The sequence below is a fragment of the Neomonachus schauinslandi genome, chromosome 11, assembly GCF_002201575.2.
Source record: "Neomonachus schauinslandi chromosome 11, ASM220157v2, whole genome shotgun sequence".
Taxonomy (NCBI): domain Eukaryota; kingdom Metazoa; phylum Chordata; class Mammalia; order Carnivora; family Phocidae; genus Neomonachus; species Neomonachus schauinslandi.
Window position 1 is genome coordinate 96,673,922 of NC_058413.1, and position 69,821 is coordinate 96,743,742.

General features: G+C 51.1%; 2 protein-coding genes across 7 annotated transcripts in view; one reads left to right on the forward strand and one right to left on the reverse strand.

The window, feature by feature from the left end:
• SCN4B (sodium voltage-gated channel beta subunit 4) overlaps nt 1–11,759 on the forward strand; it is a 20,244-nt gene extending 8,485 nt beyond the window's left edge. The window contains exons 3-5 of the mRNA XM_021696458.2: nt 734–962; nt 3,867–3,996; nt 7,983–11,759. Coding sequence (XP_021552133.1) covers nt 734–962; nt 3,867–3,996; nt 7,983–8,076 — 453 coding nt within the window. The 3' untranslated portion in view covers nt 8,077–11,759. The remainder of the gene's footprint in view (nt 1–733; nt 963–3,866; nt 3,997–7,982) is intronic.
• A 13,303-nt stretch (nt 11,760–25,062) lies between these two features.
• On the reverse strand, nt 25,063–59,292 carry TMPRSS4 (transmembrane serine protease 4). 6 transcript variants are annotated; one of them, XM_021696290.1, is made up of 13 exons: nt 59,056–59,292; nt 43,452–43,485; nt 39,922–40,035; nt 37,042–37,194; nt 35,851–35,980; nt 33,378–33,479; nt 32,381–32,421; nt 30,029–30,188; nt 28,752–28,918; nt 27,856–27,954; nt 27,526–27,668; nt 26,147–26,296; nt 25,063–25,739 (listed from the first exon to the last, which is right to left on the reverse strand). In XM_021696290.1, the coding sequence occupies exons 1-13, from the start codon at nt 59,056–59,058 to the stop codon at nt 25,728–25,730; spliced, it is 1,308 nt and encodes a 435-aa protein (XP_021551965.1). In that variant the 5' UTR covers nt 59,059–59,292; the 3' UTR covers nt 25,063–25,727. The 6 variants fall into 6 exon arrangements, with proteins under 6 accessions (XP_021551965.1, XP_021551963.1, XP_021551966.1 ...); XM_021696288.1 differs by having other exon boundaries at nt 28,719–28,918; XM_021696291.1 differs by lacking the exon at nt 26,147–26,296 and having other exon boundaries at nt 28,719–28,918.
• Nucleotides 59,293–69,821: the final 10,529 nt, after the last annotated feature.

Sequence of the window (69,821 nt, forward strand, 5' to 3'; positions counted from 1 at the left end):
AAAATAATTTAATTTAAAAAACGGGAGTGAAAGACCCTTGGAAGGCTTGGAGAAAAGAAATGAGAAGAGTTCAAATGGGAGAAGGGCTGGGGACCTGGCCCTAGAAAGAAAGGAGAGGAAGCTAGGGAAGAGAAAGCTCTTCTGCAGGAGCTTCGGCAGGGCTGTGGGCTGGAGGTGGGGATGGACAGGTCAACAGGTGTTTAGTGAGTACTCACTGTGCAGTCTCGTAGGGGACCCGAAGTGTACATAAGGAAGCCACAAGAGACCAACTCTGGATGTGATTAAACACTGGGCTCAGGGCCGTTGGTAGACAGTGCTGTAGGATTGATCCAGGTCTTGACGGAGGGCCAGAATTCAGATGGACAGGGGACAAGTTGTCAGCAAAGGCTGTGGGTGGTGGTGGTGGTGGTGACAGAGGGAAATGAGAGTGGTAATTGCTGGAGCCATGATGTAAAAGGCTTTTATGAAGAAAGAGATAAAAGCTGTGCTACGTTCCAGGGGGATCTTAATGATAGAAAATGGGTTTAGCTTGAAGCAAGCGAAATTCAGGTTAGACAGGCAGTCAGCGCTATCGGTACTGGAAGGAAACCAAGTGGGGGGAGCACGTCTGGCTGTAGGCTCTCTCTGGACCTGGACAGGGAGGCACCCAAGGACTGGGCTGGAGTGATGTTGTGACCCTTGAGGACCCTGATTCTTTCTTGGCCACCTCTTCCACACCCCCTTCCCCCCATAGCTCATAGACGGGACGGTGAAGAATGAAAAGTCTGACCCTAAGGTGAAGTTCAAAAATGACGATCGCATCACTCTGGAGGGCTCCACTAAGGAGAAGATGAACAACATTTCCATTCTACTGAGGAACCTGGAATTCAGCGACACAGGCAAATACACCTGTCATGTGCAGAACCCCAAGGAGAATAATTTTCAGCACCAGGCCACCATCTTCCTCCAAGTCGTTGATAAATGTAAGCAGTGGTGGCTGGGACGAGGGCAGTGGAGTGGGAAGCACGGCGGGGTACCCCACTCAGTGGGGTCAAATGACATTTCAGCCCAGCCGCATGGGTGTTTTCTTTTGCTTTATGCTTTCAAAAGTTACTGGAGTCACATTTGGAAGCTCAGATAACATAGCTCCAATACCTATTCTGCCACTGAATAGCTTATGATACACACTTAGCCCCTCTGAGCCTGGTTTTCCTCATCTGCAAAATCTGCATCATCCTAGGGTGCTCGCGAGAAGTAGGGACGGGACATAGGATGGTTCGTGGTGGGAAAGTTCTCTGTGTGTGCTGATGATTACTACTCTTGTGTATCCCCCTCACAACTGTTGATCGAATGCCTGGCATCACACCAAAAGTGACATGAATGATCCCCAGTGTTCTTCCTTGAGGAATTTACAGTCCAGGGTAGGACAGAAGACAGGTAAACAGAGGACTGACAGAGGGACAGAGCACGTAAAGCCACAGGCAACTGAGATTGGTAAGAGTGGCCACTCCCCTCTGGAGCTTAAACCCCCGCTGGGGATTGCCGTCGGCCACAGGTGGGACAGGGGGGCATGAAGAAGCCTGTGGGGAGCAGCCAGGTGGTCACATGACCCCCGACACTAGAGGTGGTTAGAGAAGAGGCTGGAGGTGTTATGCTGGGCTTCCTGGACGGGGAGCCTGGAAGGCTAAGGAAGCACAGAAGTAGAGAAAAAAGGAAGGACCTGCTCTAGGGTCCTGCTTGTGTGGCATTTCTTGCTTGCCTGGGGGCTCACTGCTCTCCTGGATGAAGTGGGGTCCTTGGAGAGAGAGATGCCCATGAGTTCACTGTTAGCTGTGCCGAGGGCGGAGCTGGAGGCCATCCAGGCAGCTCGCTCTGAGCCTGGAGCCATCTGAGTCTAGGCTGTGTATGGCGTCCCCTCTTCCTCTCTGTCTGGATGTCGTCTCACTTCATGCTCAGCCTTTGCAGGGGGGGAAGAGGAGGGCAAGAGAACCAACATTTATGGAGCATTTTGGGGTGCCAGGCACTGAGTTAGGCGCTGTACCTTACCTTCGCACCTTTGTCCCTCACACGTCCCTTTGAAGGGATCTTTTCTCCATTTTTATAGATTCCTTCATTCATCTAGCCAACAAATATTTGTTGAGCACCTACTTATGTGGCACCTACTAGGTCTATGAACAAGGTAGACAAATTCCTGCCCTTATGGAGATTTCCTTCTCATCAGGGGAGATATGCAGTAAAGAAAATAAAGAAGAAAATGATGTTGTATAAGAGAACATGGCTGGTGTTGTAGGGAAAAAACAAAATGGGGAGGGAGAAAGGGGTGCTAACAGTGTCATAGGAAGGCCTCAATGAAAAGGTGACCTAGAATAAGGACATTTGAGGGAGCAATGAAGATGTCTTTGGGTAGATAGTCCAGGCAGAGGGAATAGCAAGTGCAAAGGCCCTGAGGCAGATACTTGAACATCAGTGAGGCCAGTGTGGCTGGAGCAGAGCAAATAGCAAGAAATGAGTCAGGTTAAGCCATGTTGTGTGGGGCCTTGTTAGCCTAAGTAGATGGGAGCTACTGAAGAGCTCTGAGCAGAAGAGTTAACCCAGAACAGGCTCTCTGCGGGGCCAAGAATAGACGATGAAATGAGGAGTCCAGTTAGGAGGCTCCTACAAACATCCAGGCCAGGATGTCTTGAGCCAGTGTGGTACTGAGAGGTCAGATTCTGGAATTTTTAAGTTAGGGCCATTAGGATTCTCAGGTGGATTGAATGTGGTGTTTGGAGAAGGAAGGGGTCAAGGATGACTCTAAGGATTTTGGTCAGAACAGCTGGAAGGATGGAGTTTTCTCAACAGAGGTGGGGAGACGGTGAGTGGAGCAGGTTCTGGAAGTCAGCTCAGTTTTCTGATGAGGAAACTGAGGGAGAAGGTTTAAGTGGCCAGTTCAAGGTTACCAGCTCATTAGTGACTTCTGAGATCCTGTAGTTAAAATCCAGACGCCCTGACTCCAAAGTCTTCCTGCCACATAAAAGTTGTTATAGGGAGATTCTTGATTTTTCCTGCGTGGACAAAGGAGGCCCAGAAAGAGGCAATGACATTTTTTTAAAAAAACATTTTCCATCACTTTTAAGTTTGAAAGCTTTTTTTATTTTTTTTTTAGGATTTTATTCATTTATTTGACAGAGAGAGAGAGAGAGCGAGAGAGGGAACACAAGAAGGGGGAGTGGGAGAGGGAGAAGCAGGCTTCCCGCCGAGCAGGGAGCCCGATGCGGGGCTCGATCCCAGGACCCTGGGATCATGACCTGAGCGAAGGCAGACGCCCAATGACTGAACCACCCAGGCACCCCAAGAGGCAATGAAATTTTTTTTTTTTTTTAAAGATTTTATTTATTTATTTGAGAGAGAGAATGAGAGACAGCACAAGAGGGAAGAGGGTCAGAGGGAGAAGCAGACCCCCCGCCGAGCAGGGAGCCCGATGCGGGACTCGATCCCGGGACTCCAGGATCATGACCTGAGCCAAAGGCAGTCGCTTAACCAACTGAGCCACCCAGGCGCCCGAGGCAATGAAATTTTTAATGTGGCAGTTTGGGTGGCCAAGTCAAACTGTTAAGGGCCCTGAGTCTGAATTATTCCAGAACTGTGTGTGTGTCTGTGGGAGGGTATGTGTGTGGAGGGGGTGGGGGAAGGAACCTCTTTGTGTTGTGCCTTATCCTGGTAGATGCCATGTTCCAGCTTCTGCTTCCTGCTGCAAGGCCTGGGGAGGGCTGGGGGCTGGGTGGGAGTGGGCACATCCCAGATGCCAGGGTTGGAGGGCTGTAGCCATCGGGCTGCTGTCGTGCTAGGCTCCAGGCGTCTCCTGCTCCCCTCGCCCACCCCCTTCTCTCCCTGCTCTGGCCATACAGTGGAAGAAGTGGACAACACGGTGACCCTCATCATCCTGGGAGTCGTGGGTGGGGTCATTGGGCTCCTCATCCTCATCCTGCTGGTCAAGAAGTTCATTGCCTTCATCATCAAGAAGACTCAGGAGAAGAAGTGAGTTGACTCCATTGCACGCTCCTGTCCTCCCACCGGCCCACCACCCACTCCCATCTTGTGTTGTGGGTGCTCCCAACATCATCTTATTCCACCGTCATCTGCCCCCATCTGCCTTCATCCTTCCATTGTCCCCTCATCCCATCCTCTCTTCCCACTCCTACCACTCTTTCCTGTCTCCCAGCCCTTCTTCCTCTCCCTCCTAGTATGTATTTATTGAGCACACCAAGTTCCCTGAGTATATGAACTTGCTCTTCCTTATCCTGCTTCCTAATCCATCCCATTAGCTTCTCTCTTTCCATTTGTACCTCCCCAACCTAAGTCCTACCAAGGGATTTAGATGCCTTGTTTTTTTCATCATAGAAAAGACAAGATTCCATGTACAGAAACTCTAAAATGGGAAGACCCTTCTAGAGAGGTGGGAGTCTTACTGTGAGATTCTGGAAGTTCACCTGGGGGAGACTAAAAAAAACCTAAAAAGGCTGATAGGGGCTCCCCAGAAGCCCCAGGGACAGCTCAGGTTTGAGATAGACATCTCTAAGGGGAAGGGGAGGGAAGACGGGGAGGTAGAGAGAGTACTCGCTCCAGGCCCAGAATTGCCAGAACTGTGTCAGGCTCCAGAGAAGCAGGAGTGAATGTAAAAAGGTATTTGGACGTTGTATTTTTTTTTTAAAGATTTTATTTATTTATTTGAGAGAGAGAGAGAGAGAGAGAGAGAGAGAGAGCACGCATGAGTTGGGGGAAGGGCAGAGAGAGGGAGAAGCAGACTCCCTGCTGAGCAGGGAACCCAATTCGGGGCTTGATCCCAGGACCCCAGGTCAGTCTGCATTCCACCTGAGCCAAAGGCAGACGCTTAATGGACTGAGCCACCCAGGCGCCCCTGGAAGTTGTATTATCAGCAAGAAAGATGAAAGGAGGCATTGGAGCCAAGAGGGGGACAGCGGCAAGGAGATTCAAGGGGGAAGGGATGCTGCTCTGTTTCTGTTCCCATCATTCTGCTTTGTTGAGAAGAGGGAATTAGGCTGGAAAGGACAGAAATTGTGCTGGTAAGAGGGGAGGGAAGCTGAAAGCAGGGGGATATTAAGGGGACGGCACGGGGAGTCGAGAGTGGGAGGCATTGGCTGAGATGAAGAATTCTGGGATTGTCTCCCTGCATCGTGGCCAGGGTTTTGGATATTTTGAGAGGGGCCAGGGGCATGGAGTTAGACCAAATTCTCTTTTTAACAACCAGTTTTGCTATTGATGGTTAGCAAAATTGGAGAGCAGATTATTCAACCTGTGGTTTAAAAACACCTAGAAAAGAGGGCGCCTGGGTGGCTCAGTTGGTTAAGCGACTGCCTTCGGCTCAGGTCATGGTCCTGGAGTCCCTGGATCGAGTCCCGCATCGGGCTCCCTGATGGCGAGGAGCCTGCTTCTCCCTCTGACCCTCCCCCCTCTCATGTACTCTCTCTCATTCTCACTCTCTCAAATAAATAAATAAATCTTTAAAAAAAAAAAAATAAAAATAAAAAAAATAAAAACACCTAGAAAAGAAAACAGTGATCCTCGGGAGCCACCATGGGCTCATCAAGGACAAGGCAGACCAAACGTTTTCTTGCTAGGGCACTGGTGGATCAGGAGATGGCTACGGATGATAACACTTCTTGTCATTCATCGAATGCCTACCATGTGTTAGGTACTCTGCCAGGTATTTATATGATAGCCACAATTTTTATTTTACAGTTGAGCAAGGTGAGGCTCAGAGTGGTGACGTGGCTTGCCCAAGGCCACACAGCTAGAAAGTGATAGACCTGAGATTTGCATCCTGACTTGTTTGGCTTCAAAGCTTTAACCACTTTCACCATACCCTACTGATTCGGGGAGTATATCCAGAGTTCATTCATTCCTTCTTTCATTTGATGGCTTTTTTTGAGGTAGGTGTGCAAGGAACTGTACCAGGTGCTGTAGGAAATTCTGGAAGGAATGAGATTCTGCCCTTAAGTAAAGAAGACAGGGTGTGTATGCAAATAAATGTAAGACAAGGTAGAGAGGATGGGTGCCAGCAAAGAGGTGCAATAGAATGCTCCAGGGGTTCCAAAGAAGGTGGAACACTGGGGAAGGGTTTTTGGCCAAAGGACGTTTGTGGTAGGCCTTGCAAGATGGATCTAATGTAAGCCCTGGGGAGGGTGAGGAGAAGGGCACTGCAGAACTGTTGAGAACAGAGGCAGAGAGTCTAGGAAGAGACATGTGTCTGGAGAACAAGGTGTTTTGTTGGTCGCGAGAGTAGGGGGAGCGGTGGCGGGGAAGGAGAGAACAGGCCTGCAGAGGGCATTGGGGGGAGATCCCTGGGGAGCTGGGAGTCCAGGTTGAGATTGGCTTTCTTCCTGGGTGCAGTGGAGCTCTCGAGGGCTTTCAGGACCTGGCATGATCAGAGGGCTTTGGAAGAAAGAGTCTGGCCTTGGTGAGCACAGGGACTGGGTAGGGGGAGGCTGGAGGTGGGAGACAGACCACAGGGAAGCCTGAGAGGGGTCGTCTGAGCACGAGGAAAGCCCGCATGAACAGCAGAGATCGGGTGGCTTCCCGAAAAGAAGGGAGGTGTTGGACAGCATCTCAGGATCAGTTCTGGATTTCCACGCGTGGGGGCAGTTCCCTTTGTCTGAAATGTCTCCTCCCTCCTCTCCTGTTCATCTTTGTCGGTCTCAACTTCTGTGACATGTCCGAAGAACCCTCCCTGATCCCTAGAAGGCGGCTTCCTAGGTGGATCCCTCCTTGGTAAACCCTTCATCCTATCATTTATCACATTGTATTGTGGTTACTTATTTAATGTCACATTCTCTGGAAGACTGTAAATTTTCTGAGAGCAGGGAGTCTTCTAGTCTGACACAGTGCTTGGTACCCAGCAGATTCTCAGTAAAGAAATATGGAGTGCTTGGGAGCAGAATTAGGTGGATAGGAACTGTCTGGTTTGACTATACCTTAGGTATAGAGATCGATCGATCGATCGATCGATCGATAGATCCATCTGAATAGAGGTCTTTAGTGGTATGCCACAGGGCTCTGCTTATTCACTGTTACTAAGATTTGAATTACGCCAGGAATGATATCAGGTTTTCAGGAACCTAGTGACTATGTTGGAGAGCAAAACTGGGATCTAGGAGGAGCTCAAAGGCTGGAGCTATGGACTAAATTGTGCAAGACAAAATCGATGAGGACAAAATAGTAAGTCCTTCCTGAAGGCCTCAAAGTCGGCTACACAAGTCCAGGGTGAGGCTGAGATAGTTTAGCCACAGCGACCGTGAAACAGGCTCGGAAGTTTTCCTGAGCGGAAAGCTCGGAGTGATGTAGCCCCGGAGAGCCCTGCACAGCGTGGGCGCTGGCGGTGAGGTGGGCCATACTCACTCTGGAGCCAGGGTGGTGAACCTCCCCGGGGGGGTGTCTTCCCACGTAACCATCCCTCCTTCCTGCTGCTGTCTCCCCTGTCCCATCCCACCCTGCCCACACCTGCCTTCCTTGCTGCCAGATCCTCTGTCGGGAGCACTCTCCTCCCTCCTGTCACAGCCACCCCAGAGAGGAGGGGCCTGCCGGGGTCTGGGGGAGGAGCTCTTTGCCCTTGCGCGCACTGCGGCCCGCACCCTTCCCCCTGGGTTGGCATGGCCTGGGAATTAACCTGGTTTGGCTTCCCCTGAGCACTGATCCCTGCGACTAGCACCTGGTTGGTGCCCTTGCCTTCCACCACGCTGGGACGACTAGGTGATGATGGGTCTCACTGGGTCCTGTCTGCGTGCCAGGCACTGCTCTCAGTGCTCACTGATGCCTCACGGCACCCCCACGAAGAAGGTGTCATCGTCACATCCATTTTATAGATGAGGAAGCCGAGGCCCAGAGAGGTTGGGTGACTTGACCTCTTGCCACCTTTGGGAGAGGGCGCGGGGCTGGCCGCGGGGCCCAGGCTCCTGTCCACAGCCGACCCCTTACTCTGGCCCCTCTCCTCCTCTCTCCCTCTCCAGGAAGGAGTGCCTCGTGAGTTCCTCAGGGAATGATAACACAGAGAATGGATTGCCTGGCTCTAAGGCGGAAGAGAAACCACCAACCAAAGTGTGAGCCCCCGCTGGGGGCCAAGCAGCCGCCCGGGCCTCACTTGCTGATGATGAACTGATGCTTGAGCCACGTCCATGAACCCACGTGCCTGAGACACCTGCTGCTTGGCTCCAACTGTAGTCTTTCTGGGGAGAAACTGGGGTCCTGCCCAGCCTGCCCACCCCCTCCCAGCCAGGGCTCCCCAGGGATGAGGGCTGGCCAGGGGAGGGGGCCTGTGGAGAGTTCAGGAAAGGAAAGGAGGGCTGGGTGGTGTGGAGGGTGGGTCCCCTAATACATGGGGTACCTGGGGTCTTCTTTAGTCTCCTCACCCTGTATGAGCAATACCTTGGTTTTCCTCCAGATTTCTCTTTAAGAGAGGCTTGGGGGGATCAGCGAGGCCTGCCCTAATAGCTGGACCCCAGTGAATAATAGTGTGGAGATCTAACCCTTTTGGTGGTGGATGTGGCCTAGAGGACTCTGTACAGGATCCGGGGTGGGAGCCTGCTGGAGGGGGCCCTATAGTGAGAGGCTTTGATGGATACCTGATCCCCCAGGTCCTTCTAGTAAGGCGCTTCCCCCCCCCCCGCCACAAGGTGTCTGGCAGCTTCCACCCCCTCTCCACCCCCCAGACCCCCTGCCCCCCCACCCCCTGCTGCCTGGAGTCTGTGAACCCTCCCAACTAGGGCTGGCTACTTTGGTCTTGGGGTCTCGGCCCCCCTAGCCTGCTCCTCTGATCTCTGAGTTCCTGAGGGGCTCGTGAGGAGGACCCTCCAGCCTTCCTGGAGCACTGGGGCACTGCATATGCCTTTCCTAGCATTTCTCCTTGGGGAACCAGGACCGCAGAGGTGGGCGAGCCCATGACCAGGGTCTCTTGGCCCCTGGGATGCCCACCCCAGCCCCGCCAGCGCTGGCTGCCCCTTCTCCTCGGCATGGCCGGCCCATTGCCGCCCCTGGGAACTCCTGAGCTTGCCTCTTTCCCTGATGCAGCAGGGGGCGTCATCTTGCTTGAGGTGTTGTACCCTCAAACCCTCCCCTCCCTTGGGTTCATGCCTCCTGTACCCATGCTCTTCCATCATACCTTCTCCCCTGGCCCAGGGTTGTTCACCTCCAACCCGGGGTCAAGGGCTTGCTTTCACCTCAGGGATCCTCCTGCTTCAGAAGAGGGGGCCCTTGGGTTTTCTGGCTGCTTCCTGTTCATCTGTGTCACCCCCCCACCCCCGGGGTTGGGGAGGAGCAGGGAGAGGGTGCTCAGTCTTCCTTTGCTTTCCTGAGAACTGGTTTGCACACCCCTGTGTGGGGCTGGACTGTGCCTTAGCTCCTCGTGTCCTGGCTCATCCCCTCCGTCCCCTCTCCAGCTTGTGTATGACGGCCAACCCTGGTGTGCCACTCCGAGGGGTCCCCGACCTGCCTCCCCCCAAGGCCATGCTGGGGACCAGGGAGCTGGGGTGGTGCCGCCCATGGCCCCCTGGACAGTGATGGAATCTTGGAGCTGTTGGGCTCCCTGATAGGGAATGCGGTGGTGGTGTCCCCGGCGGGACGGGAGGGATGAAGTGAGCCGTGCAGTGATAACAGAGGCCTCCACCATCTGCTCCTGCTGGCTTTCTCTCTGACACTCTGTCCTCTGGGCCTGGGACGGATGGGAGGGCAGTAGCCCCCTTTCCCAGAGGTTATGGGGACTGCCTCAGGATTCTCCTTGTCAAAAAGTGGCTGCAGGCTTCCCGCAGGGGCAGTAGCTCCTGCAGGTGCCTGGCTGAGGCCCTCAACCCTCCTGATGGGTTCGCAGGGTCCCACCCTGATCTGCCTCCAGGGCTCCCATCCTTGTCCCCCCCCAGAACCTTAGGCTCAGGCGCAGATTTTCCCGGTTTGGGAGCAGACATACTGGAGCTACCAGCCATTTGAAAAACTTCTTGTGGCTACCTTCATGAAAACTGCTTTCTTCCCCCTTTCCCAGTGCTAACATTTGAACGAGCTGAATCGCCTGGACTCCTCTTACTCTCTTCAGAGGAGGCCAGGGCGTACAGAGCAGGGGGGCGGTGGGGGAAGAGCATCATCCTCTCCACTCCTGGGTCTACTGTGGACTGATAGGTGGGTCATGCATCTTCTCTGGGCTCAGCTTTTCCCATCTATAAAGTGGGTGTAATCATACGTACCTACTTCCCAGGATTGTTGTGGGGCTTGGCAAGTTTTTGTTTAAAAAAATCTTTTTGGCTCGGAAAGGGATCTAGGAGGCCAGGCATTATAATTGGAGGAATTGTTCCAAGTCTGTCCTGTCCTCACCTCTGTGTCCCATCCCTAGGAGACACACACACAACTCACACACATGCACACGCACGCATGCACTTTCTCTTTCTCACTCACTCTTGCTCTCTCTTTCTCTTCCCACTCCTCCCCCTTGGAATTATTTTAGTCTTTGTAATATTAGAAACCTTGGCTCTGATGCTTAAAGCTTCTTATCCATGGCTTTTGTTTGGGAGTTTTCAATAGAGGTGGCATAATAGGGACTGTAGGGGGACATTTTTGGTGGTCCCAATGCCTGGGGGCCCTATGGTCATTTAGTGAGTGCTCAAGAATGCTCAGTTTTATCCCCACAACAGAGAATTGTTCTCCCCAGAGCTGGGTTGATACCCACGGAGGAACACTGGCATAGATTTGCAATAGAATGTCTATGGGCAAAGCCATCTTCTCAGGAAAAGCGTCAGTGGGCGCAGATCTCTGGGGGCTGGTGAGGGTGTTTCCAGGGCTTGTGGGTTAGAGAGAGCCATTTACAGAATTGATCTTGGGAGCCCTGCAGGCATGCAGCTGTGCTGACAGTAAAGTCAGGGAGACCAAAGACAGAGTCTTTCCCAGCTCCCCATCTTTGACCTTGAAATGGGACCTCAGCATTCCAGGCCTTGAGTTTCTCCCTGGGTAGGAATTGAGCAAAAGGCCATCAGAATGAACCCGTAAGGCTAGAGTGGTCTGGGAGAGGGGCTGATGGAGCTCAGGCTTTTCCTACCTGGCTGGGTGACCAGGAGGTGAAGTGAGGGGTGTGACAGCGTGCCCCAGAGATGGTGGCAGGTGAGGGTGTGCGTGTGGAGGTGCATGCCTGCGGTCTGGGGGACTGTGCCTGGAAGCGGGGATGTATGGAGGTACGTGTGCCTGAGATGGGGGAGACTTGGCACATTTGGGGAGCCATCTTCCCTGGCCTGAGCAATACCTGTTGGGACACCAGGAGCCTGAGAAAGGATAAGAGACTGAGGGGAAGACCAGCCATGCTCTTCGGTTCCATGACTCCATGACTCCCTCCCACTGTTATGGACAGCTGCCAGGAGTGCTGGGGGAGGGAGGGCCGGGAGGGGAACATCTCGAGAAAACCCTACTTGCTTCACCTTACTGTGTCCCAGGTTGGAGTCCCTCCCCTCCCACCTCCCACCTGATATTCAGAGCTTTTGACTATCTTATGCACGGTTTATTCCTCTGGCTTGGATGACAATACCCATAGTCATTTTTTTTTTTTATATATAACTATAGATCAAAACAATGCAGCGATATGTCTGGGAGGCCTCTGTTCCATGGGTGCCTCTGGGAGGCACAGATATGCACACCCCCAGCAATGACCTGTGTTCAAGCACAGAATGAATGTGATCAACTATCTTGCCTTTATAACACGTTTGGCATTGTAGAATTTTATTTAGCTTTGCCTGGGATGAAATAAAAATTATGTTTAATAGAAATGGCTTGGGTTTTCCATCTTTGGCTTATTGGGAGTTGGGTTCCGGTTTTATTACTTGCCAGCTATGACTGGGACAAGTTCCTTTACTTCCTTGAGCCCCAGTCTCCTTGTCTAAAATGTTACCTACCTAGGTAGGATCACACATGGAAAACGTTGAAGAATGTGTGGCATGTTTCCAGGTATTCAAGTATATTAGTGCTGACCCCTTCTCTGGAGAAGTTGGAAAGCTGGCCCTTGAATACTGGAGTCATTGCCAGGGCCCTCCCTGGACAGCTGACCTTGGTAATGATCCTGGTACCACCAAATGCCATCGCATCCCATTCCCCGGGGCCCCCTGCCCCAGGTTAATATTTAGAAACAGGTAAAATTGGCTTCAAATGAACAAGGGCAACCTCGAAGAGGAAAAGCACAGGACAAGCACCGCGTGGTGTATATGAGCACCCCGGGCTTTGCTTGGCTGGTTCCTCCAGCTGGCTGGTCGGGGCACAAGCTCTCTGGCGGTAAGGGAGGAGAGGAGTTTTGGCTTATACCTCAGGAATGACCCTACCCATGCCCACTTCATATTACTGATCTCAAAGGCTCTGAACATGGTTTACCCAAGCGCTCCTGCCTCCAGAAGAGTTTCCGGAATTGGGGATATGTATGAATGTGTTCAGGCCAGCAAGGGTAGAGTCTACTATGCCGGCCTATTTCTTCTCACACCTGAAACCGTTTGATCAGCAAATCTCATCAGCGCTATGTTCCAAATACGTCCTGAACTCAATCACCTGTTACCCCCTTCCTCCGCGCAGTCCGGGAGCACGCCGCCATTGGCTCTCACCCGGATTCCCACAGTACCTTCCCTCACTGCTCTTCCTACTTCTGCCCAAGCCCGTCCTCGGTCTGGTCTCTTGAGTCGCCCTTTCAAAACAAAATGAGATGATGTCATCTGTGCTCCCAGACAAGACAGAGACTTGGGGACCGTGCACCGCAAACACCTACGGAACTGGAAAGAATAGTCGATATGGCGGTTTTCAGACGTAGGACCGCAGGGGTTGGAGGACGGCGATTCCTGAGGGGGCCAGACAAGCGAGGTAGCCCTACTTTTGGCTGAGTTTACCGCCTGAAGAGGATTTCCTGGCCGCCGTGCAGGGAGGGGACCCCTGGCCAAGGCCGGCGGCTGAGTTCACGGGAAACTGGAAGGCGAAGGCCATGGGAATTCACAGGGCCAGACCCCCGCCCAAGGTCCTCGCGAGTCTTCAGTGGATACTGACAGCGGCGTGGGCGGAGACCACGTGACGCCGGCAAGACCCACCCGAAAGGCATGGGCGGGGGGGGGAATCCTGGGGTGACAGGGCGGCCCTTAATCTAGGGCTGATCTCTCCCCCCTCCGAGGCAGCACCCTTTGAGCACCCTTGCCTTCGCCCACGAACGACAAAGTAGGTGGCAGTGTTCCTATTCCGGGCCCCGTGTGAGCGCGGGGGACTGGTCCGGCCGCCCCTCTCCGGTGGCCCTTGCGCAGCCCCAGGGGGTTTCCTCACGCGCTTGCCCTCCCGGAGAAGCCAAGACGCCAGGGGCCGGCCTGCGGGTCTGCAGAGTGCGGCCTGTGACGCTCGCTCTGCTCCGGGACTTGGCAAGGTGAGCACACCTGCCTGGAACCCCGCCCCCGCCCCCCGTCTCGGTGTTACCAGGCCCCCCGTGCCCTCCGGTAGCAGATGTGAGGGCGCAGCTGTGGGGGCGCTTCGTTTGTTTCTCCGCCCTCAGCACTGCCGCGTGCTGCCTGGTGGCCCGGGTCCCGGAGCCATTCCGTCCCCAGTTTTTGAGTTGTTTCAGATGGGAGAGTGAGTTTACTCTCCATCTTTGTCAGAAGAAATTGATGAAAACTTCCAGGCGTATAGAAACCTGGACACACGTGTTTATAGAAGCTTTGTCACTGCCCCAAAAAAGAAACAATCTGAATGTCCTTGAGCTGGTGAATGGATGGGCAAGCTGTTGTCCATCCGTCCTGTGGCGTACCCTTCAGTGATAAAAAGCTCTGTGTGCCAATATGGGTGCATTATGCTAAGTGAAAGAAGTCAGACTGGAGAAAGTACCTACCGTATCGTCCCATTTCTGTGCCGTCCTGGGAAATGCAACACTGTAGGGACAGAAAACAGATGAGTGGTTGGTTGATGGGGGCTGTAGGTGAGCGTGGGGAAGGCTCTAAAGGGCAAGAGAAGCTTTTGGGGGGTGATGGAGCTGTGGTTGCTTGCTTGTACACAGTTGTCCAAATTGGCAGAACTCTACATTAAAAATGATGAATTTTATTGTATGTAAAGGATGTCTTAAAAATTTACAATTAGTACTCTTTTTGCTCAGAGCCTTCCAGTTTACCTTATTCATTCCTCATAATTGCCCGGAAGGCTCTATTCTGCCCTTGTTGCCTCTTTTTTTTTTTTTTTTTTTAAAGATTTTGTTTATTTATTTGAAAGAGAGAGAGAGACTGCGAGCGGGCGTGGGGAGGCAGAGGGAGAGGGAGCCTGATGTGGGGCTGGATCCCAGGACCATGACTTGAGTTGAAGGCAGATGCTTAACCGACTGAGCCACCCAGGCAACCCCCCCCCCCCCACCCCGTTGCCCCTTTGATATCTTTTTTCTGCTGACTCATAGCCTCATTGTTCTCCTTGCTGAGCCTCAAACATCAGCCTCCTTTTGTCCCGGGACCTTTGCACATGCTCTTCCTCTGGATACTCACAGGAGTCATTCTTCTATTCTAATCACATCTCTGCTAAAATGTCATCTCCTCAGAGAAGATATCCCTGGCTGTCATATTTACAATACCATCTCCCACCAGTGCAGATACTTTTTCCTTATCCTGCTTTATTTTAAAGCATTTATCTCTAGCAGACATATGTTTACTTGTTTATCATGTAATCTTCTCTAGGACGTAAATTTTTAAATTTCATGGGAACAAGGGCTGTGTCTATTCTCTGGGGAAATCTAGATCCTACCCCCCTCCCCTTTCCTTGAAGGGATGGCATCTGCAGAGGCCGGGGGTCTCTAAGGATGTGCCAGTCCTGCCCAGAGGGAGGGCAGCCCCTTGGGGCCAGAGTGGACTTTGAGGTCAGTTGTCTGAGCCCTTGACAAGGCAGAGCATCTATAGATGGCTTTCAGGTAGGCCATGGGAAGGGCAGGAGTCCTGGGCCCTGGCTTCTTGAAGTGTGGTCTGTAGACCAGCAGCGTGAGCAGCACCAGTCAGCTTGTTAGAAAGGGTTTCAAGTCCCACCTTCCACCTCCTGAAGCAGAATTTGCTCTGTAGCAAGTTTCCCAGGTGATTTGTGTGCATGTTCCCCAAGTACGTCTCAAACTACAGGCAGGTGTGGGTCCCTGGCCTGAACCTGGTTCTCACCCTGGCACTGCCTGCAGGAGGGTTAGAAAAGCAAGGCTTTGTCTTGCTCATTGTTCTCCCTCGTCTTTGGCCGGAACCAGGAAGCGTGGAGGCCTCTGGGAACAGGCAGGAGAGCCCCCAACCCTGTATAGTAATGACGCAGGCAAACACAGCTTGAATTCCTAGGGTCCCAAGTCACCTTCCTGCAACATATCAAAGTCTTATTCTATTCCTGGAAGGCAAGTATAATTGTCCCCATTTTACCCATGGAAAAAGCAAAGCACTGAGAAGTTAAAAAACAAAACAAAACAAAACAAAAAAAACCCACCTGAAACAACTCCCCAAAGATGTAACTCTTAGGTAACAGAGCTAGAATTTATTTATTTATTTATTTTATTTTTCCCAGAGCTAGAATTTAAACCCCGTGCATTTTGTAAAACAAGTGGACAACCATTTATGGATATTTGTGAATACTAATACGCTTAGTCACTACCATACACTGAGTGCTTGCTGGACTGGGCCCTTCTCTGAGTACTTTACATGTATTCAGGCATTTAGCCCTCAGGGCACCCCTGCGAGGGAAGAACCGTTATTGTTAGTCCCATTTTACAGGTGAGGAAATGGAGACCCAGAGATGTTCAGTATTTGTAAAGAGTCTGGAAAGATACACATCCAGCTGAGATCAGTGGTTGCCTCTGAGGAGGGAGGTTGGGGATTGAAGGGGGATCATTGACTCTTTAAATCTGCAGCATTGTTTAGAACTATGTAATCCATTTACAGTAAACATACAGTTTTGAGTCGAGGTGTGTGTGCCTCTAAAGCCCAGATCCTCTTCGCTGCCAAGCCATCTTACAGGTCCTTTTGACTTCCCATTCTGTCTTCTCTCACTGTCCGTGGAGCACGGGGCTTCTCCCTGCCCTGCCTTTGTTCCCACTGTCCCCTCCCACCCTCCAGCTGGATTCACCTTATTTGGTCGCTAGTTCTATTTCAGATGCCACTTTCCATGGCATTTACACACACGTGGATTACAGTGCTCCCCACATCATGTTTGAAATCTCCCCTGAGCTCCCCCACTGCACTGATGTGCTGGGCAGCACCTCCCTCTCCCTGCCCCTCTCCTGGTACCCAGCCCAGGGTCACACTCAGGGCTCTATCATGCTCCCTGGGATGGCTTGCTTTTCACGGAGGGCTAGCCCGTGGAGATAGCTCTGGACCCACAGCTGTGAGAGCCAGGCCCCTGCTCTGGCTTCAGGCTCATCTCTCTGGGATTCAGCTTCCTTCCTTCCTTCCTTGTGAAAGAGGAAAGAATGTTCTCTGCCCATCAACCTCCTTTCCACACCCTCTCTTCCAGAGATGAGGAGGCTCCGCTGTGAGAGTCTCTATGTTAGCCATGGTATAATTCCTGGCTCCCTCTTGGCCTCCACAATGGAATCACTTATGCTCTGACTGTGGAATGCAAAAGTAGGCCTGTCTCTGCACATGCCCAGGTTAGCTGCTGAATGTCACCGTAGAACATTCCATGAATATATGCACATATATAGCTATATCTGTCTGTATATGTATATAATAGATGACGTATTTTTAATTAATATTCTATTTTAAGTAAACTTAAGAATTTCTTTTTTGACCTATGAATTATTTAGAAGTGTTTTAAACATCACATTTGTGTTTTATATTTTATTTTTTAAAGATTTTATTTGAGAGAGAGAGTGTGCGCACGTCGTGTGTGAGTATGGGGGTGGGGGAAGGGGCAGAGGCAGAGAGACAGGCGGACGCCCCCCCTGAGCAGGGAGCCCGACATGGGACATGATCCGAGGACCCTGAGATCAATACCTGAGCTGAAGTCAGACACTTAACCGACTGAGCCACCCAGGTGCCCCTATTTTATATTTTAAAAACTATTGTTTGCTATTTTGACTTCAATAGCATTACAGTCAGAGAGCTGAATCTTAGCCTAGGTTTCTTAGAAAATTTGTCTAAATTAAAGGTACAACTTAACGCCTTGTCATGGGGTTCCATCACAGGGAAGCAGGAGTCAGGGGAAAGGGCTGTGAGGCAAGGAGAGAGAGAAAGCCAGCACAAGGTGAGGTGTTCCTGAGCTGACCACAGCTCCATCAGCTGAATCACAGGACTGTCCCTGGGGAACTAGGGCTTCTCTGAATAGTTCCATCCTGGGAAGAAGGATGAGTAATTTATCTGCCGGCTCCGTCCTGTCTCCTGTCTTCCATTATTCAGTGTTTGTCCTATAGGTAATAATTTCCATGTTATGTTACTCAGCCTTTCCAGGCAGCCCTGGGGAAGCCAGAGCTCTGTGGGGGCAGTCTGCTGGCTCTGGGTGCTGGAGCTACTGTGGCTCCCACCCTGGTGGGCTCAATGAAGACCACCCAAGCCAGAGCCGGGCCCTGGCCCCAGGTGGGGGGATGGGACTGGTGTGGTGTTAGAAATGATGGCAGTTCCCAGGGCTTTGGAATCGCGGAAATGAAAGGGGCCAGAGCTGGGTCCATGCAAGGCAGGAAGCTGGGCTTAGAGGTAGGAGGATGGGGGATGTAGGCAAGGCTGGGTTGGAGATTGATGGGAGCACAGAACGGGGTCTGGTGGTTGCCCATACTACTTTTGAAATGTGTTGAGACTTTATGGCCTAGTACGTAGTTGACTTTTTTACAAATGTGCTTGAGAAGGATATTTATTTTCTAAGTGTTGCGTGCAAGATTCTACACCTGTTTCATATTATTTAATCTTCTCTACTAATATTTTACCTGCTTGACCTAAATCAATAATTGAGAGAAGTATGCTGCAGTCTTCCTCTGTGATGGTGGTTTTATCAATTTCTCTTTGTAGTTCTGTTAGTTCTTTTAGGGCTATTTTATATTCTGTTCATACAAGTAAGAAAAACCTATTTACTGAGAAACATTTCAAATATACAGAAAAGTAGAATAGTAAACATCATTTGATTTCACACTTGATGACATTTTGTCATATCTGCTTAACTGTTGTGTTTTTCCTGAAGTAAGTTACAACTTCATGTCATTTTATCCCCAATATTTCTGCATACATGTCTAAAATTAAGGATATTTTTATAAAGTATAATATTGTCACACATAATGAATGATTCCTTACTCTCATTTAACCCCCAGATCCTATTCACATTTCCCCAGTTGCCCCTTTGCCCAAATGTCTTTTGCTGCTAATTTGTTCAATTCAAGACTCAATCGGAGAGCTCATATTTGGTTGTTACGCCTTTCATGACATTGATTTATGGAAGAGATTGGGTCACCTGTGTCGTTGAATGTTGCACCTTCTGGATTTATCGGTTCGCTTCCAAGTGGTGTCATTTAACTCATTCTCCTAACTTACATATTTCCTATTAGCTGGAAATTAGCTGTAAAGGTGTAGATTAAGCATTTTTGTTAAGGGGCCTTGAGGTGATGCAGTGCGAGGTATACTTCATATTCACCTCAGGAGGTGCATAGTATCTCATTATTCCACTGTTAGTGGGCAGGGTGATGTCAACCTGATCCTTGATTTTAAAGTTAGATTTTCCTCTTGAGATTAGCAAGAAATCTGTGGGGTGATACTTGGGCATTAAGCAACTATCCAGTTCTCCATAAATCTTTCACTTAATGCTTTTCACCTCCATTGATGATTCTTGCCTGAATCCATTATTTCATTAGAGGTTGCAAATTTTCTGTCATTCACTGATCTTGATTAGCTACATTTTTTTCTGGGTGAAGAAGAGCTTCCCCTCCCCACCTCGAGCCACCTTGTTACCTAGAGGTAGATTTCTGTGGTGAAGCAGAATGACGCTTGTTCCCCACCGCCCCCCCACCGCCTGCCTTGGAATGCTATTTCAGAGTAAGGACTTGGTATGGCAGCCACGTCCACTGGTGACAAAGGGATTGAGGGTTTTTTCCTTTCTTTTTTTTCTTTTTGTTTACAGGTTTTAACTTACTTTATCTTCCTGGTGAACTGATCCTTTTATGACTATCTAGTGACTTTTTTTTTTTTTAAAGATTTTATTTATTTATTTGACAGAGAGAGACACAGCGAGAGAGGGAACACAGCAGGGGGAGTGGGAGAGGGAGAAGCAGGCTCCCCGCAGAGCAGGGAGCCCGATGTGGGACTCGATCCCAGGACCCTGGGATCATGACCTGAGCCGAAGGCAGTCGCTCAACCGACTGAGCCACCCAGGCTCCCGACTATCTAGTGACTTTTATCCTAAAGTCAGTTTTGTCTTTTTGTCCTAAATCCCTGTTTACAAAAAAATGTTACATAGCTTTTCCAGCTTAAATTTGGTAAAGTGCTGGTGTTCTAGATCTTTTTCAATCTTTTTTATTTTTAATGGTTCCATAACCTAATGTTTTGGGTGTGTCTCTTATAAATAACACAAAGCTTGATTTTACATTTTTATCCTACTCTATATATTAGTTGGTGAGTTTAACATTTATTGTGATTATTGATAACTTATTTTTACCATCTTACTTTGTACATTTTGTTCCATTTTTTTCTGTGCTTTCTCTCCTTTTCAGTCTCTTCTTCCTCTCTCTGAGATTGTTATTTTTTGGTTGTTTTTCCTTAATGTATTTCTTGTTCTTATTATCTTGGAAGCTAAACACTTTATTTTCATTCTTCTGGTGGTTACTCTTCTGACCGTTTAAAATATAGTACATACACTTTCTGTAATGTAACTTTCTTCAATATTTAAATTTCTTGAATAATTTCAGAACTTTAGAATATTTTAACTCCAACTATCCCCTCCTGACTCACATGGTATTGTTATCCTGTATTTTAGTTAGGTTTTAAAAAACCCACAAAATAGATGTTATTTTACGTAGACAAAGTTCGTTTAGATTTATGTACATTTTTACCAGTTGTTTCACTATGTCTTCTTGCATCTCCATTCTTCCTGTGAGGATTGTTTTTCTTTCTAAAGTATATACTTGAATTTACCCAAAGGATACAAAAATACTTATTTGAAGGGATACATGTACCCTGAGGTTTATAGCAGCATTATCTACAATAGCCAACTTATGGAAACAGCCCAAGTGTCCATAGATAAAGAAGGTGTGTGTGTGTGTAATGGAATATTACTCAGCCATGAAAAAACGAAATCCTGCCATTTGCCACGACATGGATGGAGCTAGAGAGTATTATGCTAAGTGAAATAAGTTAGTCAGAGAAAGACAAATACCATATGATTCACTTATATGAGGAATTTAAGAAACAAACGAACAAAGGAGGGAAAGAGAGAGGCAAAAGAAACAACAGACTCTTAACTAGGGAGGACAACCTGATGGTTACTAGAGGGGAGGTGGGTGGAGGGATGGCGGAAATAGGTGAGGGGGATTAAGGAGGGCACTTGTGCTGAGCACTGGGTGATATATGGAATTGCTGAATCACTATATTGTACACCTGTAACTAATAATACATTGTGTATCAACTAACTGGAATTTAAATAAAAATTAAAAGTACAGTACATACTTGAGATTTTCCTTAGAGAAGACCTGTTGGTAGTAAACTCTATTGTTGTTTTCCTGAAAATGCCTTGATTCTTAAAAGGTAGTTTTGTAGAATTCACAATTCTCTATTGTCTCGGCACACGAAGATAGTCTTCTGGTTCCTCTACTGCTGTGGGGAAGTCTGCTGGCAGTCTAACTGTGGTATCTTTTTATTTTTATTTATTTGTTTTTGTTTTGAGAGAGAGAGAGCACACAAGAGCACGAGTGGGGGGGCAGAGGGAGAGGAGAGAGAGAATCCCAAGCAGGCTCCATGCTCAGTGCGGAGCCTGGCGCCGGGCTCGATCCCATGACCCCCAGACCACGACTGCAGCCGAAACCAAGAGTTGGATGCTCAATTGACTGAGGCACCCAGGTGTCCCTCACTGTAGTATTTTTACAGTGTTGTAGGCAGTCTGGGTTGTTTCTCTGGCTGCTTTAAAGAGTTTCTGTTCATTTTTGGTGTTCTGAAGATTCACGATCATGTGCCTAGGTGAGGATTTATTTGAATGTTTCCACCTTGGTTGTATGCGTGTATACACCATAGTGGCAAATACTCTATGTGAGGGTTCATGCCTTTAATGAGTTCCAGACATTCTCAGCTGTTATCTCTTTAGATGTTGTTTTTCCTTCATATTTCTTTTTTTTTTTTTTTAAAGATTTTATTTATTTATTTGACAGAGAGAGACACAGCGAGAGAGGGAACACAAGCAGGCGGAGTGGGAGAGGGAGAAGCAGGCTTCCTGCCGAGCAGGGAGCCCGATGCGGGGCTCGATCCCAGGACCCTGGGATCATGACCTGAGCCGAAGGGAGATGCCTAATGACTGAGCCACCCAGGTATCCCTAAAATACTTATTTTTTTAAACAGAAAATAAGCACTGGTGAGAATACGGAGAAATTGGAACCCTTGTGCACTGTTGGTGGGAATGTAAAATGGTGCATTCCTTATGGAAAACAATAAAAAATTAAAAACAGATACCATATGATCCAGCAATTCTACTCCTAGGTATACACCCCAAAGAATCGAAAGCAGGGTCTTTAAGAGCTATTTGTACACCCGTGCTCACAGCAGCATTATTCACCATAGCCAAAAGGTAGGAGGGACTCAGATGTCCATTGATGGACGAATGGATAAACAAAATGTGGTATAAATAATGGAATATTATTCAGCCTTAAAAAGGAAGGAAAGTCTGACCCAGGCTACAACCATGGATAACCTTGAAGACACTATGCTAGGTAAAATAAGCCAGGCACAAAAAAGGCAAATACTATATAATTCCACGTACATGAGGTACGTAGAGTAGTCAGAGGCTGAGGCAGAAGGTAGACAGGTGGCTTCCAGTATTTCAAGAGAGGAAGAAATGAGGAGTTATTGTTTAATGGGTACAGAATTCTGGAAGGGAAAAACAGCTTTGGAGATGGATGGTGGTGATGGTTGCACAATAGTGTACTTAATACCATTGAACCGTATACTTATAAATGGTTGATAGTAAATTTTATGTGGGTTTTAAATTAAAAGTATTTTTAAAATATCTTAAAATGTGGAAAAAACACCCATTTTAAATTTATTTAGAGATTCATAAATTATTGGCGGCCCTATAGTGTGATAGTTCATAGCATGAACACTGGAGTCACAATGCTTATATTCACCTTACCCATATGTAACCTCAGGCAAGATACTTAGCCTCATTGAGCCTTAGTTTTCTTACCCATAAAATGGGGATGGGATATGAATGGCACTGATCTCGTAGGTTTGTGTGAGTCATAAATGACCCAGTACACAGCAGAGCACTTAGAATAGCATCTGGCACATAGAAATATTCTGCAGTATCAGTTTTTCTTATAATCTGATAGTTCTAATATCTAAGGTCCTTGAGGTTCTAAATTTGCTATTTTTGATGATTCCCACTCCTGGGGTTTTCTTTTTTAAAAATCTTGGCCGGTCTTTGATGGTGAGCACTGGTTCTGGGTTTAGTTCTGATCTCAACTTTCCTAAAGGTCTTGGTCCCTTGGACAACCCAAGTTTTTAGTTAGTTTGTTGCTTTCAGATCTCTGTCTTCATTTCAGCTCACAATTCTCATAGTTTTGTTTTGTTTATTTGTTTATTCATGTTTTTATTTGGCCTTTGAGGACTTCTGTTATTTCCTGAGAACCTAGTAAAGCATTGTCAAGTATATTTATCTAACATCTGACCAGGAGGGTCCTCAGAATACCCGGGCCCCCATACAGTGGCCAGAGAAGTCCATGGGGCTTAATTCTCTGACCGTTTGAGTGCAGGACTTATGCTTATGTCCCCAGAACCCCATTTAGGGACCACCTCAGACTTTGCAGGTGATAAATGTCTTTTTTTTTTTTTTTAACTTTATTATGTTATGTTAGTTACCATACAGTACGTCATTGGTTTTTGATGTGGTGATCCACGATCCATTGTTTTCGTATAACACCCAGTGCTCCATGTAGTACGTGCCCTCCTTAATACCCATCACCGGGCTAACCACCGCCCCCCCCCCAAAACCCTGTTTGTTTCTCAGAGTCCATAGTCTCTCATGGTTCATCTCTCCCTCCAATTCCCGCCCCCCTCATTTTTCCCTTCCTTCTCCTAATGTCCTCCATGTTACTCCTTATGTTCCACAAATAAGTGAAACCATATGATAATTGACTTTCTCTGCTTGACTTATTTCACTTAGCATAATCTCCTCCAGTCCATCCATGTTGATGCAAAAGTTGGGTATTCATCCTTTCTGATGGCTGAGTAGTATTCCATTGTATATATGGACCACATCTTCTTTATCAATTCGTCTGTTAAAGGCATCTTGGCCCTTTCCACAGTTTGGCTATTGCGGACATTGCTGCTATGAACATTGGGGTGCATATGGCCCTTCTTTTCACTACATCTGTGTCTTTGGGGTAAATACCCAGTAGTGCAATTGCTGGGTCATAGGGTAGCTCTATTTTTACATTTTTGAGGAACCTCCACACTGTTTTCCAAAGTGGCTGTACCAACTCGCATTCCCACCAACAGTGTAAGAGGGTTCCCCTTTCTCCACAACCTCTCCAACATTTGTTGTTTCTTGCCCTGTCCATTTTTGCCATTCTAACTTGTGTAAGGTGGTATCTCAATGTGGTTTTGATTTGAATTTCCCTGATGGCTAATGATGATGAACATTTTTTCATGTGTCTGTTAGCCATTTGTATGTCTTCTTCAGAGAAGTGTCTTTTCATATCTTCTGCCCACTTTTTGACTTGATTATTTGTTTTTGGGGTGTTGAGTTTGAGAAGTTCTTTATAGATCTTGGATACCAGCCCTTTATCTGTAGTGTCATTTGCAAATATCTTTTCCCATTCTGTGGATTGCCTCTTTGTTGTCTGTTTCCTTTGCTGTGCAGAAGCTTTTTATCTTGATGAAGTACCAAAAGTTCATTTTTGCTTTTGTTTCACTAGCTTTTGGAGATGTATCTTGAAAGAAGTTGCTGTGGGCGATGTCAAAGAGGTTACTGCCTATGTTCTCCCCTAGGATTTTGATGGATTCCTGTCTCACATTGAAGTCTTTCATCCAGTTTGAGTTTATCTTTGTGAATGGTGTTAGAGAATGGTCGAGTTTCATTCTTCTGCATGTGGCTGTCCAATTTTCCCAGCACCATTTATTGAAGAGACTGTCTTTTTTCCACTGCATGTTTTTTCCTGCTTTGTCAAAGATTATTTGACCATAGAGTTGAGGGTCCATATCTGGGTTCTCTATTCTGTTCCATTGGTCTATATGTCTTTTTTTTGTTTTGTTTTGTTAAAGAATGAAAGCAACCAGATCGGGCTCTCTAGGTAGAAGTAAGGACTCAGAGGCGCAGTATCTCTTTCCAGCTGCTGGGGGAGCCATGATTTACTGTCAGCCTTGAGTACCTAAATCCTCTCCCTCCCCAGTCATAGGTGTTGTCTTTGGGTCTCCTTTCCCCTTGTTTGAGAATCAGTGGTCTCCCCGAGACCTTTTCATACCCAGGCTCAAGAATGTTGCAGTAGAGCAATGTCCACAATAGCCAAACTATGGAAAGAGCCTAGATGTCCATCAACAGATGACTGGATAAAGAAGATGTGGTATATATATACAATGGAATATTATGCAGCCCTCAAAAATTGAAATCTTGCCATTTGTAACGACGTGGACGGAACTAGAGGGTATTATGCTAAGGAAAATAAGTCAATCAGAGAAAGACAAGTATCATATGATCTCACTGATATGAGGAATTTGAGAAACAAGACAGAGGGTCATAGGGGAAGGGAGGGAAAAATGAAACAAAACGAAACCAGAGAGGGAGACAAACCATAAGAGACTCTTAATCTCAGGAAACAAACTGAGGGTTGCTGGAGTGGAGGGGGGTGGGAGGGATGGGGTGGCTTGGTGATGGACATTGGGGAGGGTATGTGCTATGGTGAGCGCTGTGAATTGTGTAAGACTGATGAATCACAGAACTGTACCCCTGAAACAAATAATACATTATATGTTAATAAAATATGCAAAAACAAGAATATGATGCAACAGTCCTAGCTCAGCCCGTAGCGCGCAGCCCAGCCCGCCCGGGGTTGAAGGCTTCACGCATCTGTTTAATAGTGGCGGCCATAGAGCTAATGGTCATGACAGTGAGTAATAGTAGTTATGCCAATAGTAAGACAGTGCCTTTTACATTACAATTAGTTTCTTGCTCAGGTGGGCTTGGGGATGGGTGGAGGAAAGGGCTGGCTCAGACCCCTTCTTCCCTCCACTCCAGCCCTTGGTGATCTGGGTTCTCACTGGAGAGTCTGCTTCCATTCCGCAGAGTAGGAAAGTTCCTTCTTGGCTTGGCAATGCCTTCTGAGACCTTGGCTGGAAGGCTGGCCTGTTCAGTGGACTGTGTCTTTCTCCTTGGGACGCCAGGAGCCCGAGGGGTGGCGGAGCTGGGGCTGCTGACGTCCTTCCGGGTGCCTGTGGACTCTGAGGGCTTTTACAGGAATGGAGACCCTTTGCTGTGCCAAGAAATGCTGAGGCTGTGGGCAGAGAGGTGTGTCCAAGGGGGCTCTTGCTCTGTCTGACTTCTAGGATCCCCAGGTGGGCAGGACAGGGGGAGGCAGTTTCCAGCAGTATGGAAGGGGGGCAGCATCATGGCTCCAACTATGAGAAGAGACGAACAAAGAGATGATTTGAAACTGGACAAGGTGGTGATGTATGCAAAATTAGCCTGCCTTTTCTGAAGCTCTTTGCTCCTCCCTCTTTTCTAGGCAAGTATCTTGAGCCTTCCCACCCTCCTCCTTAACAGAGTCTGTTCTCTGGAAACTCTGTGCCAGAGGATAGAGAATGATAAAGCTGGGTGTGTTCTATACCCTAAGACATTTGCGTTTATTTGGAATCACAGATCTAAGGAATTTCAGCTCTTCCTGGTGGAATCGCAGGTTGTTACTGGTGGGGAAAATTATTTAGTATGTAAGGGGTCATCGTAGAGCCATTTAAGTCAAAGCTAAGGATGGTTTGGTACCTTTAGGGTAGAGGAAGGGAGGGAGGGCACAACAAGTGGGGCTCACCTTCCGGACACTATAGATCCAGTTGAGATAGGCTGTGACCTTGGTGTATACTCCTGGGGTACTGGGGCCCCCACAGCCATGGCCCCAGCTCACGATACCCACCACTTGCCACTGGTCAGAGTGATACATCAGGGGCCCACCGCTGTCACCCTGTGAGACACCAGAGCAGGGGTTGCTGGGGAGGGCAGGCAGGGGTGGGGTGAAAGAGTGGGCTTCTTTTTCTTCCCCTCCTGGAGTTGGCCCATCTGTTCCTCTGTGCTCCCCACTCCTCCCCTCTGCTCTGTGCTGTTCTGCCCTCACCGCCTCTGCTCATGCTGTTCCTGCAGCCTGGAAGGCCCTTCCATTTGGGGCAAAGGGGTTCTGTTTGTGGTCAAGTAAGTTGTTGGTGTGCTTTCTCTCAGATTCACAGGGCACACTAGCAAACTGAAGGCTCTAAGGGGTTCTGCAGTGAGAAGCCCGATTCTCTTTGTTTAACCCAGTACTTCCCAAATTTATTTAGCTGCTCATGGGATGCCTGTCGTATGCCAGGTACCATTCTAGACAACTGGGATTTGGTCAATGAAAAGAACAAAGATCCTTGCCTTCGGGGAGCTTAGAGTTACACGGAAAAGAGAGAGACAATAAGCAAACAACACAATAGACCAGAATGTGTCAGATAGTGAGAAGTGCACTTTGGGTGTCTGTCCCAGTTCCTATAGCCCCTGAGACTTTGTCCCTCAGAACCCAGTAACACCATAGCCTAACTGCCCCCCTCGCGCACCACTATGAGCTCCCCAAGGGAAGAAGACACTGTCCCCCAAACCCAGTATTTACCTGGCATTCAAGAGATGGCCAAGAGCTACCTCTTGAGTGGAGGGATTTAATGACTGAGAATGGGGGCAGGAATAAGGTTAGGGCCTTTAGTGAAAATGGCTTGGAAGATCCTCTGGGGGTGGAGGGAGTGAAAATGTGTTCAGGGACTGACTGGTCAGTGGGGTTGGCGGGGCAGGCATTGCTCCAGGGCTCATCCAGCAGGACATGGGTTTTCTCTAGTCTAGTTAAGCATCTTGGCAGTTCTAGAGAAAACAGACCTGGCGTTCCTGCCCTCACGTGACTCCTACTCCTATGCGTGATGGGAAGTAAGAGCAGGTGGGGTGGGTAACACCATTTTTGTAGATGAAATACACATTTGAAATCTTTCTGCTTGTCTCTGTCCATCCATTCATCCTTCTATCCTTATCTGACTGTAATCCTTCTTTCCCTCCCTCTCTCCCTTCTTTTCTTCATCACACATTGAGTGCCCACCATATGCAAGACTTCATATGGAGTCATCGGCCCTTGGACTTAATTGTCTCTCCGGGACTAATATCTCTATCCAAGGAACTCCCTCATGCTCCCACCTGGCAGGTGTCCACGCCGCCCTCCAGGATGCCTGCGCACAGCATCTGCTCGGTAACTTCCCCCTGGTAGGCATCCTCCGCGTTGCACCGAGTGTGGTCAATGAGCTGGACTGATGCCTGCAGCAGTGTGTCGGACATCTTTCCTGGGAAGTTGAAAACATACTCATATTCCTGTTCTTGCCTCCTACCCCCACCCCAGGATAATTCTGCGGGTTACCTGACACCTTGGTGCTTGGACTTCCAGGATGGATTTTTCTCAGGGATGGTCCTCCTTCCCATCACCTCCAAGAGCTGCTCCCTCAGCCCTGTGGTCCTGAGCCCAGGACTTACCTCCGTCCTGCTCTGTAAAGCCCCATCCAATAATCCAGAGCGGAGTGGCTGGAGTGAGCTCCTCATCAAAAAAGGGCAGGCAGATGGGCCTGACCGTGCCTGCCAGGAGCAGAGAGAAAGGGGAGAGCCTGGTGGCTAAGCACTCTGGAAAGGCTGACACCAGGGTTTCTATGACCTATGTTCCAGGGGATGTTAACAAAAGTGGCATAAGAAAATTCTGTGGTCAAATAAGTTGAGGAGATATAGTTTAAACATCATAAAAACAAATTAAAAATTAAAAGGCTTGTCATATCTTTATATACTAATGTGCCCCAAGAAGAGAGCTCTACTATAAAAATGTTTCCCAAACTTACTTGAGAATAGAACTCCCTTTTTTTTTTTTCTCCAAAGGACCAGTGTCTTGTGGAACTGACAGTTGGAAATGCTGATGTAAATACTGTCCAAGCATGAGTCCTCTAACAGAGCTTCCAAGATTCCATGGGCTGCCTTAAGGGTGATGAGCTCTCTGCCCCTGGAGGAGACCAGGTGGGCACAGTAACCCCTTGGCGAGATACTGTGCAGGCTCTTGGCATTGGTTGAGGGTGGAAGATGGACTAGAGGATCTTCTAGTTCCCTTACAACCCCAAGATTGGATGAGTCTATGATTCTCACTTGAGGTGTTCCACATGGAGAAAATAGACCTCACAAGAATCCAGCAGGGGGTGGGGCGGGCTGTGAGCCGGCAGCTCAGAGGGGCCTCATGGCCCCTCACTGATGTTAGGCTGGTATATTCACGGGAAACGCATAGCTGGGGGCTTGAGAGGAGCCGTGATGTGCCCAAGGCCACTTAGTGAGCTAGTGGCAGAAGGGGATTAGAACCTGACCTAAGGGGTCTGTTCCCAGATGCCACCTCTCACCGGAGAATGTGAGTGGGAACTGCAGCTTCACAAGGGCAATGTCCTTCTCTTTGGGGTACGTGGTGTTGAGCTCAGTGATGAAGATGCTGGCCACAGGCAGGGATGGGAAGTTGCCCAGTTTGTCTGAGCCAGCCCTCACCTTCCAGGTGGAGACATCATGATACTTCCTAGGGGGGCAGAGACAGCGGGGTTCAGGCCTGAGCCAAGCATGTGTGGTCTTTGCCAAAAACTGGGTCCCCAGGGCCCTGGGGATTGGGGTGCTGAATGTCTCTGCTTTAGGAGGTAATGATGGTGAGGCCAGGGGTGGTAGAGAAGGAGCAGGTCTGAGGAATCCCCTACGAAAGGCCAAATTCTAAAAAGGGATTTGATCCTTTCCCCCAGTGAAACCTGCCCAAGAAAACTTCTAACTGGAGGGCTGGGGAAGGGGCTGTTCCCAGTGCCTGAGCTCTGGGGTCCTGGCACTCTCTCCCCCAGCACTTTTTACTGTCTGTGTTACTCATGTGGTACTCGTATTGTCAGTTACGTTATGTACTTGTCTGTCTTTCTGCTCCAGACGCTCCTGCCTGCTTAATGTGCATGGGTGGTTTCCCAGGAAAGGACTTAGAGCTTTGTCAGATCTCAAAAAAGGTGAAGAATCCCTGGCTTACACTGTGAGTTCCTCTAAGGCGCTGACAGATCTAATGCATATGGGTACATAATATAGTACTCATTAGATGTTGAACGAACGAACGAATGAATGAATGAATGAAAGAAGGAAAGCGAAGAGGGCCTGGGAGTAGTCCTTCCCCACAGGTATGGGCAGGCCTCTCTCTGCTGGCCTGTAAGGCAATCTGTGCTTTATGCTTTTTAAGTTTAAAGTTTTTTTGCTATAATGGGGGAGTGGCAGTGACTCTCGACCCTGGAATCACTCCGGAGAAGACTGGCAGAGGGAGAGCATTCTTAGGACTCCGGGGAGATGGATGGGAAGAGCTTCTGTGGAGTGCGTGCTAAGGGGCCAGACTGAGGACACTGGGTATCTGATTGCTTCCTGACTGGAAGAGGTCAAGCTTGGTGATCAAGCTTGGTGACCAGTGCCCTCTGCTCAGACCCTGGGTGCCTATCATAGGACATCGTGTCCAGTGTCTCATTGGGGCGGCCACACCCAAGGACGTGGTCTGTGGAGGGAGGGCAAAGAGGGATGAGGACACTTGAACATAAGCTGGGAGACAGGGGACCCAGACACTCAGGCCCCTCCAAGGCTTTGAGCCCCCAAGGCTTCCTCGTGGTGCAGGCCTTACCTGAAGCAGTGGGCTGCCGTGAGGATCCAGTGAGGGTCCAGAATGCTCCCTCCACAGATGTGTTGTTTGTTGTACTGGATGCTGACCTGCCAAGGCCAAGAATCCACAGAGGCCGTCTCCCCGCCCACCACCCGAGGGGCTTTCAGGCTCTCCCCACAGGCTGGAGTCAGTAGGAAGGAGGGAGAAATCAGGAGTCAGGCTCTTGAGGGATGGGACTGCCTCCCCTTGGAGCCCCGCGTATGTCCCCTTAGAACAGAGCCCTTATGACTGGAACCTGGAGGGGTGGGGGGACCAGGCCCATTTTGAGTTATTCCTAGGGAGCTGGTGTTCCAGACTATAGGCTTTCCCCCAATCTCCCCCTTCTTTGTTGGGCTTCGGAAGTGTTTATATTATGAACATGGGCGTGTCCATTGTGCTGGGAATTCATGGCCTTCAAACCAAACAGGTGATGCAGAATTACAAAAGTCCTGCCCAGGTGGCGTGTCCCAGCCACTCCTGCGGAGTATCAGCAAACAGATGCCCACAAACTGCTCTGGGAGCCGGAAGTGGGAAGAAGGTTCCAGAAATTGGATCTTCCTATCCTAAACTCACCTTTCTCCAAGTCCCTTCCCCCGTGATGAGTGAGTCTCCCAGTTTGACACGCTATGCTCTCTTTCATATGCCACTGTCCTTGGCTTTTCCATCATGACCCTCAAGCTCTGGTAAAAGCCTCCATTCCCACCTCCCTGCCCTGCCCTCAGCCTCTCCAGTCCTGGCGGTCATGGCCACAGTGGTGGTTCTCCCAGGAAAATGCTGCCATCCTTTCTGGGCCTCTGCCAGCCAGGGGCTTTTCAGACACCTCTTATTCCAAACTCTGCTTTCTCTGTGTCCTCCCCCCCCCCCCCCCACCCCCCGCCCGCTCCCTTGCAGCCCCAGGGCATCTCTCTTTCTAGGGTAGAGTTGAAAGTCCTCCTGGCAGCTACCCACTGTCCTTAGCTAAAGTCTCCGTCTAGCTGAATCGATCTGTTTTTAGCTCCCTAAAAAGTCATTCTGCTTATGCTCGAGGAAATTCCCATCCCTGAGATGCTATCCTCTTGCTATTTATCTAAACCATTGATCCATTCAGCAAATTTGTACTAAGTGCCTACTGTGTTCAGGGATGCTGGGAAGAGAGTAGAGGACAAGATAGACGGACAGACGTGGTCTCTCCCTTCTGGGAGCCTACAGCTCAGTGTTTAGCCTGGGCACCACCCCCTGGGGGCCACCCAATCCCTGGGGACTTCCCCCGTTCTGGAATTTCCATAGCTTGCCCCCTGGTGTTGGCCTGCCTTTCATTTCCTTTGTGCTTTGGTCTTCCCGGTAAGACTGACAGATCCTCAAGGGAACGTCTGTGACTTCAATCTCTCTGTGAGGACAGTGCCATTTAGTGCAGAGGGCAGATGGTGTGACTGACGGTTCAGTCATTCACTGGCCACCGTGTGTCCGTCCCCACACACGAGGGATTGTGGGTGTCACATGATAATGACAAGAAGTCTTAACATCCAACAGGGAAGCCTATGTACTGCCCAACGGCAAAGGCAGTGATGATGGCCTTGTTCCACTCAGCCCGTCCAGTGTCTGGCCAGCGTGGCAGGCTCTGGTCAGTTCTTCCACAAGGCTGGGAGGACGAGCTGGGTCACGGAGCTTGTCTTCTCTTCTGATCTCCTCTGTAAGAGCTGCATCCTCTGGGGCAGTTGGACAAAAGGGCTTCTTGCGAAGAGGAACCTCAGAAAGGTCAGGTGAATTACTCAAGATCATGCTGGAAGCCAGTGGGACTGGTGCCTGGGCCTCTCTGCGGCAGGTCAGCTGTGAGCGCTACTCAGTCCAGCACCTCCCACCTGTGACCTCGCATCTCTCTCTTGCTGCTCTCTATCTCTGTTATAAGTTCCTGAGGAGAGTGGCCAATTCTTTGACTTGTCTGGTATTTTCTACTTCCCACTAGTGTGCCTGACAGTGCTAGACACAGTCTAACTGTTTTTTTGCTAAACTGAATGCTCTGGTCTTGGATAACTGAGCACACTTTTGACAGAGGAGGCCTTGCGGGCCTGACCAGGGTGGGAGGGCATGGAGGCCCAGTTCTATCCTTTCCAGTTTTCTGTTCCCTGCCAGCTCTCTGCTTCGGTTGTGGGGTTGTGTGTGGATGGTACTAAAGAGTTCTTAATGTCCCCCAGTTGAAGGAGCACTGCCCTACAGACCCAAGGCCCAGGGAAGTTTAGTTTGGGACAAAACAGAGAGAAACTTAGAGTCTGAGAGATTTAAGAATGAGGATGAAGGTCTTTCTCCCTGCTTATTGCTGGCCCACGGCCCAAACCCTCAGAGATGGGACATACTCACCAAGGCAGTGCAGGGAGACCAGGGAGCCCGAGAGACAGGGTCTGGAAGGGAGACACAGGGCCTTGTGGTTTCTGTGGGAGGCAAGGACTCCGGTCCCCTGGCCCTGTTGACCCCAGCCCCCCTCCCAACACCTGGGAAATCTGGAACCCACGTCCTGGGGGGACTGTATAGAAACGGTATGACCACTTAGTTCATTGTGATTCGATTGGTTTGGGTTCAACGCCCCTGCTGTTCAGCACCCACTATGTGCTGGGCCCTGCCTGTGTCAGAGCCCAACCCAAGACCTTGGCATCCTGGAGTGGAAGAGAGCTGAGCCTGGAACAATGTCTGTTACACTGTGGGCTTTCCAGATGGACAAAAAGTGGGATTTCGGTGGAATTACAGGCACATGATCCTTCTGCTACCATCTTGGTCCTTTTTAAGATTTACTCTTTGGTGAATAAGCAGCCCTCAGCAGCATCCCCAAATGCTGGGGAGCCAGAATCTTCTTCGGGGCTCTCTACTGCAGTGTGACCATTTTTATCTAGCTGCTGAGCTCTCATGCACAGTGGGGAGGCAGAGGAACAGACCGCTGCCAAAGGCCATGTGGCCTTTTCTCTGGAGAGCTGGGAACGTGGAGAGGTCTTACTCTGGCCTGAGTGAGTGGCTGGGAAGGACAAAGTGGCCTTTGGAATCTTGCCTTATTGGGTTTAATCGGGAGCATAAAGCGGTAGGAAAATTTTTGGTTTTACTCTTGGATGACACGGCCACCAACAACATATGGACAGCACACTTTGTCCAGCTGTCTGTTTTATATAAAAAAGGGAGTCAACCCAGAAAACCTCTCAGAAATCTGATTCTCTAGTTCTTGGTATCTGACAGTCTGCATGGCCTGGAGTTCTTCTTGTGGTCTGGCTTACATTCCCCTTGCTGCACCTGCTCAGGGTAGCTGCCTACAGCCCTGATGGCAGCCTCCATTGTGAGCCTCTTGTGGGCCAGGAGGTGTCCTCTCACTTACCCACTTAGGTTTTGCACCTGAAGCCCCTGGCCATTCTCTGTGATTCCAACAACATCCAGATCTTGGTCTGGGCCGATCTCCACAGCTCTGAAGGTGGGTTTGCTGCTCACGTTGGGGGAGAGAGATTGAGAGAGAGAGAGAGAGAGATGTGAGGTAGGGCAGGACGTTAGAAGAAGATGGGGGGGAGTAGTTCCCACTTTCAGGAGCTGCAGTGGGAAAGAACGTGTCCTAGGACTTGGCTCTGGGCACGATGCTGATGTGGATGCTCTTGCTTCCCCAGAGCTCTGGACAAATTTTAGGGACATGTTTTCTTAACTCCCAGTTGTAGCCCTATTTCAAATGTCCCAGCATTTTTTTTTTTTTTTTTTTTTTTCTGATTCACAGCCAGGGAACTGGAAGGTGGATATTTGGTTTTCTGAACAAGGCATGTGGGCTGAATTGGGTAGTGGGGGTGCATTTATGGCTCCCTTGGAGATAGGACAGGACGAGATCAATCTTCACATGAGTCCAGAGGGTCTCTCCCTTGGACCACCCTCCCTCTTTCTCTCCACTGATCCATGTTTGTCTTCTTTCAAACCTTGGGTTTAAGTCTTTGCTCCTCCAGGAAGGCTCCCCTGATTCATCCCATTGTTCTGATTGTCCCGTCCTTCCCCATCCAGCCATGCTAGTCCTGGCTCTGTGTGCAGGGCTCAGGTTGACTGAGGCACTGGCTGACTGGCCACTGATGCTCTCACATTCTGGGCCAGGAATCCCGCACACCGGGTGGGCCCAGGTACACCTAGAAGGGCGTGAGTGTGGCGGTGCTGGGTTTCAGAGCCCTGGAGATGGAGGCGCTTGTCCTGCCTCTGACACTGGCTTGATGTGTAAGCTTGACAGGTCACGCCCTTCTCCGGGTTTCCTTAAGCCTTAGTTTCTCCCTCTGTAAAATGAGAGGTGGACCGGATAATCTCCAGAGCCCCTCCCACCTTGAACCATCTCGGGTTTTATGGTCCTGGGACAAGAAGGGCTTCTTATCTAGGTGGAGGAAGGAAAGTAGAGAAATTTGAGACCCGGAAGGAGGGACAGTGGTGGAAACGGACAGTCCCCGGAAAGGTAAGCTCTGACCAGCTTTGATTCTGTAGAACTCAAGAAGCCAGCTGGTTTGGTGCGTTAGTGCACTCCGAAAGGACAGAAATTCCAGGATCCTATTACCTTAAGAAGCCCCAGAGACACCTTGGTTGCGTAAGGCAGCTGCAGCCCGTGGAGCTGGGAGCTGGGCACCCCTGACGCCGCAGGGGCTGGACTGCCGTGGAGGGGAGGGGCTGGCTGCAGGGGAGGCTGGGCCGGCCGGGTGGCTGCTGGGGGTGGGGTGGGGGGAGGAAGAGCAGGGCCAGGGCGTGCCTTCCCACCTCTCCTCAAAAATGAAGGAGGCAGAGGTGGCCTGTCCAGGGTTGCGTCCCACGGCAGGTATTGAGCAGTAAAGACCTGATAACCAGAGAGCAGAGGGGGCCAAAAGGTCTGATGGATCAGTAATGCTGCTGGGAGCATTTATTGAAAAAGAACCTGGAGGCTGCTTTTTAGGGGTGGATGGGAGAAAGTTCTGTGATTGATTGACAGTGTCTGCCTGTCCAGTTTCTTAGCGTCCTTGGGGGCTTGCCAGGGAGAGTCCTTGGGAACCTACCCCACTCTGCAGCTGAATAAATGGGTATTTTCCCTCCTCTCTGGTTAGGCTCTCTGAGTGATCGGTGGCCTTACCTCTCCTCCCTTTATAGGGAAAGCCTTGGGGGAGGAGAGAATTACCCAAGCTAGAGACAGAGACATTGCTAGAACTCCTGATGCCCAGGAATTAAGGGGTCTTGGGCACAGACCCCAAGCCTCTTCCTCCCAGCTCCTGCCGAAGCAAGTTACTTATCTTCCCTGAACCTATTTCTAAAATAGATACAGTAATAACTACCTTTGTGGTTTTTGCCAAGATCAAATGAATATAAACACAGCATGCAAATCACCCTTATGATTACATAACTCTTGATCCACTGAAGATTTGGAGCTGTTTTAGAAATTTGCTGAGAGAGCTGGGATTGCTGATGGGGCGCCAATGTAATCAGGTTTGTTTAAGCTGAATTTTAACTCAATGGGACATTGAAGAAGTAAATATTACACTCTGGGACAGGGTGTCTTCTTGCAGAGCCGTGAAAGAGTGAGGGTCTTGAGGAGCCAGCACTGTGTGTTGGGGGTGTGTGGTGAGGCTTATATTCTCTCGCTGCACCTGATAACTGTCCTGTGACATTGCCAGTGCTTGCCCCAATTAACCCTTGAGGAAACTGGGGCTTAGGAGATTGACCTTCACGTTGCTTGTATGTGAAAGTGCTCAGGTTCAAGGGCAGTTCTGTCTGACTCCAGTATTTATATTTTTAGGAAGGGAGGAAGGAAAGGGGGAAGAAGGGAGGAGGTCATAGGGACGAGGGGACAGCCTCTGGAGGCTGGGGCCAGGTACCTGTCATAGCCCATCTGCCCACAGGCTATCTTGGCCAGAGCTTCTGTGAAGTTGTCGAAGCAGGCAGAGGCCCAGCTCTGTGTGGCCGGGTCCAGCACCTGCAGGGTGGATCGGTCCCTGGAGAGGCGGACTGCGAGGGGGAGAACCTGGGTCAGTTGCAGGGCAGGGGCCTGTCTGGCCCATGTCCCTCAGAATTCATCATGGGACCAGCACAACCTCCCTACACCCAGACCCTAGAGCATCATAGAACACCAACCCTTTCAACCTCGGGGTAAGTTCTTCCATTTGGCTTCGCCTGACTGAGCTTCATTTTTATGGTAGCCAGGGTGACCAGATGTCCTGGAAACAACCTCCTTGTGGACCTGTTGTCCTGGCACAATTACCAGCAGCTCTCTATTTTATTCTTAGAGATACCAGTTTTGGTGATCTATGGTGACTCTACCCATGGTCCACACAGCTTGCCTGGCCTGGGGGACTTCTCAGTGAGGAACCTAGCTCCTTTTCCATGTGAGGTCAGAGGGAGGAGGTTGAGAGGGAGGTACTTTTGCAGTAGGATGGCAGGTGCCCATAGGCATTTGACTGCTGATAAAAAAAAAAGATATATGCAAGAAGTCACTTAGTCCTGCCCCTCAGAACCCCCCAACACCCATCTCCTGGGCTGTCCTTTCTCTCCAGAGCCCAAGTACTAGGTGGGTGAAGTTGGGCCAGCCCCGGCCAAGAAAGAAGATGAGTTTTTGTTGGAAACATCTCCTATTGCTTTGAAGGACCTAGCTCAGTCTTGTTACATAGGAGGCTGCAGTAAACACCTAATGAATAGAAAGATCAGTAGCTGGTTGACGGTCTGACACTCACTTTTCTAGTCCCCTTGAAAGAACAGGTTTCTTTCTTTCAACAGGAACTCCCCAGGGTCATCCAATCCAGCCGCCTGCCTCAGTCCCACCCCGGTGTAGCAGAACGGGGCAGGCTATGTTACAATTTCCTGTCCCTTCTGGTCCGCATTTGTTCATCATATTCACTGAATATTTGCTACATCGTAAGTACTGGGGCCCTAGTCCTGTTGTTCTTAAGAACCTTACAATAGGGATGGAAACTGACAAGTCATTTGGCAGATGCTGTGCAGTGGATCAAGGGGGACCTGAGCTGGTTTCCTGCTGTGCCAACTCCCCCAGTGCCTCCAGCCCCTAGACTCACCTGCCACTGGGGACCCATCGGGGAAGGTCTTGACACAGAGCTGCTCGTCCTCCCCGGAGGCACAGTCCTGCTGGCCGTCACACACCTGCCTCCTCGGGATGACGTGGAGAGGCTGCCCGCAGAGGAAGTAGTATTTGTCCAGAATCACCTTGACTGGAAGGCAGGGGCAGGGAGGGGGCAGACAGGGCTGACGGTCAAGCAGGCAGCCCCGGGGGGGTGGGAGAGGCTGTGTTTCCCTGAAAACATGCTGGGCTTCAAGACAGGCAGATGAGGGCTCCAGACGCAGTGACGCCACTTGGTAGCCTGGGTACTTGGTCCTGAGCCTCAGTTTCCTGATCTGTAAAGTAACACCTATCCCATACCTACAAGATGGCTGAGGCATCAAGCGAGAGAATGTGCAGGAGAAATTTAGAAACAGCCCCCGCTGGCCTCATCCTCCTGGTGCTGGCACAGTGCCTCTGGTAACGAATAGACAACACGGGGCCTGGAGCCCAAAGACGAGAGCGCTGGCCCTGCCGCCTCTCGTGTGACTTTAGACCCATCACATCCCCTCCCAGGGCCTCGGTTTTCTCATCTGTACAGTGGGGTGAGGTGGTTGAGAACGTTTGGTGAGCTGGTGGCCGTGAGTGTCTTGTAACCACCGAGTGCTATTCTAGAACTAGGTGTTTTGATCCGGGGCTGAGAGATCCCTGAAGGGCTTGGCGGCGTGTTGTGTTTTGTCTTCGGCCTGCTGCTTTCAAATTCTGTTGCTCCTTTGCTGCCTTGGGCTGACGGGACTGAGTCTAGTTTGTGACTCCTCAGCGAATGAATACTTCACATTCCTAAAGGCTCCTGGTGGGAAGAGACCCCCCTGCCTAACTGAACCCTCCCCTGGCCCGAAGCCCCCTCCTGCTGTCCAGTGTTGCTCCTGGCTAGCCCTGCAAGTGACAGTGGTAAGTCTGACGGTGGCCTCGCTGGTCACTGCTGAGAGCTTCCCATGCACTGCCTTGTGTAATCCTGACAACAACCTGAGGTGGCTGGGGTCATGATGAACTCACATTATAAGTGGGGGACACTGAGATTTACAGAGTTGGGGTTTATTTCCCAAGGCTACACAGCACTTATGTGTAGAGCCAGAATTCCAGTCAGGGTCTGTCTAACTCCAAAGCTCTTTGCTGCCTCTCCATGCCTTCCCTGAGGGGCTTCGAGATGGGGTCTGCTGGCCCGGATGCCCCTGGTGTGAGGGAGCACCGGAGAAGAAGCAGGCTGAATCTTTCCTAGACCTTCAGAGTTTGGTTCATGGTCAGGAGCTAGGGTAAGGCAGGCTCACTCTAGCCTCTTGGGACAAAGCCAGGACATAGTATCACCAGTTGAGACCCCAGAAGCGAAAAAGTTGAGGGAGCCTTGCCTGGGATGGAGGCTCAAATGACCTTCTCTGGTTGCAGAACCTGGGGGCCCACGGCATGGAAGCCACACAGGACCTTGTGGGATGGGGAGACCCCACTTCTGAATCATGCACCACTGCCTGCCCGGGCATGCCCTGGATGAATCTTGGCCCCTTCTCCTCTCTCCAGTGTGGCAGGGCACAGGCTCAAAGAAAGCAAGCTCTCCTTCATATTAGCCTAAATAGAACAGGCTTAGGACGGCAGCTGTGCTTATGCTGCTGCAAACCCAGGGCCAAGGGCCAGCCAAGGTCAGGAAGAAATCCGCATCTCACAGCTCAGCGGGGCTCTCCGGGATCTGGGTGGTGTTTGTGTCGTGGATCTGCATTTCCATTGCCACAGATGGAAAGGGACTCGTTCAGTCTGGGTCCCGGGGGTCCCGTCCCAGCTGTCTCTAACTGCCAGTCCTCTCTGAGCCTAGATGCTCAAGTGGAGGGGGAGGGTTTGGGCCCAGTGATCTGGGAGTGCGCGGTGGCTGTTGCTGGGGAAATGCCACCATGGTTCCAAGTGCAGCTCCTCAAGGGCCCGTGCTACCCCGTTAGCAAACACATGCTTTTGTGTATGGCCTTGGTCACATCTCTGCACCCTGTCCGGTGACCCACACTTGGGCACGACCTAATTTTCATCCAGGTGTTTTACATTATCTCCGATATCCCTCTGGGAGAGACAGGATGTTTTACAGAGGAGACTGAAGTTGACAGAGGTCAAAGGACTTACTCAAGGTCACACAGCAAGGGGCTGTGCCGGGGTCCTCACCCAGGTGTCCCGACTGCTAGCCTGGTCCGCTGGGCCCTGCTCCCCACCCTGAGAGTGCCGTCAGTAGCCTGCTGTGACTGTGGGGGAGGGGAAGGCAAGGACAGTCACAGGAGTGGGAGTGGAGACCAGGATGGTGGGCACGGCGGGTCATTCAGTTCACTCTTTGTCGCTGAGTGGCCTGCTCACTGGGTCTCAGGCACTGGCAGGGAGGAAGACAGAGCTACAGGCAGTGTGTGTGTGTGCATGCGTGCGTGCGCGCCTGGGTGGCTTCCCGTGTGCCCCCCGTCTGTGTCCCTCTCTCACAGGTGGAAAGGCTCCCCGCTCTTATAGCCGGTAGGGCTGCTCCGGTGTCTGCAGGCGCCTGACTAAGGAGGCAGGGGCGTGGCTGCCCTGGCCGGTTGCCTGCGTGGCTTTGTACCGTGTGCAGCTGTGCTTTCCCTGTGGTAGAGATCATCTGGGGTAGGTGGGGGCTGCGTTCACCTCCCCCCCTTCACTCTTGGAGGAAGGCTCCCTTCAGAGCAGGGGGTGGACGCATGTCACACAAAGCGTTCTGCAGCTCACCTGCCTGTGGCAGCTGGGTGCAAGGGTGGAGGGTAAGGTTGGGCTTGGAGGGGAGGTGGCAGCTGCCGTTTCCTGTGGGGGATGAAGGGGAGGTGGGGGCAGTAATGAGGGGGTGAGGGTAGGGGTGGGGGCTGCCACTTACTGAGGACAGCCATGATGATGATGGTCGCCAGGCTCAGCAGTGCTGCGATGATGGGGATGCCAACCTTTTTGAAGGTTTCCAGGGGAGTGCGAGGTTTGCGCAGGGGGGTGACGTCTGTGAGGCAGAGGGAGAGAGCCTGCAGTCAGCACTTGGAGCCCACCCCTGCCAAGGCCCACAGCCTCCCTGCCCTCTGGCCCTGGTGCTGAGCCGCAGAATGCTTTGGGTACAGTTTTGCTTAGCGCTTGGGTTTTATTCCTGCAGACTGGGCTTAGCTTCAACAGTGCATGGTCACCCCCCCTCCTTCGCTTACCCAGGCTTATCCATCTTTCACCTGTGCCCCTCAAAGGAGACTCCAGACCATGGTGTCTTCTCCTTGTCTTGACTTAGCCTATTCTGCAATGTTTCACCCTGTCGGGTCTGCCCTGCATCTGCCCCGGGAGAGGCAAGTACTCATTTACTTTACTATCATTTATCCTCTTTTCTGACTTATCTTTTGGTTAAACTGTAAGCTTGAGGGCAGGGACCTCCAACGCATCCCATGCTTCATAGAGCCCTGGTACATGCTTGTGAATGAACACATCCTAAGGGCCTCCATCTCCAACTCAACTCAGCAGATGGTGAGTCCCTAGAATGGTCCTCATCTTTAAGGAGATGCCAGTTTGGGGGAAGAAGCACACAAGGACAGAGTTGCCAGTACCACCAGACACCACCAAAACACTTAAATGGGCCTCTGTAGGTGGCGATGGGGTGGGGTGGGGCTGGACCAGCTGGGCAGAGGCCTGGGGGTGTTGACTGTGGGCTCCTCGTGTGCTTGAGATGTAACATGAGCAAGTGCGTATTGTGGAGGGAGCACTGGCAGCGTCAGTGTGTGGAGAGTCTTGAACGCCATGCCGGGAATTTGGATTTTACCGGGAAGGCAGTGTGGAGCCGTGGGAAGCTTTGAGCAGTAGCGAGACATGATCACCTTCATATTTAGAAAGGTGAATCTTTCATCAGGAAGGAGGTGGATGGGAACAAGAGTTTGGGGATAGGGAGACCAGGTAGGAGCCTAGAGATGCCTAAAACAGAGGTAATAATAACTATATTGTCTTTTTCATACGGTTATCCAAGGAGGTGGTACCAGGGCCAGGATTTGAAAAGTTAAATTCTCAGGAAGTACCCGAGATAGGTCCTCTTGCATCCCCTCTCCTTGCAGGCAATAAGCTGTGGCAGGTGCACGGAACTTCTCCAGGGCGAGCTAGGGCAGGAAGTCTGGCAGCCTTGAGTCCCTGGAAGGCGATAGGTCAGCTTTCTTTCCCTCACCTCCCCATGGCTTGGTCTGTCACCTTCCTTGTGAGGCCTTCTTGACCTCCCTTTTTAAAAGATAATCTTCCAGTATTTCCTGTCCTCTTTCCCCATTTTTAAAAACATCAGCTCTTAACATACTCTGTATTTTATATATTATATATATTTTCCATTTCCTCCCATCCCTGCCTGAAATGAAGACTCTATGAAGATAAGGAATTTTTTTTTTCTTCTTCTTCTTCTCCTTCTCCTTCTCCTTCTCCTTCTTCTGTCACTGCTGAGTCCTAGGTGCTTCAGCAGGTATTTGTCGAGTGAATACATGCATCGCTCTTTGCTTGATCTCTTAAGCACCTCCTTTCCGTCTTTGTTACAGGTCTCGTTTCCTGGCTTGAATGAGGGCTGGGTTATATGTCTGTCTCGATCGCTTTCCTCAGCTCTTCAAAAGCAGAGAATGGCATCCAACCATAGACTGGTGCTCAGGAAGTGCTGGTATCATTGTTGAAAGGGAAAGCGTAGGAAATGTTTCGTCTCCTCAGGAGAGTTTAAGCCTCAGGCACAAAGCACAGGCCTGTGGGGTGTGGGCTGGTGTTGCCCATCAGGGGCAGGAGCAGGCACCAGGGAGCTTCTCAATCTTAGCAGGTACGGTTTGAAGGTTCCAGCAGTCAGTGTACAGAGCTGTCCTCTGTCCCGTGGCCGTGGACATGGCGACATTTTGTCCATTCCTCCTTCATGCATGATTTATTTATTGAGCACCTTCTGCTGGGGGCGTGAGGTGGGCTGGTTTTCTCAGAGGTGCATCATTTCTTGGGAGCCCCTCGAGGGGTTCCCCTGTCCAGGTCCCCATGTCTCTGCCTCCCTGATCCTCAGGGAGAACAGCATCAGGAAGGGTAGGGTTTTCTTGGTTTACGTTTCGTACGTAAAGTTGACAAAGCCACCATGAGCTATGTGAAGAGCCTCCCTGCCTGCCCCTGTTCCTTCCTCCAGCCGGTCCTGCCCACCACTGCAGGACAGAGCCTCCCAGCATACTGCTGTCATCCTGTCACATCCCTGCCTGAGAACCCTCCGTGACTTCTGGATCTAGACCACACTCTTCTCCAGACTTGCAAAGCCAGTGGGATTTGGGGCCACGTGGACTTCCCACTGCTAATCCTCGCCGGTCCTCAGTGCCACACGGGCAGTTTCTGCCCTGGTCCTTGTGCACCTGCCTTCATTCCCGTCTTTGAACCTTTGCTCCTGCTCGTCCCTTCACCACTGAAACCCTCATTACTTCCTTCTGTTTCGTGATAGTTTACTCCTGTGGGGACTTTGTCAAAGCTTGCCTGACCCCATGACGCTATCATCTCTGATCGCTTGGCACTGATCGCTCCTCGAGCTCCCTTCATGTTGGCATTGGTAGCAAATCGAACTTGTTTTCTGGTTTGGTGGTTCTCAGGCTTACTCGGGTGGTGGAGCTCTTGGATGTCTGGTGTTCTCTGGGGACACAGGGGTCTACCGGTCTATCGAATTCCAGAGCATAAACTAGGCACCATCTTACTTGCGGAAGATTACATTGTTTGTGATCATTATTAACGTGGGGCCCTGAAATTGTTGAAGTAAGTGGGATTGGTTATTTCCTTGTGGATCTGTCATATTAGTTTGTGCTTTGCTGATCCAGCAGGCTATCATCAGGAATAGCTCTCAGTGGTTTAACAAAATGGAATGGGAGGGGAAAAAAACCAAAACCTTAAATTTGGGAACACTTTATCTGTTAAATTATTCTTCTCCTGTAAATCAGGCAAACACTATCATTTTCTAGTCTACCAGGGAAAATACCTTTGTCCAGCATGTTCCATGGAAGTGGTCAGACTGGCAGCTCCGTGAGGGCAGGGACTCTGGCTTTCTTACTTCCTGTTTTAGTCCAGTGTCTAACCCAGAACCTGGCACGTGGCACACTCAGAGTTGTTGAATGAATAAGAAAGTGAGTAACTGAATGAACGAGTTGGAGAATCACTGCTCTTGGGGTTTTAGGTTTGTTGGTCCTATTTCCCTGGAGACCATGCTTCCTACTTCTAGAATTATCCTGGACCTTACAGTTGCTTAATACATTTTTGTTGAATGATGAATGGGTGGGTGGTTGGAGATCTTCCACAGCATTTAGCCCTCGGTGGTGGTGGTGAGGGCCATGCAAGAGGGGTATAGTATCTGTTTGGTAACTGGTTGAAACTTGGAGGCTGAGGTGGACAAGGCAAAGCTGGACCTGAGCTTACCAAGGCTGTTCAGGGGTTGATTGCTGTCAGGATCCTGTAATTGAAGGAAAAACAGTCAGTGAGTTGAGTGAGGGAGCCTCTCAGGCTGGGGCTAAGGACCCAGGGGAGGCTCTTGGTTCTTATTTGCATCCCCTTCTCTCTGCTGAATCTAAGTTGGGGGGCTCGGTGATATCTCACTGGCTCAAAATATAAAATTCAGGGGCTCCTGGGTGGTTCAGTCATTAAGCGTCTGCCCTTGGCTCAGGTCATGATCCCAGGGTCCTGGGATCGAGCCCCGCATTGGGCTCTCTGCTCAGCGGGAAGCCTGCTTCTCCCTCTCCCACTCCCCCTGCTTGTGTTCCCTCTCTCACTGTCTCTCTTTCTGTCAAATAATAAAATATGTGTATATATATATTACACACACACATATATATGTAAAATTCAGTTATGCATCTATATTACCTGGTACAACTAGCTTACTAATTGTAACAACTAGTTAGCAATTGTGGAAATGTTAGGCTGCTGGGTTGTTGTATTACTGAGTTTCTTAGAATGATTCTGCTCAGCCGTCTGTTTTGGTCAACTATTTGTCTACTTTTATAGATGTCTTAGTTCTGTAAAAACTTGGACACTTCACAAAAGGGGTACTTCAATGGCCAATCTGTGCCAAAAGATGCTCAGTATCATTGCTCATTAGGCAAATGCAAATTGACACCACAATGAGATATCTCTGGGTAGACACCTGAATGGCTAAAATTAAAAAGACTGACAATACTAAGTGTTGGTGAGGATGTGGAATATTGGAACTCTTATACACTGTTGTCAGGAGTATAAATTAGTACAGATACTTTGGGAAACGGCCTAGCTGAATCTGCTAAATCTAACTATGTGGCTATTCTAGGATTCTGTGACCCAGGAATTAGCCAGGAGAAATGAGTGCATGTGTCTAGTGAAATATCTGTACACAAATATTTGTAGTAACTGCATTCATAATAGCTAAAAATTGGAAAAACCCAAATGTCCATCACTGGTGGAGTAGATAAATTGTGGTATATTCATATGATGGAGTATATTTTAACAATAGACCAACATAACCTAGTGCTAAAGTGCAATGACCTATGGGGATGAATCTCATAGACATAATAATGAAGGAAAGAAAGTAGACACAAAAGAGTATGCTCTGTATGATTTCATATATATAGATTTTAAAAGGTAAAGTTAATCTATGGCGATGCAAGTCAGAATAGTGACTACCACTGGGGAAGTGGGGCAGTTATTGGAAGCAGCACAATGGAAACTTCTGGAATGTTGGAAAACTTATATATATATATCAAGTTGTCCTTGATCTAAGTGTTGGTTACATGGGGGTACATATGTTTAATATTCACTGGGGGGTACACTTTAGATTCGAGTGCTTTATTGAATGTATGTTATCCTTAACAGAGCAAACAAAGACAAAACCCTACCAGAGCACTATGGTACTTCTGCAGGTGTACTCTTAGGTCACCATGGACACACATACACAAACACAAGCCTCTGTTCTTCCAGTTACACCACTGCGTGTGTGCGCTCAGCACACACGCAGCCACATAGGGTCACAAACAGGAGCCATGCACACAAGGCTCACGTACGAAGTCCATTCGCCCCCTCGCCTGCAAAGCAAAGAGTAAGGGGAGGGGACTGCCAAGGCTCATGCCTCACTCTCGTGCCTCCCAGAAAGCTCTCTTCTCTTTGCTCCCTTTCCAGCTGCTGCAGGAGCTGGAGTCCTGGGGCTGGGTGAGCGGCAGGCCCGCCTGGGGTCTGGGTCTCCATTCTGGGACTTGGCTGTCCGTGGTGCTGAGGTCACGATGGTGCCACTCGTAGGTGGAGGAGCTGCAGGACCCTGAATGTTTCCGCCTGGAAAGTTTTTGAGTCCCATTTGGGGGTGACAGGGCTTCTTCTAACCCCTGGGTGGGTGTCCCAGATTAGGTCTGGTTGGTGGCAGCGGGGAGGGGGGCATCCCGGGGTGTTTGCTTCCATGGCTGAGTGTGGCAGACATGATCATTGGGAGAAGGAGCTCCTTCCTTTCCTCCCAAACTCTGTAATCCGCTGGAGGGACGTGCCTGGCATTGCCCTTTGGTGGCATGAAGCCTTGGGCGGCTTGGGGATGTTCCAGAGACAGCGGGCCCTGGAGTCTCTGGGGGCTGAGTTGGAATACAGGTTCTGTGTCTTATTAATTGTGAGTCTTGGGTGTGAGAGGGTTAACCTCTCTGAGCTTCATGTTCTCCCTCTGTAAAGTGCGGAAGCTGGTACTTACCTTCACAGTGCTACTGTGAGGTTTAAGTGAGCTATGTAGTGGGAAGGCCTGGCTCACATAGGCGAGCTCCCTTCCCTCCTGGGCCCCCCAGCATTTGCTCCAGAACTTTCTACTGCGCAGTTGTCCTTGTTTCTTGTGGCCTTTGAGTCCTGAGTTTTGCACTGGGCTTTACTCAGGAAAGACCAGATAGATGCTATTAAATGGAACGGGACTCTGGGCTCTGCCCTGTGGATCTTTCCTAGCCACCTGTCCTTTGCCATCTCCAGGGCCTGGAGGAGGGACTGTTTCCAGGGTAAAGATGAGAACAAGTCCTACAATACTGCGTTGCAGTGGCTGCCGAGTTAGGTAATAATAGTATCAACAGTACTTAATCGACACACAGTCATCGTGTAAGAGTTTACAAAATTCTTTTGTCTGACTCAGTCAGGTTCAAGGCTGAAAAGGATCCCAATTGTCTGATACCCAGTATGGTTAGCATTACGTAATTAAGTATTCAATGAACTCTTTGACAAGGCCCTGCTCTAGGAGCTGTGGATTCAAAGACAAATAAGAAATAAGTGCAGTACGATGGGAGAGGTGCCCAGACAGGCCAGATCAGGCCCTGCCCTCACCTCTGATGGGTGGGGAGTGGGGGGAAGGAGGGGAGGACGGGTGTGAGCAGATAAAGCTGGAGCGATGAGTGCCATGCAGAGTGAAGTGGGTGATGGGAGCCAGTGCCTGCTGGATACTTACAGCCAGAGGCCTAGGGATGGGGTCAGGGTGGTTAGGGACAGCTCCTGGGCTGAGATCTGAATGCCGGGCTTGATGTTGGAGAGACAGAACAAAGAGCGGCAAGGACAAGAGGAAGGAGAAGGGGGCTGGTGGTGGGAAAAGATACCCGTGCTTGGAAGGTCAAAGCAGCAGGCCTCATAAGCTGACTGGATGCTCTTAGGCCTTCAGGGAGCGGGTAGGAGGGTATTTGCCAAGATGTGAAGGCTGCAGGAGGGGCAGGTTGGAGGGGTGTCAGGAGCATCCACTGAGTGGCCCCTCACTGTCAGTTCATTCTTTCTCACTGAGTCTGCCGTGGTCATGTGCCTGCATTAGTTGAGGTAGGTAGGCAAGTCTCTTGTTTATTATTAATTCAGCAAATATTGACTGCCTTTGATGGGCCTGGCATTATGCTGGAGGCCGAGACACAGAGGCAACAAAAGAGGCTTACAGCCTGCACTTTCTTGATTCCTCATCTGTAAACAGAAGTGACCTCAGTACCCCTTTAGCTAATATGTTTTCGATTGTGACCCACTGAATAGTGCTTATACAGAAAACATCCCACACCTGAAAACAGAGAAAATAAACTAAATCAAAACTACAAGCTAGAATGACAGAGACTGACTAATTGGTAATTAGGGCATCCCTGGTGTCTCCTACAATACCTGGCATAGAGTATTTATTTATTTTTAAAAAGATTTATTTGAGAGAGAGCATGAGAGAGAGAGCAGGAGCATGAGTGGGGGGGAGGGGCAAAGGGAGAAGGAGAAGCAGATTCCCCGCCGAGCAGGGAGCCTGACACAGGGCTCGATCCCAGGACCCTGAGATGATGACCTGAGCTGAAGTCAGACGCTTAACTAACTGAGCCACCCAGGTGCCCCTAGAGTAGGTATTTAATATTTGTTGAGTGAAAGAATTAAGGAAAATATCTTGGTTGGTCAGCCTTGAAGAAGCTGACTCTGGCACATTCACACATTGGAATATTATGCTGCAGTCAAAACAAATGAACCACGGCACCACAGAATCACATGGATGGGGCATTAGTAATTTAACATTAAGGCAAAAAGTAAATCCCCCAAAGATTACATGTAACACAGGATCTTTTTCATAAGGAAGCAAGGAAATGATAAACATGGGGTTTGGGTTGAGGCTTACTTTCCAGGGGGCTTCTAGCACATTTCCTGGCCTGGCAAAGACGTAGAATCAGTATCTGTTGAATTCTTAAACATAAGAGACTTGCCCAGCTACCTCGGCAGGGGGAGGGAATGTAGGTGTGAGGGCAGGGGATCTCCTGGTCAGATGCAGCGTTTGTCTGGGGTGGTGAATTATGGGGGCTTACTACATTGTTAAAGCCATCTAACTAGCTGGAGTTACAAGGGGGCCCCGTGTGGGCCAGTGGTGGAAAATGTCATGGATCCAGGATTACGATTCATCCGGTGCTGTGCACCTGAGGTTCAAAGAGGAAAAAAGAAAAAAAGCAGTCTCCCGGCTGTGCTGAGGGGTCCAAGGAGTCAAGCTCCTATCCTCCCATCCTCCTGTGCTCTACTCTTTCAGGCTGCCAGAGTTCTTCCATCCAGTGGCCTGCTCCTTGGCTTTCTTGAAGCCTCTCTGACAAACATCTCCAACACAGTGAGATTAGAGATGATGGGTTGCCAAACTTCTGGGAAGGGGAGCTGCAGAAGGTCACAAGCCTTCAGGGTCATGGGCAGGGAGGTGGGCACATTGAGGTTTATGAGCAGCGACTGGGGAATATCAACGTCAATTACCTTCCTGAGCAGGGTGGAGACGGAAATGCACAGCAGCTGTGTTGCCTTTCCGCCCAGAATCCATCCTGAGTCGGGGCTGGGAAGTGGGGGAGAGATGGGGCTGAGAGATGAGGTGAGAGTCTTACCAGGTAAGATCCAGGAACCTGGCCACCCCCTATCGCTGGGTGACTCTATGCCGTGATCACAGGTCTCTGGGGACCATTCCAGGCAACTCCCTAGTTCCCTAGACCAGGGAAATGTCTAGCCCTGGAGTTGGTGGAGGGAAGGTGCTTGAGAGGCCACAAAACACCTACTGTGCTGCCTTCTGCTTTGTTGGAGGTGTCTCAGTTTATCCCCAACTTGAACTCAGCCCTTGGCCACAGCTGCCACAGCCCAGGCCCAGCCCAGGTCCCGCAAAGGCACCAGCCTTTCCTGTGTTAATTGGGTTGCTGGCTGGGTCAGGCCTGTCTGCTGTGTTGATTCAGTCTGCTCTGGGGCTCTGACTCATGGGCTCAGCCCAACCAGTGTCTGACCTAAGGGTTCATCTGGGAAGGAAGCTCCTGGATTACAATGGGAGGGCAGGAATGCCTGGGCCCCCAGAGCCCAGAAGGGCCCAGCTGGAAGAGGTGGGGTGGGGTGTGGAAGAGGAAGTTAGAAGGTGGGTGTTAGAAGGCTGACAATCACCTATTGATTGCCTGATTCGCTCAGAGAATCATCTCTCCCTGCTTTTCAGTCAAAGTCGCTGGTCACAGAAAGACATTAATCCGAGACCATGTGTAGAGGCAGAACAATTAACTACTGCATCTGGGGGTTAGTACAGAGCTTACAATATCTTGCATCAATGCTGTCCCATTTAATCTTCAGAACCACCCTGAGAAATTATCCCCATTTTCCAGAAGAGAAGACCAAGCCTCCTGTAGATTAAGTGGCCTCAGAGCAAGTCAGGAGCAGATCCAGCTCTTGGGGGGCCGGGGTTTTGGGCTCTGTAGACTATTGTTTTCATCCCCTCCTCGCCCGTCCCCATCGATATGCAGGGATTACCCCCAGCGTCTCCCCAGCCCTCCCCAGCTCCCCAGGCAAACCCATCTCTGCTTGGTTCCTGGCTCTGCCAAGTCTTCCATCAGCAAGGGTAAGCTCTCCTCCCTCCCAGAGTCTGTCTGGGGAAGGGCCTAGGGCAGTGCTGGGCCTAGCAGGGGCTTCATTGTTATTAGCATCCCTTCTTCCTCCCTCTTCCATTAGGTCTGCACGTTTTTCATCTCTTCTCCTCCTTCCTTTATTTACCCTCAGTCTCTGGTGTTTCAGATTTTGGAGAATCCCGTTGGGTTTAGCACAGCTCCTAGCTCAGAGGTGATGAACCCAGGCACCAGGCGCTCTTATTTTTAAATGAGGATGAAGATTAAGTGTGCTGCAGAGAAGACACAAAGAACCATCCTGGGGAGTGTAAGTTCTCACATTGCCTTGTCTTTTGACTTGCGGGGTGCCTTTGGGCCCACACCTCAACCTCTCTGAACTTCAAGGTCCCTAGGGTAATTAGAAACGCTCTTTCAGAGATGGTAAAGCAGATAAGAGAGTTAATAACCCCACACTGAAACAGGAGGTGCTCCACCAGGCAAAGAAGAGGTGGCAGCTCACAGAGGCCAATGGAACAGAAGGCCTTGCCAGCTCTTTTGTCTGCTTTTCTTGCCACGTGGCCTGCCCCTGGGCCTTATTTTTCTTTTCCTCTCTGCATTGCTGACTCTGAGCTTCCTTGTTCTGGAAAGAAGTCAGTAGGGGCAGAGCTCGGATGATTGGGGTGCAGAGGAAGGGAGAAAAGCAGGGGCTCTCAGTAAGGGGGCTTTCTGGCTCTGCTCTGGTGTGCGGCAGTTTCAGGCTCCTCTGGGGGCTTCCCGTGGTCCCTCAGGGAAAACTTAGAGGCAGAGATGCTACTGTTGCTCGGTGATGGGATAAACCGGTCCTTTGTGGCTCTGGCAGGTGGCAGCTAGGTTGCCTAGGCCAGGGACACAGCCAGGGGGAAACCCAGGGGAATGGGTGGGGAAAGTTCTCCGGTGAGCCAGGAGACCCGGAGGCTGCTCCTAGTCGGAGCTCAGAGCAGGGCTCGGCCACTGGCTGGCTCAGGTGCTCAGGGGCTGCTCTGAGGGTGCCTCCCTGCTTCTCTGACCCTGAACCTGCATTCCACTCCCCGACCCAACAGCAGGCGGCTGTGAGCTCTCCACCTGCAGCGGGGGATAGGGCAGTTTGATGCCTTTACCAGGCTGGGGCAAGTACCGTCTGTCTTGGGTGCTTCAGCCATGACAGGTAAGGTGAGGAGAGGGGCATGAGGGTTTGGTGGTTGTGAGTCAGCAGAGGGGAAGGTATGAGTTTACCCAAGATTGGTCTGGCTGTGATGCAGTAGCCCTGAGTGCGTGGAAAGTTCTGGGAGATGGCAAATCATGCTGGCTCTCAAGGATGCTCTGAACGATTAGCCTGTCTCCAGACAGGTCCGGGCCGCTCACAGGTGGGTGCCCCAGCTCTCACATGCTGGGGTCTCAGCGAACGTTCGCCCTGCTCTGCTTTACGCGAGGTGCCCGCACAGCAGCACATTTTCCTTCAGGACTGACCTCCGCCTCGACTGCTGCATTAGAAACCACTGGGCCTTGTTCTGAGCCACGTAGGTGCTGACCTGTTGGCAATTTGAGCGGAGCACCTTGACCCCCATCGCTGCACACAGTGGCTCCAGGGCAGGGCCTGGGGCAGCCGGGAGGTGTCAGGTGGTCTGCCATTGTCCCGCTGCCAGCCTACTGTTCGGCTGCCCTGTCCTCCGTTAAGGATCAACCTTTGTGTCTAGGCCCACCTCTCCACTCCAGGCAGGGCCACGGGAGAGGGCGCCTGTGTAACTGTTCCTGTTTCGCAAATGGGGAAACCGAGGCACGGAGTCGCCACGCTCTCTGGCCCCAGGTCACAGGGCGAGACCACGTGAAGGGCAGGCGTGAGGTATTAGTACATGGCCGTGGGGTTGAGTTGAACTTGCCTCCAGGTGGCACCGCAGTTAACTGTAACTCATACAGATCCCGCAGACGTGCTTCTCTCGGTGCCCGGAGGAAGCCGCCCGTTCTCTGCGGCCTGAGCTCTCCGCAGTTCGACTTCACTCAGCTTTCTTTCTGCCCTAGGGTGGTGGGTCGATGCAGCCCCCTCCCTCCCAGGAGGGTCTGTTGGAAGGGAAGATGCTCCCACCTTTGCGCAGCGGAGGGTGTTGTGTGGGCAGTGGCTGAAGGGGACACAAGAGAGCCATCGGGAGTCCGGCCACTCGGACCGACGGCGACCTGTAAGGGGTTTGCCTTTAGGAGGGGCTGATGGATCTTACAGCTTGGGGATGGGGAGGCGATCTCTAAACACTGCAGTTTACTTGAGCTAAAGAGCTGCCACCCAAGGCGTGGTCTGATGTTTATAAAAGAATCCTACAGAGTTTGTCCTGCCTCATGCTCTCTTTTGCTTGCTCTGAATTGTCCTTTAAACTTTGAGGAGGGAGGTGGTGCGGAGGGAAGAGGGGCTCTGGTGTTCTGAAGTTGAACTCTACAATTTACCTGCTGAGCAACCGTGAGCAAATCGCTTAACATCTCTGGGACCCAGTTTCTGCCTTTGGAAGCGGGTGTGACAAGTCCAGGATAAAACCAGAGAGTGCGAAAAGTTCTGGGAAGGGCTCCAGCTGCCACTGACACCGCGCCTTTTAAAGGCTACGGGAACCCTGTCTGGTCCTCTCCTGATTTTACAGGCTTGTTCATGGTCCCCTTGGTTGGTCTTTGCCGTTCGAGGGGTCTCAGCTGCTCTGGTCAGACGAGGATTGCCCCGTCCCTGTTTGTGCTGAGCTCTGTGTCAGGAGCTCTGGCCTGAATCCAGCTCTGCCCCTTATGGGCTATGTGTTTCTGGTGGCAAGTGACTTAGTTTCCTCATCTGTAAAACGGGTTGAGTGTGATCTGCCTCCTGGGGTTGTGGGTGCGGATGACCTAGATGACGCAGGCGGCGCACCTGACTGGTGCTTGGCAGATAGAGGAGTTGAGTACTCGAACATTTGCGCCTTCAGCTCCAGTTACCCTGCAGGCTCGGGGAGCAGAGCTGTACATGGCGTTCGAGGAGGGTGTGCGTGGCAGTGCTGTTCAAGGGCAGGACTGAGTGTCCTCACTTGTTCCAGACTCCCCCCCGGGGAAGCAGCCTCTGGGGGGCTGGCTTGGCTGCCGCAGCAAAGATCCGCCATCTCCTGGCGAGCGTCCGCAGTGACTCCCGGGTCTCCTGTGAACTCCGGACTCGGGGTCCCGTAGGAGTGCTGCCGCCCTGCCCAGTGGCTCTGACGCTTGCCAGGCACATCACTGAAGCTCCCTTTGCCCGCTTTCCTGCCCACTCGGGAACTCCGTGGGGCCGCGCCAGTTCTTCCCCTCCGGGTTGTGGTTGGCTAGGGGAGGCTGTGGACGGAGCGCAGGCCTCAGGCCAGGTGTTCAACCACCGGGAGCCTCGAGTTCCTGTGTGTGTGTGTGTGTGTGTGTGTGTGTGTGTGTGTGTGACAGACAGATCGATTCTGAGGCTTCTTAATGAGACCAGAATATGCATAGCCTCTAGCAATTGCCTGGTATACAGTAAGAATGCACTAAATGCCAATGATAAAAACCACCACCACAACAATAATAAGACTGTTGTATCCATTTGGTGAAGCCCTGTTCTTGGGGCTGGTTATACAGCAGTGAATGAAAAAGGCAAAGTCCTTGTACCCATGAAGCATATATGCTACTATTTCTTAGTAGTAATTAGTAACTATTACTATAGAACCTAGTAAGTGCTTGGCTTAGCGCACACTCAAGAATCCTCCGTTATCCGTGGGAAGAGCCTGGCAGAGGTCCTCACACACCCCTACCAGGCCCTGCACAAATGGCCATTGCTGTGATTTCCTGGGGCCCGCGGGCTGCCCACAGGAGGGAATTGGGCCCTGGAGTGCACTGCACAGAGAGGGGTTCTGAGATGATGTCACGTGACCTCTGCGACCTCTCTATGAACACAGGGAGGAGGCTGCAGGCCAGAGAAGCAAAGACCTTTGGTAGCACAAACATGGTCCTTTAAAATGGGTAGGGCCGTCTCAAGGAAGTGGCAAAGGGGATGTTCAGTATCAGTGGGGGACATTACAGAAAGACCTTTCTCTCTCTCTCTCTCTCAGTGAAGGGAAGGTCATCTAAGCAACAGAAGGTGTGTGAGTAGAAGCTGGATGGTGTAGATGTCCACAGTAGACCAGGGCAAGGCCAGAGAAGGGCTCTCTGGCACGCCAGGGGACTCAGTGGAGACTGAGGTTGCTGCAAGAGCAGGGAGGCAGGGCAGGAATGGGTAGGGGGTCCCAGGCTGTTTTCCACGTGGGGGTTCTATGTTAGATTTTGGTGGACATTGGGCTCTGAGGCTAAAACAGATTTGGGGGAAAACACCGACCTCTACTTTGAGGAGACCTCTAAGGTCCTTTCCTGAGGGCCTGTGACTTGGAAGAGCTTGTTTGTTGTTAGCCTGGAGCTTCTGTTGCCCCCTCCCACAGAGGACACTAGTCCTAGGCCTGATTTAGTTATAATTTCCTCTCTCCAAATCAGTTTTCTATCCTTAATGATTTCATGGCAACTTGGGTTTTTTTTCTAAGCAGCACTGGGTATGAAACTTCCTTTTAGTCTTCTTGAGAAAAGTCTAAGTTAATTCTGCCCACTAGTTTCCCTTGTCTGTGTGTTCACTTCCTCCTTGTGACCTTTGGTAGAGTAGTGAGGGATGAAGTCTCCTGGCAGAAAGGGCATCATCTTTGCTCCACTTGGGCCGTGTCAGCTGATACATTCTTCACTCAACACACACTTTATATTATAAAGTAGACCAACTTCTAGGTAGGGAGGTGGTTCTGCAGTTAATAGTGCAAGTTCAAGTTCAAGGTCTAGTCTCCAGTCCAGGTCTATGGGGTCACATCTTGGAGGAGGAGGAGGGCATAATGGAAACTCTGGGCACTTGATATTGAAGTCCCAGAGCTTAGAGATCCTGCCGTGACTCTTATTGGCAGAGTGACCCTTTCAAGTCCTCAACCTCTTGAGCCTTGGGATTTCCTCATCTGTAGAATGAGATCACGATGTCTCCGAGAGTTGATGTAAGATTCAAGGAGATTTGTGCTTCTCAAGCTGCAAAATGCTGCACTTGCTGCATTCAGGTAGGGACGAGATGTTTCTGTTGTTTTTCTCTTTAAACCACCAGGGAGTCCTACCCACCAAGAGAGGTGCTCCCGACAGCCTGGCCGTGCCCTCCTCCCTGGCGATCAGAGATGTGATAGTGAACGAAGGCCCCAGTGTCAGGGTGGGAATGGGACGGAGGTGAGGAGGGGTGACCTCAGCTGCATTACCCTCTTTGTGTCGACATCTGTGGGTGAACAAGTGGCCTGCTCTGGCCAGGGTTGGGGAAGCACTTTACCCTGCCTCTGTTCTGTCTGTGGAGTATACGGAACTGAGAACTTTGATTGTGCGTGTTCTTCTCTGAATCTTAAGGCGTCTTGCCAATGCCCGGCATGTAGTTTATGCTTAGGGAACACATGCTGAACGAATGAGTGAATGCATATTATAGAGAAGAAATTGAGACCACAGGAAATGCCTGAAGCTATGGTGGGCTCGGCCAGACCCATGTGCAGGACATGTGATGGGAGACTGCCGTCACACTGGACCAGGTGCCTCCTGTCTCTCACGCTCTCCCTCAAGCATTCCATTCGCCTGCTACCCTGTGAGAGTTTCTGCTTGCATGTCGATTATGCCAGGGAACTGGGAGCTGCTTTGGGAGGGAGTGGTAGGGGAAGGGTGTTGTGGTTTTGAGCCTTGTTTACAAATTTCTCTGCTGCAGTTGTGATAGAGCTGCAGGCTGGGAGGTGGAGGGAAGCACGTCACAGGGGGATTGCCACATCGGTTCTGCTCAGACTTTCTCTCCACTCCCTGGGGTTTCCAGGCAGGCTGGGGCATGTCCCTCCATCACCCCACCTTGGTAACACCTCTGCTAGAATCTGGCATCTTTTGCAGTCAGACTTAGCTAACTTTTTTATCAGTGTCCGGTAAATTGGCTGGTTATGGGAATTCAGTCTTTCGTCATTTAGTTGTCATTCACTCACAAACATTTACCCTCTGCTTGCTGTGTGCCAGGCCCTCTGTTAAGTTTGGGGCCAACAGGTGGAAAAGACCCGGCCCTCAAGGAGCTCGCCATCTGGTGGCAACAGGTTTGAACAGATGAACGCATTTTAGGTTATGGGGGGTTCACTGTCCTGGGGAATCACTGCATGGGAATTTGAGGGGCTTTACTGAGTAGATGTTTTCATCCGAGCAAGAGGGAAGGCTGTGGAAGCTGCTGGGAACTCTGAAATGCAGATTCTCAGGCCTGAGAGCGTCTGTCTCCTGCCTCCCCAGGTTGGAAAGTTTGTTCAGAGTTCCTGAGTCCTGTTTTTCGTCTCTTTCCCCATCTTCCCTCTTCCTACAGCCCTTCCCCTCCCACCCCCTTGAGATCAGCTCCTCAGATCCTCTTAGGCTGTGTCAGAGAACCAGGCTAGGGAGTGCAGGGTGGTTGTTGCCCGTGACTGCTGGCCTTCGCAGCTGCGCACAAGGAAGGCTGGAGGGAGAGAGGCCAGGGGCGCGGAGGAGACCTGAGTTCTAGACACTTCCCCCTGTCAGGAGCCAGGACAGAACTCTATCCAAAGGCTGCAGGGGAAGAGCCCTGGGAGATGGAAGGGGGCTGGGAGATGTGTTTCCACATTTGTACCTGCTGTTGGCTCTGCCTGAATGGCCCCTTCTCCCCACCCTCTGCACTCCTGTGCGGCCCAGGCTCCCCTGACCCCTGACCCATGTCCCTGCCCGAGCTCTCTCAGTTCCCGGTGCGTCAGCACACCACGTGTGTCTGTTGTTAGCTAACTGTGAGTTTGTGTGACTGTCCCTTCCTGCGCTCCACCCCCTCTGCACTCTGAGCTCTGGGATGGCAGGACCCAGTCTGCTTTCCCTTCCCAGCAAGGCTAGAGCCAGCACAGAGGAGGCCCGCCGCCCATTTTGTGGAATGAACGAATGCAGCTGGATGCCTGCTGCCCTTTCGGATGTGGCTTGGCCAGGAGTGTGAGCCTCCCCGGCAGCCGCTGGGGCACCTTCCCTCTCCCGGCCCCACTGAGCTCCGTTGCTCAGCGGGGACCCTGAACCCAAGCTCCATGTCAGGGGCTGGATGACCGCCCTGGGAGATCCAGCCCTCAGCTGTGTTCCGCTCTGCCACCTGTGCCTGTTGCTCCAGCCACAGCGCCTCCCCCCCCCCAAAATGTCACTCTTACTGTTCACATGCCGGTCCCTCTGCCTGGAATACCCTTCCTGCCGTCTCTGTCCAGAGAGAGCCTGCTCATCCTTCAAGGTCCAGTGCAAATACTCTTCTGAGACAGCTTCCTGACCACCCTCGAGAGAATTCCCTGCCTTCTCTGCTCTAGGGGTACCTTGCAGTCACCCTGGTATTGGACTTGCCACATTCTCTCACTGTCCTTTGCTTAAGGAGCTGTCCTTCCTCTGGATTTTGGGAAGCTGCAGGGCAGATGTAGGCATTGCACCCTTTAGCCCCCCTTCCTGCCATCTGGAGGCTGGCCAGTTACAGGGGCTGATTCAGTGGTTAGGTGGACGGAGCTACTTTGCAGGTCACAGCATCAAGCCCCTCACCCAGGTAGTGAGGGGACTGTGGGAGCAGGCAGGGGCCTAGCCCTTCCTTGCCCATCTTGCCCTCTGGGTCTTTCCAGAGCCCAGTGGGCTGCCGACTCAGCCTGTCTGAGGTGGGCCTGTCTGTGCTCCCAGACCCAGGCGGGCCTGCTGACCTGCCACGTTCCTGAGCCCCAGCCAAGCCTAGCAAACCCTGTGGGCTGAACCAGTTGGCAAGGAGAGGCGGGGAGGGTAAGGAGGGCCTGCTTCCTCTGGAGCAGCTGGGCCAGGACCGACCTCAGGTGTTTAACACGCTGCTCTGGTGGCTCCTGGTATGTTTGGGGCCTCGTGCGCAGTAAGGAGTCAAGACCAGGCTTCCCTCCAGGGCTCAGCTGCAGCCGAGATAACAAGGGACACATTGCCCTTGGGGACAGAGCTCGGGCTCAGACCCCTGCCCAGGGCCTTCCTCAGCTCCTGCTCTCACTGGGCCCACCCAGTCCTGCCCAGTTCTCAAGGGAGAAGCACTGCTATGAGGTAGCAACCACGCAGAACTGGAGTCTGTCCAGGGCGGGGGCCGGCAGGGGTGAGAGGAGGCAGGGAGGGGCAGGGGAAGGGAGGGCCGGGCCTGGGCATGAGTTGTTTCACTGCTCCCCAGGGCTGGGAGCTGTGGTTGTCCCAGCCTCATTAGAGGGAATGACTGGGTTATTAGGCACAGCTGGTTTAATGGCTAGCTCAGGGGCCAGAAGCTCCCTGGTCCTACCCGGGATCCTGGCCACGCTGCTGCCTTGCCTTTGGGGCCTCAGCCCTGGCCCCCCAGCACAGTGTGCCCACCTGCCCTGCCTCCTTCCCTGGCTGGTGAAGCTCCGTGTTGGCCTTGCCACCCACATGTCATTTCCTGGACTGGATTCCTCTTGAGTCCCACGTCCTTAATTCTGTATGGGGCTTCACGGTTCACACAGCTATTCACGTTCTTAGCCCATTCTTTCTGCCAACCGTGTGCGTGCACAGGGGTGCAAAGTCTCGAGAATAATATGCTCCTGAGGGAGCCGGCCGTTTGACCTTCTGATTCTATAGTTTGTGCTCCAGTTAACTGCCTTAGAAACTACCTCGTCCTACATCACCCCCTCAGGAGACACCCAGGTCTCCTCAGTGCCACCAACAAGCAGCTCACAGTGCGGCAGGCAGGCACTGCTTTCTCTTCTCTCTTGAGAGCCCAGCAGGATGGAGCTTCTCTGCACACAGGCTCGGCTTCTAGGTGCTTCCTTGGATGGGGCTGGGGGAAGCTGGCGCTTCAGTCCTGGCTGAATTACAGAGTAGAGCAGGCAAGCCCTTCCCCTTCCTGACCCTCAGTTGCACCAGCACTGGGGCTAGAGTTTTGCCAGACTTTTCAGAGGAGCGTCATGGGAAGAGCTCGGGCTGGGAGTCAGGAGACCGCCACATGTGGGGTCTCAGCCCGTCACCTCTGTTCCCCTTGGATGGAAGCTTCCCCTTCCTTCTCCTTCCCTCCCCTTCATTGTTGTGTTGGGTTTCCGGCAGCTGCAGCACCTTCACCAGGAATCAGAGAAGGAGGATTCCCCGAGTTCCACCTCAGACCCAGCTATTATTTCTTCCCCTCCCTGGCCTCAGTTGTCCTCGAAAGATGGGATTGAGTCTCTTTGTCCCGAGACAGCGAAAGAAGCTCTAGGTGTTCAGAGGAGGAGGAGAGAGGGCAGGGCCCAGAAAGAGACCAGCTGGTCTCCACAGACACCTTGGATTGTTTTGAGGCAGCTGTCCACTGTTTGCTTTAAGAAGAAAAGGAGTCAGTTTCCCAGGGAGGTGGCAGAGGGCCGTCGTCACAGCCCCTCGCCCTTGGCAAAACAGTGCCAGTCTCCAGCCGGCAGACCAGGAGACTGGACGAAAGAACAGGCAGGATTTAGGAGGGGGATAGTCAGAGAGGGGAGGCCTGGCCTCTGTGTCCCAGCTTCCTTGGCACTGGTGCAGGGGCTGTTGGCCAAGGCGGGTGGAGGAGGGCAGGGGAGTACTGAGACTTGTAAGAGCCGGAATGTGGGGGTGATGCGGTGTGACCTCTTTTTTAACTGGGAAGGTGTTACAAAATTCTCAGGCTACTGGCAGGGCCCTTTATGGGGAGACCTGCCCTCCCCCAGAATTCAGAGCCAGAAGGCCCCCACACTCACCATGCTGGCTCTGCGATCTTCCGGATTTCTCTACGGGCTGGAGCTGAGGTCGGCGGCCCGTCAGAAGGTGGGCCTCCTTGGATCGGGCCGTGGCTGGCCAGCAGGTCAGAGGCCCCTGGGCAACATGGGCCGGCAGAGACCTAAGTGCAGGGCAGGCCTTGGTCCCGCATGTCCGGCATCCCTCTCCCCTTAGCGCCCTGGTCGCCTCCACCGCTGTATTCCAGGAGTGATTTGGGGACTGTGGGGCCAGTTGATTAAAACAACGTCATGGATGAAGTTGCCAAACTGGAATGATTATGTGTCTTGTAATCTGACACCTGTCCTAGGGGCTGGCACACACCTGGAGTCATTCATGGCCCTTTGGCCTCAGAACAGGGGACACGCCTAAGGTGTTGCAAAAGTAGCCTTCCCACCTGAATGACTTCCACCCAGCCAGAGACATCAGGAGGCTCTCTCTTTCTCTCCTCGCTGCGGGACTTCGCAGTGTGTGGGTGCTTCTGATTGGGGTTGTGGGAAGGTGCTCCGTAGAACCTGTTTGTTGCTCTGTGGGGAGCAACAGGATTGGAAAGCTCACGGAGCGGTTTCTGCCCTTGAGAAGATGAGCTATGCGCCCTTCCCTGGCCCTCAGGTGTAGAGCTGGCCTGTGAGGGGCTCATGCACAGTGCACCTGCCAGCATCCCTTCCGGGTGTTTCTTGCCTGTCCTTCTTGGTGCTTACAGATTTGAATATCTTGGCCTGAGTTGCCCCCTGGTCAGGGGATGGACAAGGTGACATCTTGAACCACAGAACCAGAGAGCTGGAAGGAACCCGTGTAGCTGTGTTCTCCCATTCCTTCATGTTGTGGGCGAGGAAACGAAATTCCAGAGAGGCAAAGCCACGTATCCAAGATCACGCAGTACATTCGTGTCAGATTCTGAACAAATCCAGATCTTCAGTTCCTTGGCTTTGAAACCCTCCTGGAGACCAGCCTGGGGTAGACGCGTGCCAGATGGAGACCATCTCATTTAAACCTCATAACAACTTTGTGACATAACTTTGTGAGGGGCTCATGCACAGTGTCCACGCTGTGGCCCCTTTGTGCCCGCCATCTCTTTAATTCCCGCGCAACCGTGTGAGGAAACACTTTGTTCCCATTGGACAGTCGAGGAAATCAGAGCTCGTGGACATGAAGTGACTGGCCCCTAAATCTTTAATACCGACTTTTTGGCAGAGTTGGGACTTGAATCTGGTTCTCCATGTGCACGGGCTGAATGCTGTGCAGGTGTCTGAAGCCCCAGGTCTGTGGTATGGGGGAACATGGCCCGTAGAAGACTGTGGTGGCGTCTGAGCAGAAGGGGTACAGATTTAACTGATGGCTGGCCCCGTCTCAGCTACTCAGTATGGTGTGGCCTTGGACTCGTCTCTGAGCAGCAGAGACCCGAGGCGGGTCTGGAGGCTCTGTTGAGCCAACATGGCAGTGGGCTTTAGAACTGGAAGTCTGGGACAGAGCAGGTGAGTTCGGGGGACAGGCTGCAGAGACCTGGGCAGCTGCCTCCCTTTTAAGGAGGACTCTCCCAGTCAGACAGTGAGAGGCCAGTGGGCCACCCTGCACCAGCCTTTCCCTAGCCTTGGTTCCTTTCTGTGCCCCAGGTTTGAATTTCCTCACCGGGCGCTCAGGTGATGAACCAGGAAAGAGAGGTAGCTGTGTCCACAAGAGCGCTGCTGGGAGTGCCGTGTTGGAGGGGTGATTCCTCGACCCTTCTGGCTCCTCTCTGGACCCCGCTCCTAGGTGGGCCTGGGAGCCCGGGGAGAGGCAGGGCTTGCTGCGGGGCCTGTGGCCGAGGCTGCAGAATCTACAGGTGGGGGCACGGAGGACCCACACCTCCCAGGGGCCAGGTGCAAACTACTGCTGGGCCCCCCGTTCATCCAGGGGCAGCCTTAGCTCCCCACTCCACCTCCTCCTGTCCCCACTCTGACCACTCTCGCTCTCTTCCACCCCTCTCTTTAGAGTCCCATCCTGGTTCCCCTCCCCCCTTCCTTTTGCTTTCCTCTGATCTCTTCCTCTTTCTCTTCCTTTCCCTTTCATTTCCAGCATACGGGTCAAGGTCAGAGGCAGTTTTGCCATGAAGCTAACGCAGCCTGAGCTGTAGACGTCCCCCCACTACCCCCGGCTGCCATCTCCCTTGCATAGCCTGTCCAAGGCCAGGAAGGGTCCCAGCGATTTGTCCACACAGACATATGTTACTGGAAATCGTGCAGCAGTTTTTTGGTATGCTTTTTCTCAAAAAGCATCAGGCCTCACAAAACCTGGCTCTCCCTCGATCAAGAGCACGGGCTCCGGGAGCCTGGCGTCCTGTGTCCTCATCCCAACCACTGACTGGGTGCCTGGCCATTTTAGTCAATCCTCCTGAGCTTTGTGTTCCTCCTCTGTGAAGTGCAGATGGTGGTAGTACTGACCTCACAAAGTTGTTATGAGGTTTAAATGAGATAATCTCCATCTGGCACCTAAAAAAACACACACAGAAAACACAAAAGCTTCGTGAATGGAGCAGTTATCCTTATTTGTTCCACAAAATACGTATTTGGGGAGCTCCTGCGAGAGCCGGCTCTTATGCTAGGTGCCAGGGATTCAGAGATGAGAGACACGGGCCGAGCACACAAGCATATCGAGTTCCACAGGTGTCCTAGTGGAGGTAGAGAGAAGACTCTTGGGGGCTTCAGAGATCCTTTTTCATCATTTATTGCCCTCCCCTTAATTTCCTTCTTTCCTCTTCTTCCCTCTGCCTTCATTTTCCCCCGAGGATATTTTTACTTAGGTCATTTTTAGGACAGTGTATTAACTGCCAGTTGTTTTGATCGTACACTTGTGTTCGTATCAGCACCCATCTGCTCCTCCACCCAACAGTTAATTTTCTGTGGTGGTAAAGGCACGGTGGTGGGACGCCTGGGTGGCTCAGTTGGTTAAGCACCTGCCTTTGGCTCAGGTCATGATCTTAGGGTCCTGGGATCGAGCCCCGCCTAGGGCTCCCTGCTCCATGGGGAGTCTGCTTCTCCTTCTCCCTCAGTTCTCCCCCCCCCCGTTCACTCTCTCTCTCTCTTGCTCTCAAATAAATAAATAAATAAAATCTTAGAAAATAAATAAAGGCACTGCGGTTAGAACTGTGGTTGGAAAAAATAAATAGCTTGTATCTTAGAGAGCCCAGTCTGCCCACATACTGCATTTCTCCTGTGAAAGCAGGAGCTTCTGAGGGCAGCAAGCCTTCTAGATCATTCCTGCTCCGGGTGTGTCTTTGGAGCTCCCAGCATTCATGAATCGCCTTGAGCTTGTCAGAAATGGACACATTTCAGAAATTCACATTTCTGTGAATTGGGCACATTCATTAACCTCCCTCTGCCTCACTTACCTCATCTGTAAAATGGGTGACAGTAAAAAGACCCACCTTCTAGGGCTGTTGTGAGAATCAAGTGACTTAACATTTGGGGAGTGCTTACTGGTACGTGGTGCATGGTAAGTGCCACGGAAATACTGCCAGAAAGGTGAACATGAGGATTATTTCAGTCACAGGTTAAATGAGTCATTACCTTCAGAATGTGTTTCTGGATTACCTACCGAATCAGAATCTGTATTACAAGATCCCCGGGTGGTTCGTATGTACCTCAGGGTTTCAGAAATGCGGTTCTAGATCTCTTCCCACACTCAGGAGTGGGTGAAGGCTGTTATTTCTGGAGTGAGCTGAATTTAGAGACTGGAGCTTGCCATAGATGAACCTTTAGGGTTCCTTCCAGCCAGCAGAGTCTATGGTTCTTTCCTCTGAGCCCAAGTAATTTGAGCTCAGTTTCAGTGATAGACCCTTCTGTTGGGGCCCCTCCCGGGAAGTTCCAAGGAGAAGGACCCAGACGGTGGGCATGTGCTGGCAACAGCCTGTACCATCCAAGCCAACGGCTCTGAAATGCAGCGTGTAGGGAATGCAGTACGCATCTGTGGGGACAGAAGGGGCGCCTTGGCTCACTGTGAGGTATGCAAGCGTAGCTTTCTGTTGATTCGCTAACTTTCTGGAGAGGATTTTCACTGCTAACCAACCCCTCTCCCAAGACATGGTTTCGGCCCAGAAGCTGTGGAATTAAGCATCACCTATCCGCACCAAGGGGGACCTGGGGACGTTGAGAAAGCCTGATCCTGGCGATCTCTGTCAGGTGGGAGCTGACCTTCCTTTTGTGGCCCTCGCTGGGGCGAATTCCACTCAGGCTGGGAGTGTGGGGGTGGGGGCAGATAGGCATATCTGACAGAAGGACAGGGCACTTTTGCTTCAATAGGCCACAGAAGTGAAACCTTGCTGACACATCTAATGGGTTCCTGCGTGCCAGGCTTTTGTATCTCTGCAAAGAAATGCATTACCTCAGTTAGACCTCAGGGCTACCCTAGAATGTGAGTGCTGCTATTACCTCCGTTTACAGAGGGGGAAACTGAGGCTCAGAGAGTGCTGGGCCCCAGGTTTGTGTAACCTAAGACTCCCGGGCCTTTTCCACTTCATGGGGTGTGGGTACATTGTGCAGGGAGAGGGTCCACAGTGGCCTCTGAGTCCTCCAGAGACCTCGAAAAGCCACGCAGGCCCCCATAGCACCAGAGCCCTGTGTGGGCCTGCCTGGGCCCTGGGGGCAGTTTCCACATTGCCCATGTAATTTGAAATTGGTCTCAGAAAAACACCTCGTCATTCGGCCTTTTCCCCGCAACTTAGACAAAGAATGAATTTCAGATTATTGCTGAGTCCAGCCTTTCTTTCCATCTGTCTCCAGAAGGTGTTCTTCACTCCACCCTGGAGCAGCAGGTGGTTGAAAGAAATAGGGAGGGCAGTGGAGCTGGGAGACATTGCCTTTCATCCTAACTGTGCTGTAGATCTGAGACTATGAGCATATAGGACTTCGATGATTTTTTTCTTTTAAGAACCTGGCTAGAAATTAAATTGTATAGATGAACACTTTGTTACATTTATATTCTCAGGATCAATAGCGTGTCCATGGCATAATCACCGTGCACAGCTTTAAATCTGGACTATAAGGGCTCTGTCACTTACTGGCTCTTTCACCTTGGGCACATTCATTAACCTCCCTCTGCCTCACTTACCTCATCTGTAAAATGGGCGACAGTAAAAAGACCCACCTTCTAGGGCTGTTGTGAGAATCAAGTGACTTAACATTTGGGGAGTGCATGGTAAGTGCCACGGAAATACTGCCAGAAAGGTGAACATGAGGATTATTTCAGTCACAGGTTAAATGAGTCATTACCTTCAGAATGTGTTTCTGGATTACCGTGTGCCGTGTATTCACACATGTCGTTCATTCTTTAATGCTTCGTCAGCACGGCATGTTTGTAATTCCGGTTCCAGCACCACCCTTTGCCAGTTGTATGTGGGGAGGGCAGGACCCTTACCCTTCTGGGCCTCAGTTACCTGCAGGGTACAAAGAGCTGCACAGTCTGCCTCACGGGGTGGCGGGGAGCGTTGGGGAGGAACGTGGCGGGGAGGCTCTGCCCTCCCCCACAGTGCTGTCAAGGTAAGGGGCTAGCTGTTGCTTGCAGATTGGGACTTGCCCGAGAATTTCCAGGGCCCGGATGGCATCCCTCCGCCTGCTCTGGGAAGGACTGGACCGTCCTGCACCTGTGCTCCTTCTAGGTTCTTAGAGCTGCACTAAGTTTTGTTCACCATGTGCTGGGCTCATTCTGTTGGCTCGTTCTGCATCTCACGACCCTTGCAGGAGGTGTCCAGCCCCCACATCTCATTTCCGGCACTCTACTTTTACCCCTCTCCAGGGATGGGATTACAGGCTGATCCCTGGAGAGATGCAAAAGCAGAGTGCCTGGTGTAAGCCGGGGCCGAACCAGTGGAGAAGGTGAGCTAGTCAGAGGCTTAACAGGACAACTCCCCTCTCCCCCTTTTGGCCCAGCTACTTAAGGGTGCCATCTAAGAGTCGTAAATCCCAAAATGACCCAGCTTTGACTTTCTGCAAAGGTACGTTGATGAATGCTAGTTGATGTGATCCGTGCAGCTCCTGGTTCACCCAGGGAGCCGACAGGTGCAGAGGGCATTGTAGCAGAATCCGTGCGTCCGGCAAGGAGGCAGCGAGAGTATCAGTGTTTTATCTGGCGTTGTTGGGGGAGAATGTGCATGAATTGGTGAGGAAATATCACACGTGTCTATGTCCAGAGCTTTACAGGGACAAAGCACTTTTTCTTCTGTGACCTTCAAAATGACCTTGGGCACTTCACCCAAGAACGGAGGCTCAGAGAGGCTGACTGACTTGTCCAGGGTCCCACGGCTACTGAGATGTCCATCTCAAAGTGACCAGTCCCCAACCCCTTCACATGGTACTTTCTTCTACCTTCTTTTGACAACTGGGCAGGGCAGCTTTCTGCTGGGTGGTAGGTGTCTATACTGAATTGAATAGCATCCTCTAAGAATTCATATTCACCTGAATCCTCAGGCTGTGACCGTACTTGGAAACAGGGTTGGCGTAGCTGTAGTTAGTTAAGATTAGGTCATGTTGAAGTAGGATGGGCCCTTCATCCAACAGGACTGGGGAGAAGCGGCAGGGACGGACACGCACAGAGGAGGGACGAGGTGAAGACCCAGAGGGAGGGACCGTGTGAAGACGGGGGGCAGAGGTGATGAGGGGCAGCCACAAAGCCAAGGGACCCCTGGGGTGACCAGAAGCTGGATGAGGGAAGGCAGGATCCTCCCCTGGAGGCTTCAGAGTGAGCCTGGCCCTGCCAGCACCCTGATTTCAGACCTCCAGACTCCGGAACTGTGGGACGATAGGTCTCTGCTGTCTAAACCACCTAGTTTGTGGGCCTTTGTCACTGTAGCCCCAGGACACGAATGTAGTGGCAGTTGTCCGAGTTCTGTCTTCTTTGTGTTCTTCCTCTTTCCTCTAGAGTTGCCCTGTCCTTCCTCCTCCTTGATGGTTATACACAGAAAGCAGCTAAATCCTGGTAGCTTGTGCCCGACGTAGATGGGAGTTTTGATCCTTGACCTCGATTATATTTATTGTGGCAAATTCCCTTGTGTATTCCTGTTTGGCTCTGGCTTTTTTTCAGAGTCCCTTCTACCACCTCAGCTCCACCAAGGGTGCCCTGTTCTGCATCATGGTGTGATGGTGTCTGGGAGGGGAGGTAGGAGGTGACATGGCCATCCCAAGGCTTTTTTCTTGCAGCCTGGGACTGGTGGTCTTAGGCTGGAAGCATGGGGTCGTGCTGGATCTTGCTCTTGGCCTTCCAGTTCAGGCCAGACCAACACTGCCCAAGGATGGAAGGATGGGTGGAAGCCTGGTGCCGAGGGCTTGTGTCTTGTGGGGGTGGAGGTGCTGGGTTTTCTGCTTTTGTGAGTGACCCCCCAACCCCCCCCCGCCCCGCCAAGGCATTTCCTCCACCAGAGCCATGAGCCAGATGGTTGGAGATGTTTGAGTCATGATGTTTGCCTGGTCACTGTTTCGGTCACTGCCCCTGGACCGTCTCTTTATGCTGGGACTTCCTGCTACCTGTCCTTGTGCCGAAGGTGGGCTGGGAGGGAAGGGGGTCGATGGAGATGGGATGGTGAACTGGAAAGACCAGTGGTTCCATCCGAGTCCTAGCTTAGTGACCTGCTAGCTAAAACAGGCTGAAGTACTTACGGACCCCGCGCCGGGCTTCCTGGGAGGGACCACGGTTTTCTACCTGCGGTCTCCGTGCAGTGCCTGCCACACAAAAGGGGCTTCAGCATTGCTTTTGGGTAAATTAGCTTAAAACACAGGTCCTGCCACAGAGGACGATGGTTCTGGCAGGGGTGCGGGGGAGAGGACAGAGACAGGGAAGAGGCAGTAGTTCGGGGGAAGGATGGAGGAAGCCTTCATCAGTGCGTGGTCCACAGGGCTGGGGAGGAGGAAGAAAAGGAAGAGGCACGTTCTGACTTTCCACTCTGTTTGGCCCGCTGCTGCCCGCGGGGCGCACTGGGACTGCTTCTGTCCTGATAGGCTTGTAGACTCCGTCTTTCTGTTCCCGTGATGGCTGCGGGAACAGAGGTAACTGGCCAGCACCCCACAGCCTGTACTGGGCAGGCTGACCTGGAACACAGGCAGGTGGGCAGCTGGAGTGTAGACCTCCAGACACAGAACCAAAAGGACCCACTGAGGGAAGGATTGGGGGTGGCTGAGACTGTGGGTGGTGGTGTTGGTGGCAGGCCGTTAACAAATGAGTTCATTGGGTTGACCCCGTTGGAAGAGGGAATGCTTTTAGATTGTCTATGTCCAGGCCTTGCCAAATCCCATGGATGATCATTTATTGGTAACGCTGGTGCCTCTTGCTTGACTGAGTGCTTTTGGCCACGGAGCGATGCCTGATGGGGGAGGCGGCTTGGCTCCTTGAGGCTACTTGGCCTCCCTGGGGTTGCCAGGATGCCAACACAGTGCTGTCATGTGCTAGGAGCTCACTCCCTCACCTGGGGCCCTGCTCCCCCTCCAAGTAGATTTCACGTCTGGCTTGAAAGGCCATCAGTGAGCAGCACTTCAAGAATTTCAACGTGCAGACATGATCCTGGATGTCCCTCACACCATCTCCCATGGCCTTCATCCTCTCCCTGCCCGTTACCCTGAACCAAAGTTCTTGAGCCTGATAGTTTCTGGCCCAGGCCATGCCTTGTCCTCATTCCTGCCTCTGTGAATCTCTGATTCATCAGACGTTTACTGAATAGCTACAGGGTGCTGGGGACACGCAGATGAATGAAGCATCTTTCTTGCCTCTGCAGTTCTTTGGTGGGGGATAGCAGGGTGGGTGAGGGTGGCCTGGCCCAGACATCGCACTCTGATCTCCTGGTGAGTGCTGTACTGAAAGAGCAAACAGAGCCAGAGGTCAGGGCTGCCTCCCCAGAGGAGGTAACATTTGAACTGAGCTTATGAAGATGAACAGGACTTGCTCAGGTGGAGAAGTAGGGGCCCTAAGGGGGAAAAGAAGACTCACAGCAAAGAGAGGAGGCTGAGTGTGTTTGGGGAGCCAGCTATTAATTCCACAAATATTTACTGAGCACCTGCTCCCGGCCAGCCTTGTGCTGGGCCTGGGAGCATAAGTAATACATGGCCTCGAATATGAGAAATTTACAAGACATCTTCTTTTGTGGGACCTGTACACAGAATGAGGAATTTGGACACAGACCCTGTGTACACACTAGAAGTTCCCAAGCTAGGGTTCTTGAGCCCTGGGATTATGCAAGAGGATCCATTGGGATAAGAGAAAAAATATCAAAACCTCTATGTGTATTTTTTAAACTTAAAATAAGAATTTGAGCTTCTCTAAAATTTACTGTACGAGTAGACCCTGGTGCCTGCACTCAGCCCCCATGTCACGCATGTTGCCTGCAACAGAGAGGGTCTGAGGGGTTCCATGAAACGGGCAGGGGCTCCTCACATCATCATTCAGTTTTAGCATATTGCAACATACTTACACCTGCTCCTGCAGTGGATTTATGGGTGATCTTATCTGGCTTTAACTAGATTGACCCTCACACAATGGATAAGGGCTCAGCAAGTGGAAAGACATTTGGGGACTGGAGAGAAGGTGGTAATGCAAGCACAAGTGGACAGCAAGAACATGGCAAGGTGGTCGCTCCCCCACTCTTAAAGGGCTCCTTGTTGTCTTTCCATCTCGAGTTAAAAACGGTAACAATCTGGGCGCCTGGGTGGCTCAGTTGGTTAAGCGACTGCCTTCGGCTCGGGTCATGATCCTGGAGTCCCGGGATCGAGTCCCATATCGGGCTCCTTGCTCAGCGGGGGGTCTGCTTCTCCCTCTGACCCTCCCCCCTCTCATGTGCTCTCTCTCTCTCATTATCTCTCTCTCAAAAAAATAATAAATAAAAAAAATTTAAAAAACAAAACAAAACAAAACAAAAACAAAACAAAACAAAAAAAACGGTAACAATCTGATTGTAGTCAGTGGAAGCTGACCAGAAATATTCCAAGTTACCAAGGTAAATTTTGCAACATAGATTCAAATTTCCTGATGTCAGTAATATTCTTTCTCTAAAGGTTTATTGTCTTTTAGATATGCCATATACCAGGTATTTCCCTATACCACCATATAATGATGGTGGTACATGGAAATGCAATATACACATATGTACATAAAAATACATATGTTAGGGATGGGTACCAACATTTTTTGGTTACTGACAGTGATCAAAGAGGTTTGGACATCCTAGCTCTAGGCAATCAGGAGCCAGTGGAAGTTTTTAAGCAGGAGGTGGCTTGTTAATTTCAGAAGCCCCTCCCTGGCAGTCGTGGAGTGAGAGACTGGGGTACAGAGAATAATAGGGCTCTTGCAGGAGTCCAGGTGAGCGAGGATGAGGTCCTGAACCCAGGTTAGGGGGACAGGAGAGGAGAGAGCAATTTTGCATATGAATTAGACTCCAGCGACTGATAAGTTTGGAAAACAAGGCGGGGGGAGGATCCAGGGTGAGTCCTCGTTCTCTGAGTGAGCAGATAGTGGTAGCATTTACCACGGTGGTGGATAGAAGCAATGGATAGGTTTGGGGAGGGAGATGAAGAGTCTGAATTTGAGCAGGTTGAGTCAGAGATGCCAGGGAGAGCCTTGGGTGGAGCTCTCCTGCTTGGTGAGGCTTTTGGAGGTCTTGGGCTGCAGGCGCCCCTTCCTCAGGCAGGGCCCCGGTGAGGGAGTGCTTGAAGGAAATGAAATGAGTTAATAAGGCAGCAGCGCTGTCTTCTCTCCAGTCTTGTTGCCTTCCCAGGGATCAGACCCAGGCTACTCCCCA

What these genes read in the sequence shown, in the direction of transcription:
- TMPRSS4 (XM_021696288.1), bottom strand. An exon ending in CATCATCATGGCTGTCCTCA is followed by an intron (nt 37,195 to 39,921) that starts GTAAGTGGCAGC and finishes CCTGCCTTCCAG; the next exon opens with TCAAGGTGATTCTGGACAAA. An exon ending in ACGGCAGCCCACTGCTTCAG is followed by an intron (nt 28,919 to 30,028) that starts GTAAGGCCTGCA and finishes CTGCCCCCCTAG; the next exon opens with GAAGTATCATGATGTCTCCA.